Source organism: Xenopus tropicalis, chromosome 7 (assembly GCF_000004195.4).
Source record: "Xenopus tropicalis strain Nigerian chromosome 7, UCB_Xtro_10.0, whole genome shotgun sequence".
Lineage (NCBI taxonomy): Eukaryota > Metazoa > Chordata > Amphibia > Anura > Pipidae > Xenopus > Xenopus tropicalis.
In genome coordinates this window covers 9,560,124-9,612,127 of record NC_030683.2, presented here as the reverse complement: position 1 = coordinate 9,612,127, position 52,004 = coordinate 9,560,124, and the positions used below count along the sequence as shown (strand labels likewise).

General features: G+C 46.2%; 3 protein-coding genes, 1 long non-coding RNA gene and 1 other non-coding gene across 10 annotated transcripts; 2 read left to right on the top strand and 3 right to left on the bottom strand.

Moving 5' to 3' along the window:
• Window positions 1-19,880: 19,880 nt before the first annotated feature.
• Window positions 19,881-23,116, bottom strand: LOC116412098 (serine/threonine-protein kinase N1-like). The gene is made up of 8 exons (XM_031905631.1): window positions 22,652-23,116; window positions 22,418-22,494; window positions 21,818-21,960; window positions 21,464-21,571; window positions 21,268-21,348; window positions 20,533-20,877; window positions 20,137-20,442; window positions 19,881-20,051 (listed from the first exon to the last, which is right to left on the bottom strand). Exons 1-6 carry the CDS (start codon window positions 22,765-22,767, stop codon window positions 20,677-20,679), a joined length of 726 nt encoding a protein of 241 aa, XP_031761491.1. The 5' UTR covers window positions 22,768-23,116; the 3' UTR covers window positions 19,881-20,051; window positions 20,137-20,442; window positions 20,533-20,676.
• cdca3 (cell division cycle associated 3) lies at window positions 20,226-51,773 on the top strand. 6 transcript variants are annotated; one of them, XM_031905626.1, is made up of 7 exons: window positions 20,226-20,312; window positions 29,806-29,959; window positions 48,819-48,970; window positions 49,191-49,341; window positions 49,849-50,259; window positions 50,554-50,672; window positions 51,319-51,773. In XM_031905626.1, exons 3-7 carry the CDS (start codon window positions 48,851-48,853, stop codon window positions 51,439-51,441), a joined length of 924 nt encoding a protein of 307 aa, XP_031761486.1. In that variant the 5' UTR covers window positions 20,226-20,312; window positions 29,806-29,959; window positions 48,819-48,850; the 3' UTR covers window positions 51,442-51,773. The 6 variants fall into 6 exon arrangements, with proteins under 6 accessions (XP_031761486.1, XP_031761484.1, XP_031761489.1 ...); XM_031905624.1 differs by lacking the exons at window positions 20,226-20,312; window positions 29,806-29,959 and adding an exon at window positions 46,747-46,771; XM_031905629.1 differs by lacking the exons at window positions 20,226-20,312; window positions 29,806-29,959 and adding an exon at window positions 46,910-47,025.
• LOC116412097 (phosphatidylglycerol--prolipoprotein diacylglyceryl transferase-like) lies at window positions 23,214-26,935 on the bottom strand. Its single transcript, XM_031905630.1, has 9 exons — window positions 26,772-26,935; window positions 26,364-26,428; window positions 26,178-26,247; window positions 25,748-25,884; window positions 25,467-25,590; window positions 25,066-25,139; window positions 24,874-24,941; window positions 24,107-24,172; window positions 23,214-24,027 (listed from the first exon to the last, which is right to left on the bottom strand). Exons 1-9 carry the CDS (start codon window positions 26,884-26,886, stop codon window positions 23,973-23,975), a joined length of 774 nt encoding a protein of 257 aa, XP_031761490.1. The 5' UTR covers window positions 26,887-26,935; the 3' UTR covers window positions 23,214-23,972.
• On the bottom strand, window positions 28,391-29,677 carry LOC116412099. Its single transcript, XR_004223550.1, has 4 exons — window positions 29,411-29,677; window positions 29,130-29,275; window positions 28,634-28,728; window positions 28,391-28,504 (listed from the first exon to the last, which is right to left on the bottom strand). It is a non-coding gene; the product is annotated as an uncharacterized LOC116412099 (long non-coding RNA).
• Window positions 46,616-46,672, top strand: LOC116412488. The gene has a single exon (XR_004223736.1). It is a non-coding gene; the product is annotated as a U7 small nuclear RNA (small nuclear RNA).
• Window positions 51,774-52,004: the final 231 nt, after the last annotated feature.

Below are 52,004 nucleotides of genomic sequence, written 5' to 3'. Positions count from 1 at the left end.
GGTTGAAAAAGTTTGGGGACCCCCTGCTCTACAACCCTAATGCAAATGGGCAAGATATAATGCACAATGGACTTATCCTGTAGTGAGAGTATAGACACACATACATGTGTGTAGATGATTATGGCTGGGCTGTCATAGTATAAATGACTATATTAACTGAATATGGATAATATATGGACCCACCAAAATAAAGAAAGCCCCCGTTATAAAAGTGAAGGATAAACTTTGCCTCAATCCGGTATTGCAGCCATTCAGCAATCTGCATTTCCCCCATTCTTACTGGTACCAGGATCTCACCATTCATGCAGAAGGCTGGGTTCCATGGGCACCAGTAGGCTGAGAGCACAATGTGGATTCTGCACTGAATCTGATTCAGATTAAGCCCCCGGTTCCTGAAATCTAGAGCAAGAATTTAGCACTTTACCCAAGGCTTGTTATACACTAGTACTCAACAGTTTTATTCCATGCAAACATGTAGCCTTACCAACAATTCCCTGAGTTCTATATTATTTTTTTCCCGTCTTTACTTTCCGTCAGAACAATTCTAATCAAGGTCCACACTCTGTAACGAAGCCAGAAGTGATGCAGGGTTCTGGAACTTGCCGACCCACACCCGCCCTTTCTCAAACCAGACTGATGTTTCTATAATTATAATAAATACTATTCGGTATCTGACCATTCAGCCTACCTGCCAGTACACAATATGGCCACCTTTATTTGTGTTTTGTTCTGACTGGACCAGCAGTGGGAGCAGAGGAGCTGTGGATCATCTTTGCTTTCTCATTCGCCAATGCATCATGGACTCACCAACAAGGCACAGTGGCAGACATGTTGGATCAATAAAGCAACCAATATCTGTGGGACATACATAGGTACTGTCCACTTATACACTTCCATTTAACATACATTAAAGGAGAAGGAAAGGTACAGTCACTGGGGGTGCTAAAATGTCACCTAAAACCCCCGGCCGGTGCTCCTGTTTGATTAGCCTTTCTTTCTTCTTTAATCCAAAATTAATACAGGTATCGGACCCCTTATCCAGAAACCCATTGTCCAGTAAGTTCCGAATTACAGAAAGGCCATCTCCCATTCACATTTTTAAAAATGATTTCCTTTTTCTCTGTAGTAATAAAACAGTACCTGTACTTGATCCCAACTAAGATATAATTACCCCTTATTGGGGCAGAACAGCCCTATTGGGTTTATTTAATGGTTAAATGATTCCCTTTTCTCTGTAATAATAAAACAGTACCTGTACTTTCCCAACTAAGATATAATTACCCCTTATTGGGGCAGAACAGCCCTATTGGGTTTATTTAATGGTTAAATGATTCCCTTTTCTCTGTAATAATAAAACAGTACCTGTACTTGATCCCAACTAAGATATAATTACCCCTTATTGGGGGCAGAACAGCCCTATTGGGTTTATTTAATGGTTAAATGATTCCCTTTTCTCTGTAATAATAAAACAGTACCTGTACTTGATCCCAACTAAGATATAATTACCCCTTATTGGGGCAGAACAGCCCTATTGGGTTATTTAATGGTTAAATGATTCCCTTTTCTCTGTAATAATAAAACAGTACCTGTACTTGATCCCAACTAAGATATAATTACCCCTTATTGGGGCAGAACAGTCCTATTGGGTTTATTTAATGGTTAAATGATTCCCTTTCTCTGTAATAATAAAACAGTACCTGTACTTGATCCCAACTAAGATATAATTACCCCTTATTGGGGGCAGAACAGCCCTATTGGGGTTATTTAATGGTTAAATGATTCCCTTTTCTCTGTAATAATAAAACAGTACCTGTACTTGATCCCAACTAAGATATAATTACCCCTTATTGGGGCAGAACAGCCCTATTGGGTTTATTTAATGGTTAAATGATTCCCTTTTCTCTGTAATAATAAAACAGTACCTGTACTTGATCCCAACTAAGATATAATTACCCCTTATTGGGGGCAGAACAGCCCTATTGGGTTTATTTAATGGTTAAATGATTCCCTTTTCTCTGTAATAATAAAACAGTACCTGTACTTGATCCCAACTAAGATATAATTACCCCTTATTGGGGGCAGAACAGCCTTATTGGGTTTATTTAATGGTTAAATGATTCCCTTTTCTCTGTAATAATAAAACAGTACCTGTACTTGATCCCAACTAAGATATAATTACCCCTTATTGGGGGCAGAACAGCCCTATTGGGTTTATTTAATGGTTAAATGATTCCCTTTTCTCTGTAATAATAAAACAGTACCTGTACTTGATCCCAACTAAGATATAATTACCCCTTATTGGGGCAGAACAGCCCTATTGGGTTTATTGAATGGTTAAATGATTCCCTTTTCTCTGTAATAATAAAACAGTACCTGTACTTTCCCAACTAAGATATAATTACCCCTTATTGGGGCAGAACAGCCCTATTGGGTTTATTTAATGGTTAAATGATTCCCTTTTCTCTGTAATAATAAAACAGTACCTGTACTTGATCCCAACTAAGATATAATTACCCCTTATTGGGGCAGAACAGCCCTATTGGGTTTATTTCATGGTTAAATGATTCCCTTTTCTCTGTAATAATAAAACAGTACCTGTACTTGATCCCAACTAAGATATAATTACCCCTTATTGGGGGCAGAACAGTCCTCTGATGCTGTCAGAGATGGGAGGAGTGTTGCAGCGATGACCAATGACCCAATGCGCACATCCCTACTAGGGGCCCTTAGGGCAGCGCCAATGGGAGGGCTACAGTGGGTAGGTGCCCCCGATAGTGAATCACATGCAGAACCAGCAGCTCTTGCACAAGGAAATATCAGCCGAGTGAACGTGTTTGTGTAAAGCGCTTTGTGTAAATAATTCACGGTGACAAATATTATTTTATCGGCCCAAGACGAGGGTGTATTGAGTTCAGCGAGCCCTACTGGCGGTGAGTTTAGAGAAATGTTGAAAAGCCAGTTTGCCCTTAGGATCAGGGGTAGGAAAGTGATGACAGTGATAAAGTGATGAACTGGAACCGTACATATTTATGCCATCAGTTTGTGTTTACGTACGGTTACTGCTGACCTGTCTTAAAGGGGTGGTTTACCTTTATCCTAACTGGTAGTATGTCATATTCCTAGCAACTTTTCCATTGGTCTTCATTATTTATTTCCTATAGTTTTTTTTAATTGTTTGCCTTCCTCTACTAACACTTTCCAACTTTTAAATGGGGGTCACTGACCCCAGCTGCCAAAAACTATTGTTCTTTGAGGCTACAATTTTATTTTTAGTGTTACTTATTTAGGCCCTCTCCTATTCATATACCAGTCTCTTGTTCAAACCACTCCCTGGTTGCTAAGGTAATTGGGACCCTGGCAACCAGATAGCTGCTAAAACTAAAAACTGGGGAGCTGCTGGCCCGAAAAGGTTCTGGCCAGGAAGAGTGACATCAAAGGGAGCATCCTTTGGAATTCTGCCTATTTAAATCAATAACAGAGGCGCTGAAGGGGTTAAATGACTTTGGGCCGCTGATTTCAACCTATATATTTGCAAGCATGGTTGCCCTTTATCGTGTGCAGCACGTTCTGGACTGGCCAGAAATGGTTCTGGGGGGTACCACTGGCTACAAATATATGGGTTGAAATCAGTGGGCCAAGTTCAATTAACCCCTTCAGCACCCGGTTACTTACACAAATAGGCAGTTTTACAAGGAAGCCCATTCCATACCACTCTCCCTGCCTAGAACCTTTTCAGGCCAGTCCAGAACAAGCTGCATACAATGTGGGGCACCCACGCCTGAAAATAAATGGGTTGAAATCAGTGGCCCAAGATCATTTAACCCTTTCAGCACCCCCGTTACTTACTCAAATAGGCAGAATTGCAAGGATGCCCACTTCGATGCCACTTTTCCTGCCAAGAACCATTTCGGACCAGGCCGGAATGCGCTGTAGTTTATATTGGGCAACTCTGTCAATGAACATGAACTTTTAAACCCCTGGGCCAAAGTAATTTATTTCTTTAAAACCCCAGTTACTTATTCACTGGCTGAATAAGAAAAGCAAATTCAAAGGCATGAACGGGAAACTGGCTGAATAAGAAACCAACTTCAATTCCATAGAAAACGAGGTGTCGCGGCTGGGACGTATCACCGAATGTGAGTAACTTACCAACGACTCGGGAAAACGTGCGCAACCCCAGCAGTGATACCCCAAAACCTCTGTGCCATCCATATAAAATGACTATATATATGTAGGGATCCCCAGATTTGGGGGTGGGTTCCCGTTTAGACAGGCACTAGAGGGCGGCCTCAGGGGATTTGGACACCTAAAGGTGGTCCTAGATGTTTATGTGCTAAAAGGGAGTTTCCCTGTTATTCAACAGCAACCACTAGATGGCGCTGTGCTAAAAGTATAAAAGGGGATGACACAGACTGTGTGGTTTTAGTGCTGGAACCCACCCTCTTTACAGAGGCAAGCTACAAGCTGGAGTCTATAGTTTAGGAGTTGGTGTAATAGGTCGCTCTAGGAGTGACAGACAGGATATTTAGAACGGGCAGAGATCACCCCACCAGGAGTAAGAGGGGTTAAGACCCCCCAGCAATCCATGTGCTGGAGTTCAGGGCATGTAGTGTCTAGTTAGGTTGAGCAAGTGGCTACCAGGGAGATTCCTAATCAAGGGGTGCTCAGGCGAGCGTACCGGGGTGAGGCCTTGTGGTGGGTCAGCCTGGAGGGAGTACCGGGTAGAGCCCTAAGAGAGGGTCAGCCTGGCGTGAGTACCGGGGAGAGCCCTAAGAGAGGGTCAGCCTGGCGGGAGTACCAGGGAGAGCCCTAAGAGAGGGTCAGCCTGGTGGGAGTACCGGGGAGAGCCCTAAGAGATGGTCAGCCTGGCGGGAGTACCGGGGAGAGCCCTAAGAGAGGGTCAGCCTGGCGTGAGTACCGGGGAGAGCCCTAAGAGAGGGTCAGCCTGGCGGGAGTACCGGGGAGAGCCCTAAGAGAGGGTCAGCCTGGCGGGAGTACCGGGGAGAGCCCTAAGAGAGGGTCAGCCTAGCGAGAGTACCGGGGAGAGCCCTAAGAGAGGATCAGCCTGGCGTGAGTACCGGGGAGAGCCCTAAGAGAGGGTCAGCCTAGCGAGAGTACCGGGGAGAGCCCTAAGAGAGGGTCAGCCTGGCGGGAGTACCGGAGAGAGCCCTAAGAGAGGGTCAGCCTAGCGTGAGTACTGGGGGGAGCCCTAAGAGAGGGTCAGCCTAGCGTGAGTACCGGGGAGAGCCCTAAGAGAGGGTCAGCCTGGCGGGAGTACCGGGGAGAGCCCTAAGAGAGGGTCAGCCTGGCGGGAGTACCGGGGAGAGCCCTAAGAGAGGGTCAGCCTGGCGGGAGTACCGGGGAGAGCCCTAAGAGAGGGTCAGCCTGGCGGGAGTACCGGGGAGAGCCCTAAGAGAGGGTGTTCTGGTTAGAGTACTAGGGGGAACGCCTAGATAGGCTCACTTGGCGGGAGTACCGTGGGTAACCCCAAGAGAGAGGTTCTCTACCCTGAAGTGTTTGTGTAACATATCCTGGAAGTCCTTCCTGCACTCAATAAAGCAAGTTCATCTGGTTCATCATCACCGCCAGTGTCTTGGCTCTTCATACCCAGTGGATCCGCACTGCCTGGTAAGCAGCTACCCCAAGGGAGGGGCAGGGTACCGGGAGTTGCAGGGAGTCCCAGTCCAAGGAGGACAGTACAGAGTTCCCAGGGAGGGAGGGGTGTTACAGTTCTACCTCTCCCTACCCTGGGTGGAGGCACGCCAAGTAACAGCAAAATTATACCTGCCCCCCCCATAGTAAGCGGGGACACAGGGCTCCTGTAGCGCCAAACCCCCCTAAATGTGTGTCATCAGTAGCAGCACCATCCTGGGCTACATATATATATATATTTCTCCATCAGGCGGGTCAGAGCTGCGCCTAGAGCTGTTCCCAGAATCCCACCAATGGCAGAAAGGTGCCGAGTCTGTTGTATTTTAGCCCAGGAAAATATAATAGCATAGCGTGGTGTATTATAGGGGGCTGAGACCCCACTAATATTCTGTGACCCTCGTTCCCAGCCCCCCCTTGCAGTTACATCTGGCAGCGGAGTTGGGTGAGCGGGCACTGACAGTATAACACACAGGCTGTAATTGGGGGGCTCACTGCAAACACCCCAATGTAGGTGTCAGATGCTGATACTGGAAGAGCATTACCTTGTATAGGGATCAGTATAAAATAGGCAAAAAGCCAAAAATATTAAAGGAGAAGGAAAGGCAAAACCTATTACGCACACTATTAAATAGTACTACTATTGCTGAGTAAAATCGCTCTATTCCTGGCTTGCCTAATGACAGATTTACAGAGATACACATACTAGAACCTACATACTTGTTACAGTGAACGGCGCCGCCATCTTGTCCAGCATGTCTGTATGGGCTGAAAAGCACAAGCCAGCCCCCCCCCCCCCGCTCCCCGCACCTGCTCACAAACCCCTCCCTTCATATGTTTGCCTGTTTGCATTTGCCTTCTGCCACACCCCCCCCCCCCCCGACTTGCCGGGTCTGCATGTCACAGAGTTTAGCAGAGTTTTGTATAGCCACCCCCTCCCCCCCCCGCTAACCCACAGCATGTCACAGAGCATCCTCCGCCGCCCCCCCCCCGTTCACCGCTCACCTGCCACAAACCCCCCCCCGCTACCGCACAGCATGTCACAGAGCATCCTCCGCCACCCCCCCGTCTACCGCTCACCTGCCACAAATCCCCCCCGCTACCCCACAGCATGTCACAGAGCATCCTCCGCCGCCCCCCCCCCGTTCACCGCTCACCTGCCACAAACCCCCCCCCCGCTACCCCACAGCATGTCACAGAGCATCCTCCGCCACCCCCCCGTCTACCGCTCACCTGCCACGAACCTCCCCCCCGCTACCCCACAGCATGTCACAGAGCATCCTCCGCCGCCCCCCCCCCCCCCGTTCACCGCTCACCTGCCACAAACCCCCCCCCGCTACCCCACAGCATGTCACAGAGCATCCTCCGCCACCCCCCGTCTACCGCTCACCTGCCACGAACCTCCCCCCCGCTACCCCACAGCATGTCACAGAGCATCCTCCGCCGCCCCCCCCCCCCTTCACCGCTCACCTGAAGTATGGGAGATTATTAGCCTTCCTTCTCCTTTAGATGCCAAACAGCACTATTATAGCTATAGGTCAATTTGGACCCCTGAGTACTTGGGCCTATTTTGACTCTATGGTCCAGGGCCTGGGCAGAAGACACATTCTCTACACAAGAGAGCAAAGTAAATGCCCAATGTGCCCCTGGCCTAAAACTCGGTGCCACTGTGCCAACAAGCAATGGCTGCATCATGGGTTTTTAGCTTAATTAGGTCCTTATTCCATTATATGCGCAAGATTTCCCACTGATTCTCCCAACCAGCCCTATCAGCCACTATACTTATCTACCATTTTATTGGGCAGGCAAAGAAACGCAGCTTTATGTTAGAAATCATTATGGATTCACAGGTATTACCCGGATAGATATTCCCCAGATCATAATCCCCAAAATGCACCGTAAAGTTCCATGACTGTGTTATAACTATTCCATTTCTTGTAGAAAAAGTAACTAAATGCAGCTAGTACGCAGGTTGCAATTGTAGTAGCAATCGCCACGTGATTCCGTTAGTGTCATTTTTTATAATTAGAGTCTATATTTCATTTTTGCTTTATCCATACATTTACTGTGCCTAGGGATTATACTTATTCTTACCAAGTTATGGCCTAGCAGCTATAATCTAAAGTGGATATATATGCTCCAGGGAGTACATTTGATATAAAGAATTATGTTATTGTGTCCTGCTACCTGATGTCACTGTATATGGAGCTGAATCAGATCTTAAATAAGCCAAATGTACAGGAGTTTGATTATGTGAATGATTATTTTTTATAACTGTCATACCAGGTTAAATAGTCCCGTGATCTAATTTTTATTTCCTGTTATTTATACATATAAATAGCACTCACTATAAAGCACCGTATTTAACCTACACAAAGTGGACACATACACTATCAGGAATAAAGGTGGAAAGGAGACATTTGATTACTTCTGTTTTCCACTAGAGGGCAGCGGCAGGCAAAATATGTGCCAAAATCTCAAGAAATCTCCTAAGGTAGTTTATCTAGGGAGGGGTGCCATCAGAAACCACAGGACCCTGTACAACAAAATCAAAGTGTAGTTTTAGTAGCCCCCACCCAAGCCCCAGTGGCCCCCTCCCCATGTGCCTTACTGACACTTGTGTGCCCTGACCTGCAAAGCTGCCCAGCAGTGTTGGTTGCCTCCTTTAGTTGTGTCAGTTCTGTACCTGCAACCATCTTGGTACTGGCCAAGCAGACTGGATGCCAATGGGTGACCCATGGGTGTTCTATGGCTAATGATGGCAGTGTGGCTGTTTAGTTGTGGACATAGTTCTGGACCCCCTTCATAACATCAGAGATGGGCGGGTCGAGAGCGGGTCTATAAACAGAGGTGGATTGCCAGGTTGGGCACACACATCACTTGTAGGGAGTAACACTTGATGCCAGGAATTGTTATGGGGGCACTCTGTACCCCGTGTGGCCAGCCCCATAATCAACCATGAAACCTATCCCTTAGCTCTCTACGAGTAAAAGTCGCTTTTGTGGTTTCGGCCCAAGCTCAAACATGCTAAAATCGAATTCTCCCTTTATAATGTTTGATGGTTACCATAGACCACACCATCATAGCAACTTATTCCCTCAGGTGTGAGCCCTCGCTTGAGTGGGAATAAATGGGAGCCATTGGTTCTTAACGTTGAACATGTACTGTTTATTTACACAGCCACTTGGGAGTAACAACGAGTACAAGATATGGAGGTAGTAGCATCTCACAGGTCAGGCAGTACTCACGGCCCCGGCGACCCAGACCCGAAACGCCCAGGGCGCTCCCGCGATCCACCGGTCTCCCTCCCACCGCAGGTGAGTTTCATTTAGGCGCGCTCGGGGGAGGGGCTCAGAGGGTGTTGGGTGCTCCTGTGGGGGAGGGGGGGGTGAAGGATGACGGGGTCCATTGGGGGGTGCAGGGGCCCTTGAGGCAGAAGCCCTGGTGTCCTGCATCCCCCAGTCCGACCCTGGCCAGGCGCTGCATAGGGAAGTTATGAATCCGTGCTTCAGGTCCGAGCCCATACGGGTCAGGCTCTCCTTCAGCTCTAATGAGACAGGGATATGGTGAGATGGGGCGGCTGGTCAAATGTGAATTACTGACAGGCCCGGACTGGCAACTGTGGGTTCAGGCAAATGCCAGGGGGGCTGTAAGGTGCCACAGACAGTCACTATTTATTGGGCTGGGGGGGCTGTTTGTGCCTCTGGGTACTGGGAATGCCAGGGGGGCTGTAAGGTGCCACAGACAGTCACTATTTTTGGGCTGGGGGGGGCTGTTTGTGCCTCTGGGTACTGGGAATGCCAGGGGGGCTGTAAGGTGCCACAGACAGTCACTATTTTTTGGGCTGGGGGGGGGGCTGTTTGTGCCTCTGTGTACTGGGAATGCCAGGGGGGCTGTAAGGTGCCACAGACAGTCACTATTTATTGGGCTGGGGGGGCTGTTTGTGCCTCTGGGTACTGGGAATGCCAGGGGGGCTGTAAGGTGCCACAGACAGTCACTATTTATTGGGCTGGGTGGCTGATTGTGCCTCTGGGTACTGGGAATGCCAGGGGGTCTGTAAGGTGCCACAGACAGTCACTATTTATTGGGCTGGGGGGGCTGTTTGTGCCTCTGGGTACTGGGAATGCCAGGGGGGCTGTAAGGTGCAACAGACAGTCGCTATTTATTGGGCTGGGGGTGCTGTTTGTGCCTCTGGGTACTGGGAATGCCAGGGGGGCTGTAAGGTGCCACAGACAGTCACTATTTATTGGGCTGGGGGGGCTGTTTGTGCCTCTGGGTACTGGGAATGCCAGGGGGGCTGTAAGGTGCCACAGACAGTCACTATTTATTGGGCTGGGGGGGCTGTTTGTGCCTCTGGGTACTGGGAATGCCAGGGGGGCTGTAAGGTGCCACAGACAGTCACTATTTATTGGGCTGGGGGGGCTGTTTGTGCCTCTGGGTACTGGGAATGCCAGGGGGGCTGTAAGGTGCCACAGACAGTCACTATTTATTGGGCTGGGGGGGCTGTTTGTGCCTCTGGGTACTGGGAATGCCAGGGGGGCTGTAAGGTGCCACAGACAGTCACTATTTATTGGGCTGGGTGGCTGATTGTGCCTCTGGGTACTGGGAATGCCAGGGGGTCTGTAAGGTGCCACATACAGTCACTATTTATTGGGCTGGGGGGGGCTGTTTGTGCCTCTGGGTACTGGAATGCCAGGGGGGCTGTAAGGTGCCACAGACAGTCACTATTTTTTGGGCTGGGGGGGGGCTGTTTGTGCCTCTGTGTACTGGGAATGCCAGGGGGGCTGTAAGGTGCCACAGACAGTCACTATTTATTGGGCTGGGGGGGGCTGTTTGTGCCTCTGGGTACAGTGAATGCCAGGGGGGCTGTAAGGTGCCACAGACAGTCACTATTTATTGGGCTGGGTGGCTGATTGTGCCTATGGGTACTGGGAATGCCAGGGGGGCTGTAAGGTGCCACAGACAGTCACTATTTATTGGGCTGGGGGGGCTGTTTGTGCCTCTGGGTACTGGGAATGCCAGGGGGGGCTGTAAGGTGCCACAGACAGTCACTATTTATTGGGCTGGGGGGGCTGTTTGTGCCTCTGGGTACTGGGAATGCCAGGGGGGCTGTAAGGTGCCACAGACAGTCACTATTTATTGGGCTGGGGGGCTGTTTGTGCCTCTGGGTACTGGGAATGCCAGGGGGCTGTAAGGTGCCACAGACAGTCACTATTTATTGGGCTGGGGGGGCTGTTTGTGCCTCTTGGTACTGGGAATGCCAGGGGGGCTGTAAGGTGCCACAGACAGTCACTATTTATTGGGCTGGGGGGGGGCTGCTTGTGCCTCTGGGTACTGGGAATGCCGGGGGGGGGGCTGTAAGGTGCCACAGACAGTCACTATTTATTGGGCTGGGGGGGCTGTTTGTGCCTCTGGGTACTGGGAATGCCAGGGGGGCTGTAAGGTGCCACAGACACTCACTATTTATTGGGCTTGGGGGGGCTGTTTGTGCCTCTGGGTACTGGGAATGCCAGGCGGGCTGTAAGGTGCCACAGACAGTCACTATTTATTGGGCTGGGGCAGTGTCGGACTGGGAACCCAGGGGCCCACCAGAAAACCTTAGACTATAGGCCCACTCTCAAATCTATTTTCCTCCTTTCCTAGCCCAACCTCTTTATTTTCCTAGACTGCGTTCTCACTGTATATATGTGCTGGTTTATAATACAACTGCGTCTTCACGTATTTAATGTGCTGGTTTGTATTACCGACTGTGTCTCACTGTATATATCTTTGGTTTGTTATACCGACTGTGTCTCCTGTATATATGTTCCTGGGTTTTGTTATACAGACTGTGGCTCACTGATATAATGTGCTGGGTTTGTATATAAGAGCTGCGCCTCACTGTATATAATGTGCTGGTTTGTATATTACAGATTGGTCTCACTGTTTTAATGTGCTGGGTTTATATATACAGACTGCGGCTACTGTATATAATTGTGCTGGCTGTGTATATACAGACTGGTCTCACTGTATATATGTTCCTGGTTTGTATTATAAGACTGCGGGCTCACTGGTATATAATGTCCTGGGTTGATATACAGGACTGTGTCTCACTGTATATAATGTGCGGGTTTTGTATATAAAGACTGCGGCTCACTGTATATAATGTCCTGGGTTTGTATATACAGATTGCGGCTCACTGTATATAATGTGCTGGTTTTGTATATACAGACTGCATCTCACTGTATATAATGTGCTGGGTTTGTATATAAGGACTGCGTCTCACTGTATATAATGTGCTGGTTTGTATATACAGACTGCGTCTCACTGTATATAATGTGCTGGGTTTGTATATACAGACTGCGTCTCACTGTATATAATGTCCTGGGTTTGTATATACAGACTGCGTCTCCCTGTATATAATGTCCTGGGTTTGTATATACAGACTGCGTCTCACTGTATATAATGTCCTGGGTTTGTATATACAGACTGCGGCTCACTGTATATAATGTGCTGGGATGGTAAAACCTGGTTAATGTGCTGGTTTTTTAAATCTCCAATCACAATCCTGGATTTGCATAAGGAGTGATTGTGTGAATGGATAGCCTATATGTGGTAAAGGGAGAAGGTTTAGATATAGTTCTTTCTCACATGGGTTCTAGTAAAGTATATCTTGTGTGTTTGAAGTCTTCTATGATAATCATCTGTTACCATTAGGACTGTGTATATTAGTTTATAAACAACACATCTGTTTTATTGAAGGGATCAGTTAAAAACTACAGCACCCAGCTCCACATAATAGCTGCTCAGAATAGACTGACATCTCTATAAACTAATGCCAAGCTGAGAAACTCTGCTTCAGTTGAGATACGCAGCTATAATAAGCAAGGCGCGCAAAAGAGCCAATGAGAGAACAAGGCGCGCATTGCTGGGTTGGGTGCTGCCGTGATGGTGGGGAGGCCTAAGCCCAGCCAGCCAGCTTCTACTTCTAGATATTTTTGAGATTTGCCTCATGAACATTTTATAAATAAGTAAAACACTGACTAAACAAAAAGTTTAATTTATATCTTATATATAAAAAAAGTTTTTACCTCACATTTGCATTGTTACGCTAGTTTTAGCTTAATGAATGAGGCAATAATAACATCTTGGGTGAATATATTGTATATATTTTTATTTAGATGAAAAGTAAAGCCTCCCAGGCAAATTCAGCAGCAGCAGCAGCAGTGCCCCCTCCTTTAGCTGTGTCCCTTCTGCTCCCAGCAGCCATCTTGGGGATCAGCAAACACAACATGCACACTGGCTCCCAAACTGGGATATTGGGGTACAAAGTTGGAGTGGCCCCAACAGGGCACTGAATAAAAAACAGTGGGCCCTAGTCCTGTTGGACTTCTTTTCATGGGGCATGTTGGTGTGTGGGCCGGATTGCTGTTGCCCAGTAATCAGTAGGGGCTAGAGAAGTAGTGCGGGGGCAGATTAGTGCGGAGGCTAATCTAGAAAACATTAGCACAGCGCATATGTTTCCCCTCCAGTATTCACATAATTGCCAGTGGGGGAGCATTTTCATGATATGGCAATAATGTAAATTGCCAGTGGGGAAACAAACGACTCCTTTTGGCTTTCTGAAGTAACACGAATTTGCCTCACAAGGAAACTTCTGGGTACTTGAGAAACCTGAAGCAGTGCATATGTTTCCTCTCTGTTATTCACATAATTGCCAGTAGGGGAGCATTTTCATGAGATTAGTTGTCTGCGGTAGCACAGATTTACCAGCAACTAATCTCCTAGTGTGCCACAGACTAAATCTGAGCAGGTAACAGAGCAGTTGAGTGAATGCATTGGTCATGTGATAGGTTGCCATGGCGCCATCAGATCTCACAGGAAGGTGACCCAGTGGTAGAACAAGGAGGAGCCGCTGCCAGTCTGTAGGTAGCAGAGCTGTTACACACACTGACTGGCATGGGAAAGTCTCATGTGGGACTCAGCTCACAATTATATCATATTAAGTACATGCAATAAACTCCAGCTCTTCCATAAGCTCCATGCATTTGCCTGCAGACAGCAGGGCTTGCTACTTTTCCCTCTGATATTTACATTATGCAATGGAGACATCTGCTTAACTGGGTACTTGTAAACTATTTATAGTTATTGTTATTTTCATAGCACATAACACATTTCTGCAGCGCTTTACAGAGATCATTCACTGCCCCAGAGGAGCCTACGGTTCCTATAACATTAACATTAGGTTGTGGGCAACTTGAAAACAACAAAAGGACCTGAGCTCTGCAGCAATCTTTCTCAATGTCAGACTGGGACATCGGGAAAAATCCCGGTGGGACCCGGCGGCCCAGACCCAACCCTTGCCGGCGATCCCCCTGCCCGACCGTTACTCCCCTGACACGATAAATTTACCCGAGCGCAGGGGAGGACGTCAGGTGGGGGGCCCTACCGGGGGAAGTTAGGGGACGGGCCGGGGGGGACACCTACAGGGCCCCTGGGGCGGGAGCCCCAGTGGGCCCTGCACCCCCCAGTCTGACCCTGATCTTGCTGATATTTGATCTCACTTCTGTTCCCAAATCAGTCCTGCTCTGAAATACTGACTTCACTTCTGGTGTGCAGAGATGATTAACGGGCTGCGGGGGGTTCAGGAAGGCAGTTATTTAGGAGGGTTTGGGTAGGGAAAGACATCAAAGCTAATGTGGGTGCGTAGGTCTGGGGCAGATTGTAGATATGTGGGTCTGCATTGGGTGTGGGTTACAAAAACAGACCTGCGTAGGCCTCTAGCTCCAGGTGCAGACACAGAAGAGCACTGATACAGCCATTTATCCACAGTTTACATATCTGGCACCTGTGGCATAAGCCTAAAAGAGCAGCAGGCAGAGCATAATTGCACCAAGCACATCACCACCTTGCTACCACAGTGATGCTAAAATTCTGGGGAAAATGCAATATTGCGGGAGAACAAACATCATTGCATTTGAAATTGCACTTGTGGATGTACATAATATGACACTGTTGATAACTCTATGCTGATTTCTCTCAGGTTCAGCTGCTATCAATGCCATACTGTCTGCTGACTCCGCCTCCCGGAAACAGGAAATTCAGGCCTGGGACGGGGAAGTAAGGCAGGTTTCTATGCGTTCAACCTCCAGCAGCTTGAGGGGGTACCCCGTATCCCACCTCAGTAAGAGTCAGCACCCCTTCCATTATCTTGTTACAGATCCCCCTCTGTCTACAGCTGCCTTGTTTGTGTAAACACACAACCCACATTCTGGTCTCTGTCTCTCATATCCTTTCCCTACTCATTCTCATGTTCTGTCATTGTCTTTCTCACTCTCTTTCCTGGGACTTTTTCTCACAGCAGATGGAAGTGCAGTGTCTGTGATTTGTGGGAGAATCTGGGGCTCAATATGGGTTGCCATATTGGTGGGTTTTCGGCCAAATTGGGCTACTAGTTTAAAGCCCAGGCGGGTTTCCAAAGTGCAAACCCGCCAAGGTACAAATTTGGGCTAGTTTTTGGAACCTTGGCAGGTTTGTAGTTTGGAAAGTAGCAAAAGTTTTTTCCTCTGACATGCCTATCCCAGTGCATGCTGGGTAATGTAGTTTGTATCTTACAATTAGCCTACAGCTAAGATTAATTTAAGAAGACACATAAAATACATAAACCGTGCTCCCAAAGTAAAACTACCTCTTTGGGAGTGCGATTTCTATATTTAAGGGCTCTGGCACACGGGGAGATTAGTCGCCCGCGTCAAATCTCCCTGTTCGCGGGCGACTAATCTCCCCGAAATGCCATCCCACAGGCGAAAATGTAAATCGCCAGTGGGATGGCATATGCGGCGGCGCGATTTCAGTGAAATTGCAGAAGTTGCCTCGATTTCACTGAAATAGCGCCGCTGGGATGGCATTTCATGGAGATTAGTCGCCCGCGAACAGGGAGATTTGTCGCGGGCGACTAATCTCCCCGTGTGCCAGAGCCCTTAAGTGTCTTGTAATCTAATGAGTGGGAACTCAATGTGACCAGCGAACCCATAATTATTTTATTTTAATAGTATTAGTGCAGATTATTTCTTGGAATTTGTTAAGATTAATATAAAACTACAATACCCAGCATGCAATTATAGACAGAAGCTCCGTTTTTTTATTCCTTTTTGCTGAACCTGAAGCGGCAAAACTACTATAACCTGTATGGACTGGGCACAGAGGGCAGGGAAACATCAGTCATCCCAGTAACTGGAGTGGGGGTGCAGGGCATGGGTAGTGATTATACAGTTTAAAAAGGCATATTTTCCCATGTATACTTTTTTTTTTAGAAATAAATCTGGCAACCCTGGACAGCGCCATGCTCTATGGAAGACGTTACTCTGACGGCAGCGGAGGGAATAACCACGCGTTACAGCACTACCAAGAAACAGGCTTCCCCTTAGCAGTGAAACTGGGCACCATCACACCCAATGGAGCTTGTCAGTTCTGCACCAAAGAACTGCTGTCCTTACTCTTACTCTGTCCTGTTTGTAGCATTCTGTTAGTGGGCATGTATGGGTGGAAATGTGCCTGTTGCACAGCTACACATCACAGGGGGCTGAGAGTTGTACCTTATCAGTGCATTCTGGGTGATTGAGGGAGTGTATATATGCCTGTTCCCAGTAGTACAGTAACACAGGATTTGTCTGTTTAAATAGGAAAGTGATTGTTTTGGGCACAGTGCAAGGCAAGTACAATTAGGCATCAGGATGTAGGTACAGTGTGATAAGCAATACTTAATAAGGTCCCTAATAGGCATTGTACAAGATGTGTGCCATACATTTTATTTGGGCGCTGTGATAAATGGTACTTATTTTCCTGTCTCATCAGAGCCAAGCTTGGAAATGGCCTGTTATCTGGGAACACTCAAAGAGAGCTCTAGAGAAAGACAGTGACACAGCCCGGGAACATAAGGTAACATTTATTGGTGATACCCTTTCCTTTCATGTTCTAAATATGGGAATGTATAAGTAAAATAACTTCTTCTTCGCCACACCTTTGTATATATCAGTGGGTTGTAGTTCAGGCGGCTTGTCATACAGCAGATAGGTTTGGCCAGAACCCCAAATCACTATGTATTGGAAAAAATCCACTGGAGAGTCCTGGGGTCATAAGAGACTTGGTTTGTTTATTACTGCATAGTACAGCACAATATGTTTTGGACCAGCCTGGTCCTTCCTCAATATGCAATATGGTTACAAGGCTCCCCAGTGGATATTTTTTGATACATGGGAATTTATAAGCAGTAAGCATTGTGTTATGTACCCTGATGTGTCTGTGCATTGTTTCCCAGCCTACATATCTTGACATTTCAGATTTCTGGTTAACTCTGTACTCTTTCCTGTATACATACATATCTGTTTGTGTGCCAAGCAACCCCCTCATCACTTTCTCTGTGTGTTTAGCAGGGACCCTGTGTGCCAGACACAGCCATCTCCTCTTTGCACAAGAGACATTATATCATTGAGTACATGGCATGTCACCTGGGGCTCTCCATATGCCCTGTCCCATTTACGTTCGCTCTCTCTTCTGCATAGGAAGTGCTGATATTTGTTTTTATCAAAGTCTTTCTGTGCAGGATCTTTAGGATGGGATCGCTCTGAGAAAGTTTAAGGTACTTGTTTGGAAGGGACACCCAGAATTTGCCACTAACAGGCAACACCCTGGCACTGGGACACAATGCACATTGCAGGGACAGCAGGGATATATTATAATATTTCTGGAAGTGTGTTTTGCTGATATTGTGCCAGTGAATTACAGTGTAGATCACTAGTAGAGGGCATTAGGGGTGAAGCTGGGGAGAAGACAAAATGTGGGAGGAGAGGTGGCAAGTACAGAGAGGATAATGAGAGGGACTGGGAAAAAGGATCCAAATAGCTCCTTGCCTATTTAATGGGCTCATGTACCCCATATTTGCCAGGCAATTAAAGGAAAGCTTTCATAGGAAAATGCATCTGTTACTGGCACATTGCAAATTAGTTTTGAAATTTTGAAAAGAGAAAACAAATGTAATTTTTTTTTTATCCTTGATTTTGGAGCTAGACCCTAGGCCCTGCTTTCCTTCTTGCTGCTAACTTGCAATGCTTGGGCTGGGGGGGATTGGAACTGTATGGACACGGGGTCATTTATCACACAGGGCAAATCTACCCATGGGCAGTAACTTATGGAAACCAATCAAATTGTTGCATTCATTGTTCTACCTGCAGCTGGCTGAAAAAACCAATCACTGGTTGCTATTCGTTACTACCCATGGGCAAATTTGCCCAGTGTTGATAAATAAGCCTCAATGTGTTTTTTGCCAGGCCAGCTGGTTTTAAAGGGCCTTGGCACACCGGACATTTTGTTGCCCACAATGAATCTGCTCTACCAAAAGCGACAGTATACCCCTAGTTTTCTTCCCACCGGCAATAATTTAAACAGAGGGTTGAGTACATCCTTCTACTTCCTGTGCCCATGGAGGCTGCACTCAATAAGGGTGAGCTAGGGGTATGGAAAAGGCAGGGAATCATGATGTTTGGTCTGGGCTTAATTATAACATATATAACTTAATCATAGCTGATTAAGTACCCTCTTCGGTACGAAACGCGTAAGGCTTTGTAGCATTATGTGTAAGTGTAAATAAACTTTTTGATTTCATTTCAACTTCTTGAGCTACTTAAAGGAGACATATCCTATAAAAATTATGAATGTACCAGTGAATTATACTCCTCTAGATATAGAAGGATTGTGCTTAAAAAGTTGTGTTTGACTGATTTATTGAGAAATTCCCCCAAACCCCACTAACCCCGCCCACTTCCTGCTGGCTGAATTCTCTGGATGAGCTGGGGAGCCGGCGGCCCTCCGTACCCTGCACTGTAGGATAGGAACCAGTCAGCAGCTAGGCTGACCTGATAGGGAACTGAAGCCTGTCTGTGCTTGTGTGAGTGCAGGGCTGTGATTGGCTCTCCCCCTCCTACTGTGCTTCTGGCAGGGACTGTTAGGACACGCCCACCCCTCATGTGAAACCCAGACAGGAACCTGAGAGGATCTATAGGGAGCTCCAATAAAGGGGCCATTGTTACAGATAGGGTTAATGTTTAGCCCAAAGGGAAACCAGCACCGGATATTATTCATAATTGCCTACAAAATTACCTTTTTTTCCCATTTATCCAATATGTCTCCTTTAAAGACTATTATTTTTCAGGAGTGCCTGCCTGTTTTTCTCATTTCCCATTCAGCCTAGCTGTATGGGACACTTCAAATAATTATTTATATAAATTACAGTTTTATGGGAGACTCCGGTGATGCAGCTTCTACTTTCTGCTGACAAGCTCTAATGCCAAAATAAACATATTCAGACTGATATAAAGGTTTAGTTACAGGACTGTAGAACACTCTGAGGGAATAGGTTCCCCCCCACTGACCAGGTAAAGTAACTGCAGTGACAGAAGGAACATAGACCAGCCTGTGTGTAACAAGAACTGCATGGAATTTCCCTTATACACAGTGTAGGTTGTGGACACAATCCACAAAACTGAGATTCCTTGGCACTCGCACATTCAATGAAATTTAGGTCTCAAAACAACCCAATTTCTTTTACACAGACAATTGTTCTGTACAATTCATTTTATCTGTTTGGCGGTGGATAAAATGAATTTTATATGGGAGTATGGTCTCTGTGGAGAAGCGCTAAGCTAATTTAAGATAAGAATACTATAGGTGACTATTCTATGGGTTCTGTCTTGGCACTGGCATTGGCTTAATGTGTATGGATATAATATGGAACAAAAACCCCTGTGATTATAATAAATGCACCCTTACCTTCATGGAAGGAACCAGACTGTAGGAACACACTAGATCAGCTACTTTAGGTAGCTCCTACAGATGGACGGATGTCGCCTAAAGCCTTTCAACTCGGGGCCCAAAAATCGCAGCATGGGAATCCTTGATTAACAAAGCTATACCCTTGTATAAGCTTACATACATAAGGAGAGCCTGCCCTCACAAATTTGACAGTGTGGGCATCATGGATAGACTCTGAACCCCCTAAGACTCACCACCCTACCGTAAGCTTGGGAAGGGCCCATCTCTAAACCCCCCGTCCAACCACTCCTCAGTCCAAACCTCAACACACAAAGGAGCATAATAACAATGTCTCAACTCTGTTTATGACGTGTATGCCAAGAGGACACGTGGTAGAAGGTTAAATGGCAAACAATGTATATACCAACAAAGATAACACTGTGATGTTTTTGTTATATATTTTTTTTATTTTATTTAATTTCTGTAATCATTATATTGCAGAAAGGGTACATTTAAAATTTAATAAAAGAATTGTTCAACAAAAAAAGCCTTCAACTTGTCTTCTCACTCCCCAGACGGAATGCAGAGGCATCGTCCTATCGGCTTACTTTAGAGCTCTGGAAAAATAGAGAAATGAGAATTTGTAATCTTGTTTAACCCTTCATTTTCCATATTTTGTAACTCTAAAGACAAACTCCTTACCTGCAGGGGAGGAACCAGACTGTAGGAACAGCCTGGGTAGGCTTCCTCAGGAACCTCTTAAAGATGACGGAATAAGTAGAATATTGTCTTAACAATAGAAAAGTTCTTCGGCACACCACTTCCATACTTCTATAGAGTGCTTCAATTCCTCAGCTGCTCCCATGTACTTTACAAAGGTAAGAAGCGCCACTTACTTTCTGCAATAAATGTGCTAAAAGGCATGGCCGATACATAGGAGCGCTTCTCCAACTTGTCTTCTCACTCCCCAAACGGAATGCAGAGATGCCATCCTATTGATTAAGAGATCTGGAAAAGCATAGAAATGAGAGCTCATTATCTTGTTTAATGTTTCATTGTTGTATATTTTATCTATCTAGCTATAGACAAACCCCTTACCTGCAGGGGAGGAGATGGACTATAGGAGCGGCCTGGGCTTCTTCAGCATAGGCCTATATGGCCAAACTTCTTGCTGCTCAGGTCCATGTTGTCTCTTGTATTCCTCTACTGTCACTTGACTAACATCCTAAATACTGTAGGCTTTTACATCATTGCACATTTATTTGCAATCAGTGCAGGGTATTCAAATTCCTGTAGCATTTTTGGAAATGTATTTATCGGTGGTTCTGACAGATTCTTAGACTCTAAATGGACCCTTTGTCTCCCTTGTTGCCTTTGCTCTGTTCTTTGATGAATGTGTGGGGCCTCGAGTTGCATCTTGGAGAGTGCAACCCAGTCTATTCCCTGTAAAATAAGATGAATACTTTATTAGTAGGAGAAATTGCTTTAATTACACTTATAGACAAATAAATAGCTGGAATTTGAAAACACAGACCGCTGCATTATTTGGGACATAATAAGAATGGCAAATGATTATTATACTCAAGGTACATTGTCAAAAAGAGCTGCAACACCAATATGTATATTTCAGGGACTAAATTATGTTAAAAATATTTGACTCTGATTGACAATTGAGACATCCACGAAGGTCGACTATTATTGGAATAATTTAGCCAATTCCTGTAGGTACTTATACTGCAATGGTGCTGCCGAGCCCAACCCAACCAGCACTGACCAACAATGGCTCTTCTAGTAATGGCTACATGTTGCAAGACAACTAAAATATTAACCTACCTTAAAGAATGGACTTCTCATTACGTCCGTAGCACCTTGTTGGCTTGACCCAAGCCGATTTTGGGGCTCTTTGCACAACAGCTACAGAAAAATGAACATTGGTTACACATATAAAAACACAAGGGATAATCAGATAATCTAAATATAAAACACCCAATGAGCAAACTGCATGGCACTAATTGCTATGGCCGCTTACGTTTCTTATCAGCAATTTGGCATCTTCATCTAGACCTTCTGGAAATTCTACATCTTCTTTGACGATTAGATCAATCATTTCCTCTTTCAGTTTTGCTCTAAATGGCGCCTGCAAAAGGGAAAATGTGTTTGTTTAGGAAGCCGGCTAAGAAAGGGTTACTGTGAGAACAGTAAGAGAAACCTCTACCAGGTAAAGGTACATTTTATCTCACCCCAATCCCTGTATAACCATGGGAAGGAGAGCAGTCTCGGACAAAACATGTACATGAAAAGGCACAAACTAAAAAAAAAACTGCTAGAGGAAACCCCAAGATCAGCAGTGATCCCCTTATTGGGTCTGTTAATGGGCACTTACCTTTCCAACAAGCATTTTGTAAATAATGATTCCCAAGGACCACCAGTCCACTGCTCTAGTATAGGAATCATCTGTGAAGATCTCTGGCGCCATATAATTTAAAGTTCCACATTTGCCTGTGATTGTGTCCATGTAACCGATTCCTTAAACACATAAGAAAAATCTTTAGTTAGCTGTACGTTGTTTACCCTTAAGCTGGCCATACATGGCCCCTATAGTGGCCCGCTAATTCCCACTCATATCCATGACTCCAGTTCCTCTTCCCTTCCTGCTGTTCCAATCATTTTTGCCCTTTGCCTGAATGATTAGGACAATAGGAAGGCAGCCATACCATGTGTGCACCCCTTGTATGTTTTGTATGTGTTTGGCAAGAAGGCCAATCAGAAGGAGAATGTACCCAGACGGCCTGGCTGCCTTTAGAATGCCTTTAGTCAGGTACTAGGTTGGCCCAGGAGCCCCAGTATACGGGGGCACAAACAGACACACCTTATTTATGGCATTTTAATCAGTTCAACTCCCATGTTTGTAACTAACATAAGTAAAGAGCCCTATAACGTACTAAACCCTTGTATGCTATGTTATCCTATGAGGAAATCTTACCTTCTTTACAGAGGCCAAAGTCTGCTATTTTTGCATATCCATATCTATCCAGCAGTATGTTCTGGGGCTTTAAATCTCTGTATAAAGAAAAGGAAATATTTATGTAAATGTTGTTTAGAGAACTAGAAACCATTTAATTATAACACAGACTGGGCGTGATGGCTTACAAGGTAGATGGAACCAGCCCTCTAGACATCAGTTATTACTAGGACCAAGGATAGATGCCCTACTTACCTGTGAACGATGTTATGTTCATGCAGAAATTTCAGCCCTAGTACTGTGCAGGCGGAGTAGAAACTACAGAAAAGAGGAAAGTCAGTTGTTAGTTTTATAAACACAAAGTTATACATCTATATGGGAACACTAATGATTCCAGGTCATTACAGGGTCACTTTAATGCTCTTCCATCATTTGCATTGTACTGTTCTATGGCAGTTGGTGAAATTATAGTGCAATAATAGTGCTGCAATAGCAATACCATAGTCCCAGTCATATTCCAGTGGGAATAAAACACCACCAGTGCCCTGTCTATGAATTAGCCAATACTAATAAAACCATTCAGGTTCATTGGTCAGGAATAGTGACCCTCCCTAAAAGCCCAGTAGCACTTACATAGTTCTCCTCATGGATATCCCTTGTCGGCTCAGCTGGGACGCCAAGTCCCCTCCTTGTGCATATTCCATCGCAAAGCAGATGTGATGGGCGGTGTTAAAAGAGGCGAATAGAGGCACAACAAAATTATTTTGTGTTCTTTTCGCCAGCAGGAGGATGCGCTGCTCTAGGAGAACACTGGGAAATAAAACCATCAAAAAGTCAAGATAAGAAACATATAACATAAACTAAATATTGCTCAATATAATGTCCCATTACAGTCACATAAGCAATTTCTTGGCTCCAACTGGCCAAAGTAGGTATAGGAGGAATTCAGGACCAAGGATTGGGCTCAACCCACACATGTACCATCGGGAGACATAATGAATTGATACCAGAACCCTACTTGTGCCCAAACACAATTAAGAGAGGCCATAGTAAGCCCTTAGGGGTCTCTGAAGAGACCAGCAGAACTAGGGATGCAAGTGTTTCCTAGACAGGTACTAAGGGGGGTAAACTCGTGCCCCATAGTGCTCTAGCAGTTTTACCCCTGTGTTAAGTAAATGACTCTTCTAAAGTTTTATTATATTACAAATATTTTCTGTGACACATGGGAGTTATTTGGCAGTTGGTTATAATTAGCTACACATTATATAGGGGCAAATGATCCTGCTCAGACCAATCTATAGAAAAGCAAAGCCTGAGGTTCATAATGTTTCATGGTGCTAGAAAATAAGACTGAGGCCACTTTATCAGAAACAAACAACAGCGATGAAAAAGATAAGTGGCCAGCAGGAAATGACTGAAAATAAATGTATCTTTTGGAACAGATATAAATCTTAATACTGCTTTATATAATCTGGGGCTACAACTAAGGAAGTTTCACTTCATACAAAGACAAAATAGTTCTGTTCCCATTTAACTCACTTTCTTAAATCATTGATGGTGTTAAGTTCATTCTTCTTTATAGCCTTGATGGCAACCACCTTCCTTGATGCTTTGTGTTTTGCCCGATAAACCTAGAAGGAGAAACATCCATCAGATCCCTGGAATAGGTTTAGAAACATCACAATGGCACATAGGGGCCGAGGAACTCACCTTTCCAAAACCACCAGATCCCAATTCACATTGAAGATTGAAATCCTTAAGTTTGTAGTTTTAATTCTGGGAGGAAACAAACAAAGATTAAAACATTGTCTCAGTTAACCCTCTGGTGCCCTGTTCACTTACATGTGTCCTACTCAGCCCTTCCTACTCCCAGGAGATCTAACTTACACATCCCAGAAGTACCCAGACCCAGCCGATACACACAGTCTAGTGCAGGGGTCGGGAACCTTTTTGGCTGAGAGAGCCATAAACACCACATATTTTGAAATGTAATTCTGTGAGAACCATACCATATGATTGGCCACGGATGCTGCGGGGCAAGGTAGGGTGGGACCCAAGGATGCCAGATGCGATGCGGAGGAGGGCGTGGCCTGCGATTGACAGATAGAAGACGTGGTCTAAGGCTTAGAACACGTCTTCTATCCGCCGAGCGCAGGGGCAAGGTAGGGTGGGTGCCAAGGATGGCGGATGCGGAGAAGGGCATGGCCTGTGCTCAGTGGATAGAAGACGTGTTCTACGGCTTAGAACACGTCGTCTATCTGCCGAGCGCAGGCCACACCCCCCCCCCCGTTATTTTTTTTTATTAAAGATTTGGCAGCGAGCCAGATGCAGCCATCAAAAGAGCCACATCTGGCTCCCGAGCCATAGGTTCCCTACCCCTGGTCTAGTGAAACAGGGCCCCTGTCATCAACATCTCATACAACATACAGAACATCATCTTCTCAGCTTAATTGTATAAATCCCAGGTTGTATCTTACCTTGGTTTCAACGTTGTGTACTTCAGGGCAGAGTTGATCTCTTTGGTCATTTCATTCATTTGTGCATACTAGATAGAGAAATAAAACACCAATAATTCAGTTGTTTCATGGCGAAATCCTTAATCACAATCCTTATAATATACTGTATATATATATCATAGGCCAAGTATTTGCCCCACTCCAAAATCTTACCCATTGGTCCCGACTCATCGGTTTCTTAGCATTACTATCACCTGGGGAAGGATCAGGTGGAATTGCTGAAGGTTCTATAAAAATAAGAGAAAAGGATTTAATCACAATACATGGATTTTTTCCCTATGACTACAAATATCACAGATAAAAGAGCTGAAGGACAAAATGAATATAAATATATATACTACCTATAGGTACACATGGCATGTGAACTTAATGTATAATAGTCATCTCTTCTTACACACCCATTAACCATATATATACACATATGTGTTTCAGTAGGACATGAGTTTAGTAATAGATTGAAAGTGAAACAGGGAACTAGATGATGTTAATAGTTATGAGCACCTCTAAGCTCAATAAGGGAATTAAATCCGTTAGTAATCACTCAATAACTCTACCTGCAGGAGTCTGGGCCTCTCTTTCCTTCACAACTTGCACAACATCTGCTGGAATCTCTTTTTTGGATTCCTCTTTCTGTTCTTTTTCTTCCACAGGATTCGGTTGAACAATGCTTCTGGGCTTCTGTAAATAAAACACAACAAATTAAGTGCTTTGGAACATAAAGAAATATAATGAAATCATGGGATTTAAAATCATTCAGGCCTCAGATGTATCTGGATATTATATATATATATCCAGATACACAAGCCTATTATTAAACCCTGCCCTAATATCTCACCGATGCTTTCTCAGCAGAAGCCTCCTGAACATTGTCTTCTCCATCCTGTGGCTTTTCCTCTTCACAGTCCTTCTGACTCTTTGGGGTCACTGATTTATCAGTATCCGAGGAAGGATCAGAAAGAACTGCTGGAATTGCTACAAAAATAAGAGAAAATGATTTAATTACCATGCGTGGGGTTTGTCCTTCATAACAACAACCATCCCTTGACAAAGAAACCATGAATGATATATGTATATAAATGCTAATCACCGGTACCTATAGCATTTAATTTCCCCTACCTGAATGGAAAAACAACATGAAGTTGTTCACCAGTTATTGTTATATATAAAGTTTAGGCGTCAGTGTTAATAATGATGTTAATGGTTATGGGTTCCATTAAGACTCAGTAAGTAAATACAAAATGACAGTAATGATTTAATAACTCTACCTGGCGGAGTCTGGACTTCTCTCTCCTCAATTACATCCTTTGCTTTTGGGATTGACTCGCTCTCTGAGACCTAAAAGAGCAAACAGATATCACTTGTTTGAATATCAGTGGAACAACATTTACATGTATTTTATTCATAAATCAGCTAAACTAGTGCAACAAATGCTGCCAATATATTGTACTTACTATAAAGGCCTCAAGGGGAGGAACGTCTTCTGTCTCTTTAGCCTTCTGTCCATGCAAGTCCATATCTGAAGAGAAATTTTACTACATTTTAGGTGGGGTTACACTCAACATCCTTTGTTTTTAAGACTTTATAATTACGGTTATATTGAACATTATATTATTTGTGAAATAGTCACTGAGTTAAGTATCTAGTTACTATAGCTGAGATTATAGAACTACTACAAGTTGAGTCCCACATTTAGCTTATGAGCCCCAAGAAAGATGAGTCTTTTCCAAGTTTAGTTATGGTTACGTCTTGGCTACTGAGATGTTTCCCTATTAGTTATATTGCCAAGGGAACACCAGGTATAATCATCAAACAGTAGAAAATAACGAATGATATTTGTTAGTGATCCATCATATTTTTACCTGAAATTTGTTGCTCTTCAAAAACCCATGCGTTTCTGGGTATATAATCATATTTCTCAGCTGTATTAGCTGACATGGCAATAAGGTCCTGTAAAAGTAAAATGTTAAAAGACATTTAGCATTTTTCATAACTATGAAATATAAAGCTGCTGAAATACAATCAATAATATTATTATTATCAGCAGAAGCCCCCTCCCCCTGAACCATATCTGCCTTTATTCTGAATAGGTAAGAATTATGGGATGCAGTCTGGCAAAGCAGGAGAATATGAATGGGATTGCATTCTGTAAACTAAATGGCTTGGATTATAGGACTCAATATGGCAGGTTAGATGGGAAGATAGTGAGTACAATATGGCGGGTTAGATGGGAGGACAGTGAGTACAATATGGCGGGTTAGATGGGAGGATAGCGAGTACAATATGGCGGGTTAGATGGGAGGATAGTGAGTACAATATGGCGGGTTAGATGGGAGGATAGTGAGTACAATATGGCAGGTTAGATGGGAGGATAGTGAGTACAATATGGCAGGTTAGATGGGAGGATAGTGAGTACAATATGGCGGGTTAGATGGGAGGATAGTGAGTACAATATGGCGGGTTAGATGGGAGGATAGTGAGTACAATATGGCGGGTTAGATGGGAGGATAGTGAGTACAATATGGCGGGTTAGATGGGAGGATAGTGAGTACAATATGGCGGGTTAGATGGGAGGACAGTGAGTACAATATGGCGGGTTAGATGGGAGGATAGTGAGTACAATATGGCGGGTTAGATGGGAGGATAGTGAGTACAATATGGCGGATTAGATAGGAGGATAGCGAGTACAATATGGCGGGTTAGATGGGAGGATAGTGAGTACAATATGGCAGGTTAGATGGGAGGATAGTGAGTACAATATGGCGGATTAGATAGGAGGATAGCGAGTACAATATGGCGGGTTAGATGGGAGGATAGTGAGTACAATATGGCAGGTTAGATGGGAGGATAGTGAGTACAATATGGCGGGTTAGATGGGAGGATAGTGAGTATAATATGGCAGGTTAGATGGGAGGATAGTGAGTATAATATGGCAGGTTAGATGGGAGGACAGTGAGTACAATATGGCGGGTTAGATGGGAGGATAGTGAGTACAATATGGCAGGTTAGATGGGAGGATAGTGAGTACAATATGGCGGGTTAGATGGGAGGATAGTGAGTACAATATGGCAGGTTAGATGGGAGGACAGTGAGTACAATATGGCGGGTTAGATGGGAGGATAGTGAGTACAATATGGCGGGTTAGATGGGAGGACAGTGAGTACAATATGGCGGGTTAGATGGGAGGACAGCGAGTACAATATGGCAGGTTAGATGGGAGGATAGTGAGTACAATATGGCGGGTTAGATGGGAGGACAGTGAGTACAATATGGCGGGTTAGATGGGAGGATAGTGAGTACAATATGGCAGTGGGGGGAGGTTGTTGGACAAAGACTGAATGTAATGTACTTGCCTCAATATATAGAGTCCCAATACTGCTCTTCGAGAATTCCATCCTTTCTCCAACTTCTACAGGCACATTTCCAACTTCTACGTCGTTGGCAATGGAATCCTCCTGTTCTGATAAGCTCGGTGCATAAGGCCTCAGCACCGGCCGTGCCAGAGGGAAACTTTCTTCTCTTGAAGAAGAATCAAGGTCATATTTATACAAAACCTCTTTTCCCTTGGTAATTAAAATTACTGGTGGCACAGGTCCTGCAAAAATATAAACACAAATATATGATATTCCCTATATAATACAGCATTATGTTGGTGCTTTATAAATACATGGTAATAATAATTATGATAAGATGAAAAGTAATTCCTGTTTCTTTAATACGGTACCTTTGCGTTCTTCGGCTTCTTTCACGTGTATTAAAGTGAACACGTGGCCTTGTACAGATCTCCTTGGCGATAATAGGTTTGTCGCTTTTGGACTCCTAAGAAAACATAATAATGTACCAAATATCATTATAGATTTCAGAAAAAAGTTGAGATTGGGGGGCTGATTTATTATGGTATTAAGATTTGGGATTAGGGTATTTTAACTACATGTGATTTTATTCACACTGTGGAACTGACTCTGGCGTATTCTCTGCGGGAATATATAACTATTTGAAACACAAAAGGCATCATCACTTGGGTACGGCCGGCAATATTCTGTTATTTGGATAATTAGTGTAATATAACCTATTATTTGATGTAAAGTCTGGCCAGAATGTATAAGTGGATGCTAAAATGAGGCTAAGAACTCATTTATGGTATCTATTATTTGATAAGATCAACCCATTTCTACAGTGATAAAGATATTTGGGGCAAAATTGCATTGTAAAATACATACCCTGGTATCATCAATAGGTTCTATTATCCACTCTTGTGCCTTCTGGTCTAGTGACAGAACAATATTGGCATATTCAGCTTCTTTCACGTGTATTAAAGTGACATGCGGCCTAGCGCTAGCCGAGGCAGAATCACTTTGTGAAGAGTCTGTGGAAATAGAAAAAAATAATTTTATTGTTGCTCATTCTTTACTGCAATTATTTACAGTATGATCTGCAGAGCGTTTCTAATTAATCCCTACGGATTTCCAATTATCAAGTAGAAGATTTCCTATCCCTTTACCTGAACAGATCTGAGATTCAGTGTCCTCAATTGGCAAATCTTCTATCTCAATCTCATGTTTCTCTGTTTCTTCTGTCTCCTGAGTCGGGAATAACTCAGGGATTTCAAACACTGATTCTGTTGATTCTTTGTTTTCTTCACTTAAGGTGGAAGAAGCAGCAACACCAACGCTGGCATTCTGTAGGATACAGAGACATATAGGGGAAATAAATGTGATATTATGCCAATGGACTGGCGTAATTATAATGATAACATAAGTCAATATTCTAGACATTTTTGTTCAATAATATAGAGCCCAGACAAGTATCGTAATGAAGGGCTGAGGCTGATGCCAATACACATATATGGATCTCATATGTCTAATGATTTATTTTTCATTTCCTACTACAATACAGATATTCTGGTCATTTGCACCCACCAACACCGCAAACATTTCAGTATAAGGAACTTACGCTGCAATCAACATCAGTCATAGTCTCGCTGCTGCTCTCGGATTTCTCCGATTCTGACTCTTGAGCCTTCGGATCTAGAGATCCTTCAGAACTCAAGGTATAATTCTGAACCATTTGTAGAAATTCTGTAGAAATATAACAAAATAAATGACATGACTATTACTGCTCATTGGGTTTGTTCTCCATAACTATAATAATTCATGCTATGATCTCAACAGGGTTGATAAAAATTATACTACACCTGAATAGAACTTTTGTGGATTATATTCCACAATGATGTCCTCTTGTGGCATCACACATTCTTCTTTTTCTTCAATGAGAGAATTGGCAACCAATTCAACTCTGGCATTCTGGAATAAAAAGAAATGATGGTAAACAATGAAATAATAACAGGTATTTTGCTTCATTACAATATCAGACATTTATCCTATTGGAAGACTGAGCCACAGACCTATACGCCCTCAGCACAGTAGTTTTGGCTTTGGGGTATCTGACTGATCTGTCTACAGATCAATGGAATCATAAACAAGGTTTGAAGCCTGATTTAAGATGTAGCCACTGTACCCCTATTTATACAAGTGCAGAAAGTTATTCATGGGATGACTAGTGATAGAAGTAATCATAACATTTGGTCAAAATAGTTAGAATTAGCTTAATAAATATGCCCCAGAGGCACTAAATATGTAAGACCTATCAGCTTCTTCTGATCCACTTAACACTTGCCCCTTACCTTCTTCTTCCTTTGAAAGAAATTAATAATGCCTTTGCGCAGTCTTCTTAATCTGCCCTTTTTCACGCTCGCTTCTACAGAATAAAATATAGATTAGTACATTGTTTAGATGATAACAATAATAAGTACATTCAGGTTTCTGATGTGTCCCTGCTGCCCCAGTAGGGGAAATACCTAACCAGGAGAGTGTAGGGCACAGTATGGGGGCTAATATAGCTGTAAGGAAGCATATGTAACCACTGATAAGCACTCCAGCATTCAAGGGTTTACTATGGAAAACTAGAGCTTCCTTGCACTTAGGCCTCAGTCAGTGGGTTTCTATGCTCCCCCACACCATGAATGTTGGGATTTGCTGTGTGGAGCTGAATCATACAGTGTACAAGAGCTCACACTCACTTCCATTTACACTTCTGTCATAAAACTTGGGTTCTAGCTGGATGCACGTGTCATTTACACTTTGGCTTCCAAGGGTTTAAACGACAGGGATCATGTTTCCCCTTCAAAACAGGTTCAAATCTAAGTATTTTTGGGGGTACCCAATGAGTGGCAACAACAAAATAAGGCAGAAATTCTTAGAATACCGTACCTGGAGGTTTCTGGGCTTCTGTTAGCGCTGCTTCATTTTCCCACTGGAATTGATGAACATTTGAGCATTCACTTGTTTGCTACAGAGACAGAAATACCAATATGTGTTTTGTGAGACCATAAAATGTAACAGAAAGAGAACAAGAGTTTCCATACTGTATTTACAGTTACAAACAGGGACTAATTGTATCTCATATATGTGGGGATTAACATTAAGGTTCATTGGAAGCAGATCACAAAGCATCTACTGAGCTCCTTGAGCTGTGGGTCGGTGCCGGAAGGCCACAGGTTGGACATTACTCAGTATATACTGAATATATTGCATGTTGATAAAGAACATGTGTCCTTTGTGGTTTAGCAATATATTTTCTAGAGTTCCCTGTGATACTCAGGGCCCAGCAATTAGCTGTAAATACATGTTATAGGTATTATTTAGGCCTATGGTGGGAATAATAAGGGATATGGAAATCGTTTTCTTGGTTGGGGCCAACAGGGTGATCACCTGGTGCCATTTATAAATCATGACTGGCGCACTGGGCATTCCTGCTGAACTACAACTCACAAGGTTCCCTGTAAGCCCCTCTATGATTATGTTGCTATACTGATTAGGGATGCACTGAATCAAAGCTTCGGTTTGGGATTGGATTCATGCCAAAAAAAAGTTGCCTACGTCAAAAAAGTCGTAAAGTAGCCAGTTTTCACAAATTTTATGGGTTTTGCTAATTTTTCGGCAGTTACGCAAAGTGAAACAGGACAGATTCACTATTTATAAATGATATAGTCTGTTATAGTGTGTTACACTGTTTGCTGAACCCTAACAGGCTCGTTACATTACACTGAGCTGCACTAAAAGCTCCCATTCCAGCCTGCTCCTTCCTGGCAGATCAATAACTGATATGTTGGTATATATTAGTAACAAAAAAGGTCTTATTCATCTTGTCATACATTGGGGCCCAGTAACATATGGAGTTAATATCAAGTTCCAGCCTTACCTTACTCTTGCAGCAAAAAAATTTGGTGAATATTTTTTTAAATTTTCCACTCATTCTATATCCTACAATAAAAAAGAACAGATTTTTTTAATGTGTCTTCAATTTATTTGCTCCCAGTTCCCAGAAACCCCCACCGGCCAAACTCTTTACCTCTGGGCTACAATTTATTTTCCATTAACTGACATTTTTAAGGACTGTCCAAACTAAACCTTTCCAGTCAGCGTCGGACTGGGCCAAAGGGGATACACCCAGTGGGCCCTACTGTATTATACAGGTATGGGATCCCTTATCCGGAAACCCGTTATCCAGAAAGCTCTGAATTACAGAAAGCCCATCTCCCATAGACTCCATTTTAATCAAATAATTCAGAATTTTAAAATGTATTTCCTTTTTCTCTGTAATAATAAAACAGTACCTGTACTTGATCCCAACTAAGATATAATTACCCCTTATTGGGGCAGAACAGCCCTATTGGGTTTATTTAATGGTTAAATGATTCCCTTTTCTCTGTAATAATAAAACAGTACCTGTACTTGATCCCAACTAAGATATAATTACCCCTTATTGGGGCAGAACAGCCCTATTGGGTTTATTTAATGGTTAAATGATTCCCTTTTCTCTGTAATAATAAAACAGTACCTGTACTTGATCCCAACTAAGATATAATTACCCCTTATTGGGGGCAGAACAGCCCTATTGGGTTTATTTAATGGTTAAATGATTCCCTTTTCTCTGTAATAATAAAACAGTACCTGTACTTGATCCCAACTAAGATATAATTACCCCTTATTGGGGGCAGAACAGCCCTATTGGGTTTATTTAATGGTTAAATGATTCCCTTTTCTCTGTAATAATAAAACAGTACCTGTACTTGATCCCAACTAAGATATAATTACCCCTTATTGGGGGCAGAACAGCCCTATTGGGTTTATTTCATGGTTAAATGATTCCCTTTTCTCTGTAATAATAAAACAGTACCTGTACTTGATCCCAACTAAGATATAAATAATCCTTATTGGATGCAGAACAGCCCTATTGGGTTTATTTCATGGTTAAATGATTCCCTTTTCTCTGTAATAATAAAACAGTACCTGTACTTGATCCCAATTAAGATATAAATAATCCTTATTGGATGCAAAACTATCCTTTGGGGTTTAATTAAGTTTTATTGATTTTTTTAGTAGACTTAAGGTATGGAGATCAGGGCCGGAACTAGGGGTAGGCAGAAGAGGCAGCTGCCTAGGGCGCAACGATTGGGGGACCTCTCCTGCCTACCCCTAGTGCTACTTTGTCACTGCCTCCGCCGCTTGACATTAGCGGCGGAGGCAATGACCGATGTAATTGCACCGCCCCCCCTGCACCTCCTCCTGTACTTTGGCGCGCATGTGCTGCTGGGGGGGGGCGGGGAGGTGGGCGCCCGGTCGGCTTGGCCCGCCCCTGATGGAGATCCAAATTACAGAAAGACCCCTTATCCGGAATACCCCTGGCCCTGAGCATTCTGGATAATGGGTCCTATACCTGTATATAGTTATAAATAATTTAGGCAATAACGAGCTCTATAATGATGGAAAGGGGTTTGTTTGCCCCTAATATACTGATTTATTATGAAAATAATGCCCCCTCCACTATTTGCATAGCTGCAGAGTTATAAACTCAGTTTGGCCCTAAATGTCATTTCAATTTGACATACCCGTCACAAATAATCAAACATTAATTAAACCAAATGGGATTGTTTTGTTCCTAATAAGGATTAAATATATCTTAGTTGGGATCAAGTATAAGGTACTGTTTTATTATTACAGAGAAAAGGGAATCATTTAACCATTAAATAAACCCAATAGGGCTGTTCTGCCCCCAATAAGGGGTAATTATATCTTAGCTGGGATCAAGTACAGGTACTGTTTTATTATTACAGAGAAAAGGGAATCATTTAACCATGAAATAAACCCAATAGGGCTGTTCTGCCCCAATAAGGGGTAATTATATCTTAGTTGGGATCAAGTACAGGTACTGTTTTATTATTACAGAAAATATTTTTTTAAAATTAGATTTGCTTATAATAAAGTCTATGGGAGATGGCTTTCCTGTAATTCAAAGCTTATTGGATAATGGGTTTCTGGATAACGGATCCCATACCTCTATATAATATATATATACAGATACACATGAATACATATACAAAACCAACTGTAAAGATCACGTTAGAATATTATGCTTACAGATATAGAGATGAGCGGTGATATAAGTAGAATAAAATAACAAAAATCGCTGAAAAGATGAAAAGAATCACTAATTAGTAGAGAGCAAATCGTCAGACGACCTGCTCCCTAACCAATTAGCTCAGCTCTGGAACTAGTTCAGCTGCGAAGGTAAAGGAACATCATCGCTCATTGTGACATCACAGTGTACATTGCACTGGAGCAGCAGGGCCTGGTTGTATCGCTATGGAAACCTCAGTGCACATTATGACATCACAGGTGCATCTTGGCTCTGCTTGTTCTCAAAATGGAGTTTGAATTTAACAGCCATCTGCCTGCGCTCCAGCTGCTGAACTGCACATCTCACCGTGCCATATTGGCATTACACTGAGCAACCTACAGCCCTGAATGTGCTGAATTACAGCTCCCAGCAACATTCACCAGCCATATGTACTGTGCAAACTACTGCCCCCAGCCTGCTAAACTATATCTCCCACCATCCCCTCCGGCCATATGTACTGTGCAAACTACTGCCCCCAGCCTGCTAAACTATATCTCCCACCATCCCCTCCGGCCATATGTACTGTGCAACCCCCCTAAACCCCCCCCCATACTGCAACTGCCCCCAGCCTGCTAAACTATATCTCCCACCATCCCCTCCGGCCATATGTACTGTGCAAACTACTGCCCCCAGCCTGCTAAACTATATCTCCCACCATCCCCTCCGGCCATATGTACTGTGCAAACTACTGCCCCCAGCCTGCTAAACTATATCTCCCACCATCCCCTCCGGCCATATGTACTGTGCAAACTACTGCCCCCAGCCTGCTAAACTATATCTCCCACCATCCCCTCCAGCCATATGGACTTCCCAAACTTTGTCCTACCACGTTTCAAGCAACACATTATTCAATGACAGCCTTTTGGTTGCTATGGGCAACTGCACCAGTCCAATTTCGCAATTATGCTGTAAATCAGATCCTTTCTGTCAATTCAGTAATTTAATTAAATACCTAACTGCAGAGATCAGACAACCTGCTCACTGTAACTAACACCCAGTGGGCCTTAATTATATAAATAAATGATCTTTTCGCATTAGTTCCAGTTTCAATGTGGTATCTACGTACTAAATACCTGCCCCCCGTGACAGTTGATTTAACAGGTTATGGAAAGTACTTTATATATCTGTAATAGCACCTATACAGGTATGGGATCCCTTATCCGGAAACCCGTTATCCAGAAAGCTCCGAATTACGGAAAGCCCGTCTCCCATAGACTCCATTTTAATCAAATAATTCAGAATTTTAAAACTGATTTCCTTTTCCTCTGTAATAATAAAACAGTACCTGTACTTGATCCCAACTAAGATATAATTACCCCTTATTGGGGGCAGAACAGCCCTATTGGGTTTATTTAATGGTTAAATGATTCCCTTTTCTCTGTAATAATAAAACAGTACCTGTACTTGATCCCAACTAAGATATAATTACCCCTTATTGGGGGCAGAACAGCCCTATTGGGTTTATTTAATGGTTAAATGATTCCCTTTTCTCTGTAATAATAAAACAGTACCTGTACTTGATCCCAACTAAGATATAATTACCCCTTATTGGGGCAGAACAGCCCTATTGGGTTTATTTAATGGTTAAATGATTCCCTTTTCTCTGTAATAATAAAACAGTACCTGTACTTGATCCCAACTAAGATATAATTACCCCTTATTGGGGGCAGAACAGCCCTATTGGGTTTATTTAATGGTTAAATGATTCCCTTTTCTCTGTAATAATAAAACAGTACCTGTACTTGATCCCAACTAAGATATAATTACCAATTACCCCTTATTGGGGGCAGAACAGCCCTATTGGGTTTAATTACTGTTTAAATAATTTTATTAGCAGACTTAAGGTAGGAGATTCGAATTACAGAAAGATCCATTATTCGGAAAACCCCAGGTCCCAAGCATTCTGGATAACAGGTTGCAGCGATGACCAAAGCGAGTACATCATTGATGTCACTGGAAGGTTCATGTCCCCCAATGCGCACATCCCTACTAGGGGCCCTTAGGGCAGCGCCAATGGGAGGGCTACAGTGGGTAGGTGCCCCCGATAGTGAATCACATGCAGAACCAGCAGCTCTTGCACAAGGAAATATCAGCCGAGTGAACGTGTTTGTGTAAAGCGCTTTGTGTAAATAATTCACGGTGACAAATATTATTTTATCGGCCCAAGACGAGGGTGTATTGAGTTCAGCGAGCCCTACTCGCGGTGAGTTTAGAGAAATGTTGAAAAGCCAGTTTGCCCTTAGGATCAGGGGTAGGAAAGTGATGACAGTGATAAAGTGATGAACTGGAACCGTACATATTTATGCCGTCAGTTTGTGTTTACGTACGGTTACTGCTGCCCTGTCTTAAAGGGATGGTTTACCTTTATCCTAACTGGTAGTATGTCATATTCCTAGCAACTTTTCCATTGGTCTTCATTATTTATTTCGTATAGTTATTTTTAATTGTTTGCCTTCCTCTACTAACACTTTCCAACTTTTAAAAGGGGGTCACTGACCCCAGCTGCCAAAAACTATTGTTCTTTGAGGCTACAATTTTATTTTTAGTGTTACTTATTTAGGCCCTCTCCTATTCATATACCAGTCTCTTGTTCAAACCACTCCCTGGTTGCTAAGGTAATTGGGACCCTGGCAACCAGATAGCTGCTAAAACTAAAAACTGGGGAGCTGCTGGCCCGAAAAGGTTCTGGCCAGGAAAAGTGGCATCAAAGGGAGCATCTTTTGCACTTCTGCCTATTTAAATAAATAACAGAGGCGCTGAAGGGGTTAAATGACTTTGGGCCACTGATTTCAACCCATTTATTTGCAAGCATGGTTGCCCTTTATCGTGTGCAGCACGTTCTGGACTGGCCCAAAATGGTTCTGGGGGGTACCACTGGCTACAAATATATGGGTTGAAATCAGTGGGCCAAGTTCAATTAACCCCTTCAGCACCCGGTTACTTACACAAATAGGCAGTTTTACAAGGAAGCCCATTCCATACCACTCTCCCTGCCCAGAACCTTTTCAGGCCAGTCCAGAACAAGCTGCATACAATGTGGGGCACCCATGCCTGAAAATAAATGGGTTGAAATCAGTGGCCCAAGATCATTTAACCCTTTCAGCACCCCCGTTACTTACTCAAATAGGCAGAATTGCAAGGATGCCCACTTCGATGCCACTTTTCCTGCCAAGAACCATTTCGGACCAGGCCGGAATGCGCTGTAGTTTATATTGGGCAACTCTGTCAATGAATATGAACTTTTAAACCCCTGGGCCAAAGTAATTTATTTCTTTAAAACCCCAGTTACTTATTCACTGGCTGAATAAGAAAAGCAAATTCAAAGGCATGAACGGGAAACTGGCTGAATAAGAAACCAACTTCAATTCCATAGAAAACGAGGTGTCGCGGCTGGGACGTATCACCGAATGTGAGTAACTTACCAACGACTCGGGAAAACATGCGCAACCCCAGCAGTGATACCCCAAAACCTCTGTGCCATCCATATAAAATGACTATATATATGTAGGGATCCCCAGATTTGGGGGTGGGTTCCCGTTTAGACAGGCACTAGAGGGCGGCCTCAGGGGATTTGGACACCTAAAGGTGGTCCTAGATGTTTATGTGCTAAAAGGGAGTTTCCCTGTTATTCAACAGCAACCACTAGATGGCGCTGTGCTAAAAGTATAAAAGGGGATGACACAGACTGTGTGGTTTTAGTGCTGGAACCCACCCTCTTTACAGAGGCAAGCTACAGGCTGGAGTCTATAGTTTAGGAGTTGGTGTAATAGGTCGCTCTAGGAGTGACAGACAGGATATTTAGAACGGGCAGAGATCACCCCACCAGGAGTAAGAGGGGTTAAGACCCCCCAGCAATCCATGTGCTGGAGTTTAGGGCATGTAGTGTCTAGTTAGGTTGAGCAAGTGGCTACCAGGGAGATTCATAATCAAGGGGTGCTCAGGCGAGCGTACCGGGGTGAGGCCTTGTGGTGGGTCAGCCTGGAGGGAGTACCGGGTAGAGCCCTAAGAGAGGGTCAGCCTGGAGGGAGTACCGGGGAGAGCCCTAAGAGAGGGTCAGCCTGGCGGGAGTACCGAGGAGAGCCCTAAGAGAGGGTCAGCCTGGCGGGAGTACCGGGGAGGGCCCTAAGAGAGGGTCAGCCTGGCGTGAGTACCGGGGAGGGCCCTAAGAGAGGGTCAGCCTGGCGTGAGTACCGGGGAGGGCCCTAAGAGAGGGTCAGCCTGGCGTGAGTACCGGGGAGAGCCCTAAGAGAGGGTCAGCCTGGCGGGAGTACCGGGGAGGGCCCTAAGAGAGGGTCAGCCTGGCGTGAGTACCGGGGAGGGCCCTAAGAGAGGGTCAGCCTGGCGTGAGTACCGGGGAGGGCCCTAAGAGAGGGTCAGCCTGGCGTGAGTACCGGGGAGAGCCCTAAGAGAGGGTCAGCCTGGCGGGAGTACCGGGAGAGCCCTAAGAGAGGGTCAGCCTGGCGGGAGTACCGGGGAGAGCCCTAAGAGAGGGTCAGCCTGGCGGGAGTACCGGGGAGAGCCCTAAGAGAGGGTCAGCCTGGCGGGAGTACCGGGGAGAGCCCTAAGAGAGGGTCAGCCTGGCGGGAGTACCGGGGAGAGCCCTAAGAGAGGGTCAGCCTGGCGGGAGTACCGGGGAGAGCCCTAAGAGAGGGTCAGCCTGGCGGGAGTACCGGGGAGAGCCCTAAGAGAGGGTCTTCTGGCGAGAGTACTGCGGGGAGCTCCTAGATGGCGGGAGTACCGTGGGTAACCCCAAGAGAGAGGTTCTCTAAGAGAGGAGTAAAGGAGAGTGTACCCTGAGGTGTGTGTGTGTGTAACTTATCCTGGAAGTCCTTCCTGCACTCAATAAAGCAAGTTCATCTGGTTCATCATCACCGCCAGTGTCTTGGCTCTTCATACCCAGTGGATCCGCACTGCCTGGTAAGCAGCTACCCCAAGGGAGGGGCAGGGTACCGGGAGTTGCAGGGAGTCCTAGTCCAAGGAGGACAGTACAGAGTTCCCAGGGAGGGAGGGGTGTTACAGTTCTACCTCTCCCTACCCTGGGTGGAGGCACGCCAAGTAACAGCAAAATTATACCTGCCCCCCCCCCATAGTAAGCGGGGAGTCATCACTAGCAGCACCGTCCTGGGCTACATATATAATAGCATAGCGTGGTGTATTATAGGGGGCTGAGACCCCACTAATATTCTGTGACCCTCGTTCCCAGCCCCCCCTTGCAGTTACATCTGGCAGCGGAGTTGGGTGAGCGGGCACTGACAGTATAACACACAGGCTGTAATTGGGGGGCTCACTGCAAACACCCCAATGTAGGTGTCAGATGCTGATACTGGAAGAGCATTACCTTGTATAGGGAGCAGTATAAAATAGGCAAAAAGCCAAAAATATTAAAGGAGAAGGAAAGGCAAAACCTATTACGCACACTATTAAATAGTACTACTATTGCTGAGTAAAATCGCTCTATTCCTGGCTTGCCTAATGACAGATTTACAGAGATACACATACTAGAACCTACATACTTGTTTCAGTGAACGGCGCCGCCATCTTGTCCAGCATGTCTGTATGGGCTGAAAAGCACAAGCCAGCCCCCCCCCCCCGCTCCCCGCACCTGCTCACAAACCCCTCCCTTCATATGTTTGCCTGACACTTACATTTGCCTTCTGCCACACCCCCCCCCCCCGACTTGCCGGGTCTGCATGTCACAGAGTTTAGCAGAGTTTTGTATAGCCACCCCCTCCCCCCGCTAACCCACAGCATGTCACAGAGCATCCTCCACCCCCCCCCCGTTCACCGCTCACCTGCCACAAACCCCCCCCCCGCTACCCCACAGCATGTCACAGAGCATCCTCTGCCACCCCCCCCGTTCGCCGCTCACCTGCCACAAACCCCCCCCGCTACCCCACAGCATGTCACAGAGCATCCTCTGCCACCCCCCGTCACCGTTCACCTGCCACAAATCCCCCCCGCTACCCCACAGCATGTCACAGAGCATCCTCCGCCGCCTCCCACCCTCACCGCTACTCGCTTCTTTATACAGAGACAGAACTACACTGGGCAGAAAGAGATATACCCCCCCCCCCCGCGCTCAACACTCAACGCTACTCGCTTCTTTATACAGAGACAGAACTCGCTCTCCTGACGGCTGCGTCGCCGTGGCAACCAGACGCTCCCGCTGTGTGTGCATGTGCAAGCTATGGATCTAGTCCTATTGTCAGTGCAGGAGCGTTGCATTATGGGAATCTTCTCTACCCAGCTCAGCGGTTTTTTTCCTGTTTGGCATCTGATCTTCTGAACAGGTGAAGTATGGGGAGATTATTAGCCTTTCCTTCTCCTTTAAGATGCCATAGACAGTCACTATTATTTAGCTGATAGGGTCAATTTGGACCCCTGAGTACTTGGGCCTATTTTGACTCTATGTCCAGGCCTGGGCAGAAGACACATTCTCTACACAAGAGAGCAAAGTAAATGCCCAATGTGCCCCTGGCCTAAAACTCGGTGCCACTGTGCCAACAAGCAATGGCTGCATCATGGGTTTTTAGCTTAATTAGGTCCTTATTCCATTATATGCGCAGATTTCCCACTGATTCTCCCAACCAGCCCTATCAGCCACTATACTTATCTACCATTTTATTGGGCAGGCAAAGAAACGCAGCTTTATGTTAGAAATCATTATGGATTCACAGGTATTACCCGGGATAGATATTCCCCAGATCATAATCCCCAAAATGCACCGTAAAGTTCCATGACTGTGTTATAACTATTCCATTTCTTGTAGAAAAAGTAACTAAATGCCAGCTAGTACGCAGGTTGCAATTGTAGTAGCAATCGCCACGTGATTCCGTTAGTGTCATTTTTTATAATTAGAGTCTATATTTCATTTTTGCTTTATCCATACATTACTGCTGCCTAGGGGATTATACTTATTCTTACCAAGTTATGGCCTAGCAGCTATAATCTAAAGTGGATATATATGCTCCAGGGAGTACATTTGATATAAAGAATTATGTTATTGTGTCCTGCTACCTGATGTCACTGTATATGGAGCTGAATCAGATCTTAAATAAGCCAAATGTACAGGAGTTTGATTATGTGAATGATTATTTTTTATAACTGTCATACCAGGTTAAATAGTCCCGTGATCTAATTTTTATTTCCTGTTATTTATACATATAAATAGCACTCACTATAAAGCACCGTATTTAACCTACACAAGGTGGAATGGAGACATTTGATTACTTCTGTTTTCCACTAGAGGGCAGCGCCAGACAAAATATGTGCCAAAATCTCAAGAGGGAATCTCTCCTAAGGTAGTTAATCTAGGGAGGGGTGCCATCAGAAACCACAGGACCCTGTTTTTTATAACTGTCATACCAGGTTAAATAGTCCCGTGATCTATTTTTATTTACTGTTATTTATACATATATATAATTGCACTCACTATAAAGCACCGTATTTAACCTACACAAAGTGGACACATACACTATCAGGAAGACAGAGGGGGCCAGGGTGCAGACAGGAATGGGGGGTAATACTGTAGGAAGACAGAGGGGCCAGGGGGCAGACAGGAATGGGGGGTAATACTGTAGGAAGACAGAGGGCCAGGGTTGCAGACAGGAATGGGGGGGGTAATACTGTAGGAAGACAGAGGGGCCAGGGTGCAGACAGGAAGGGGGGGTAATACTTTAGGAAGACAGAGGGGCCAGGGTGCAGACAGGAATGGGGGGGTAATACTTTAGGAAAGACAGAGGGGCCAGGGTGCAGACAGGAATGGGGGGGTAATACTTTAGGAAGACAGAGGGGGCCAGGGTGCAGACAGGAATGGGGGGGTAATACTGTAGGAAGACAGAGGGGCCAGGGTGCAGACAGGAATGGGGGGTAATACTGTACAGAGGGGCCAGGGTGCAGACAGGAATGGGGGGGTAATACTGTAGGAAGACAGAGGGGCCAGGGTGCAGACAGGAATGGGGGGGTAATACTGTAGGAAGACAGAAGGGCCAGGGTGCAGACAGGAATGGGGGGGTAATACTGTAGAAGACAGAGGGCCAGGGTGCAGACAGGAATGGGGGGGGGGGTAATACTGTAGGAAAGACAGAGGGGCCAGGGTGCAGACAGGAATGGGGGGGGGGGGGTAATACTGTAGGAAGACAGAGGGCCAGGGTGCAGACAGGAATGAGGGGGTAATACTGTAGGAAGACAGAGGGGCCAGGGTGCAGACAGGAATGGGGGGGGGGGTAATCAGGGCCGCCATCAGGGGGGCACAGGGGGGACAATCGTCCCGGGCCGGGCGTTTTTAGCTTTTAAAGGGGCCCGGCTCGGGCCCTCTTTAATCAAGTCCGGGCCCCGTCTTCTTTGCGTCCTTCGCTATATGCCGCGGCTGCCTTCTACTTCTGCGCTTTTATAAGGTTGCGCCCGTGCGTGCTGACGTCGTCACACGCACGGCGCAACCTTATAAAAGCCGCAGAAGTAGAAGTGAGCCGTGGCACATAGTGAAGGACGCAACGAAAGACGGGGCCCGGACTTGATTAAAAGGGGCCCGAGCGCGGTATGACACATAGAGTTACATACGGGCACAGTGACACACAGACAAGTAAACTGTAATGTCCTTCCTGCTGTTCAGTTCTAACCTCTGGCAGCAGCCACTTTCTCTCAATCCCCACCAAGACTCATACCCTAATTAAGGATCATAATAACAACATGTGACAGGTGGATAATCCACTCTGCTGAGCTCCCTGTGAGTGCTGCTGCCTTCTGGGATGTTAGTCTTTCATTTCCCACTAATTTTTTGTGTTTATTTTATTATGAATTCAACTTTGTGCTGTGTCCCTAACTCACCATTTTAGTGTAATTATCCTTTTATTGATATAGTGCCAACCTACACATTTTATAATAATGTTTGGGTGCCCAGGTAAGCAAGCAAGGGTCCCTATAGTCTGAGTGGGGGTCCCCATACTCTGAGTGGGGGAAGCAGCAGGTAGGAAACTGCTACAAACAAAAATAAATGAATAAATACAAATTGCTGCTGTATTCCTAAATCCACTGAAAAATATACCTTCTACCATTCTAACTCATACATATATGCGGCTTCTGACATGTTATTTCATTTTTTATTTTTTTGAAATTACAAAGCTTGAGTAATTCAAGAAAGAAAAATGAAAAAGCAGGTCATGTAGCACTTTGTATGATATTGCATGAATGCAGTGCATGATGCTGGGGGGTGCCCTGGGGGAAGCAGGGGGATTGCTGGGGGAGCAGGAGGATGCTTGGGGGGGCCTGGGGGGGAGCCAGAGGATGCTTGGGGGGCCTGGAGGAAGCAGAAGGATGCTGGGGGGTTGGAGCAGGAGGATGATTGGTGGCCTGGGAAGAAACAGGAGGATGCTGGGAGGGAGTGAAAGGAAGCAGGGAGCAGGCCATAGTAATTTGGGGGAGGACCACCAATGTTTTAGGGGGCCCTAGGCTGGCTAGCAATGGTTTAGGGGTACCTGCCCTGGCACCAATGCAAACGCAATAACCGGCCACGCAATGTCTGTATGTCCTTTGTATTGATGGGAGGGGTCACTGGGGGAGGGGCCATTGGGGTGTGTGAGGAGTGGGGCCCCGAAAATTTGGTTGTGAGGGGCCCGTGATTTCTGATGGCGGCCCTGGGGTAATACTGTAGGAGACAGAGGGGCCAGGGTGCAGACAGGAATGGGGGGTAATACTGTAGGAAGACAGAGGCCAGGGTGCAGACAGGAATGAGGGGGTAATACTGTAGGAAGACAGAGGGGCCAGGGTGCAGACAGGAATGGGGGGGGGTAATACCTGTAGGAAGACAGAGGGCCAGCGGTGCAGGACAGGAATGGGGTGGGGGGGGTAATACTGTAGGAAGACAGAGGGGCCAGGGTGCAGACAGGAATGGGGGGGGGGTAATACTGTAGGAAGACAGAGGGGCCAGGTGCAGACAGGAATGGGGGGGTGGGTAATACTGTAGGAAGACAGAGGGGCCAGGTGCAGACAGGAATGGGGGGGGGGGGTAATACTGTAGGAAGACAGAGGGGCCAGGGTGCAGACAGAATGGGGGGGTAATACTGTAGGAAGACAGAGGGGCCAGGGTGCAGACAGGAATGGGGGGGGTAATACTGTAGGAAGACAGAGGGGCCAGGGTGCAGACAGGAATGGGGGGGGGTAATACTGTAGGAAGACAGAGGGGCCAGGGTGCAGAACAGGAATGGGGGGGGGTAATACTGTAGGAAGACAGAGGGGGCCAGGGTGCAGTACAGGAATGGGGGGGGGGTAATACTGTACGAAGACAGAGGGGCCAGGGTGCAGACAGGAATGGGGGGGGGTAATACTGTAGGAGACAGAGGGGGCAGGGTGCAGACAGGAATGGGGGGGGGGGTAATACTGTAGGAAGACAGAGGGGCAGGGTGCAGACAGGAATGGGGGGGGGGGGTAATACTGTAGGAAGACAGAGGGGCCAGGTGCAGACAGGAATGGGGGGGGGGGTAATACTGTAGGAAAGACAGAGGGCCAGGGTGCAGACAGGAATGGGGGGGGTAATACTGTAGGAAGACAGAGGGGCCAGGGTGCAGACAGGAATGGGGGGGGTAATACTGTAGGAAGACAGAGGGGCCAGGGTGCCGACAGGAATGGGGGGGGGGGTAATACTGTAGGAAGACAGAGGGGCCAGGGTGCAGACAGGAATGGGGGGGCAGGGTAATACTGGTAAGGAAGACAGGGGGGGGAGGGGGGGGAAAGGGGCCAGGGGCCAGACAGGAATGGGGGGTAATACTGTGTAGGAGGACAGAGGGGCCAGGGTGCAGGACAGGAATGGGGGGGGGGGTAATACTGTAGGAAGACAGAGGGGCCAGGGTGGCAGACAGGAATGGGGGGGGGTAATACTGTAGGAAGACAGAGGGGCCAGGGTGCAGACAGGAATGGGGGGGGGTAATACTGTAGGAAGACAGAGGGCCAGGGTGCAGACAGGAATGGGGGGCGGTAATACTGTAGGAAGACAGAGGGGCCAGGGTGCAGGACAGGAATGGGGGGGGGTAATACTGAGGAAGACAGAGGGGGCCAGGGTGCAGACAGGAATGGGGGGGGGGTAATACTGTAAGGAGGACAGAGGGGCCCAGGGTGCAGACAGGAATGGGGGGGGGGGGGGTGAATACTTGTAGGAAGACAGAGGGGCCAGGGTGCAGACAGGAATGGGGGGTAATTACTGTAGGAAGACAGAGGGGCCAGGGTGCAGACAGGAATGGGGGGGGGGTAATACTGTAGCGAGGACAGAGGGGCCAGGGTTGCAGGGACAGGAATGGGGGGGAGGGTAATACTGTAGGAAGACAGAGGGGCCAGGGTAGCAGGCAGGAATGGGGGGGGGGGTAATACATGTAGAAGGACAAGAGGGGGCCAGGGTGCAGACAGGAATGGGGGGGGGGGGGTAATACTGTAGGAAGACAGAGGGGCCCAGGGTGCAGAACAGGAATGGGGGGGGTAATACTGTAGGGAAGGACAGAGGGGCCAGGGTGCAGACAGGAATGGGGGGGAATTAGGAAGGGGCCAGGGGGGGGGGTAATCTGTAGGAAGACAGAGGGGCCAGGGTGCAGACAGGAATGGGGGGGTAATACTGTAGGAAGACAGAGGGGCCAGGGTGCAGACAGGAATGGGGGGGTAATACTGTAGGAAGACAGAGGGGCCAGGGTGCAGACAGGAATGGGGGGGTAATACTGTAGGAAGACAGAGGGGCCAGGGTGCAGACAGGAATGGGGGGGTAATACTGTAGGAAGACAGAGGGGCAATATTCCCACAGACTCCCTGAGCCTTCCCTCTCCCAGGCCGCTATTTGTTTCAGACTTGATCAGTCTCTATAGGGAGGGGCAGATCAGACAGGAACTAATACACACTGCCCGGGCTGTTCCTATAGAAGCACCAGAACCCAGTTTATCTCCCTGCTGCTCGGCATGAGGGCTAAGTGAGGGCGGGGTCTAATACATTAGTCAGAAGAATCAGCCAATCAGAATACTGTGTTTGCATAAGGCGCTTATCGGGCAATATAAAGCGGATATATGGCGGAAGCGTAGCTCGGATATTGGATTTTTTACAAAATAGTTTAGGAAGGAATCCATATTTCGGGTTTAGAACCAATGACATAACTGCCTCCCCCTATGCGCAATGAGGGGAGTGATCAAGTGGGGCAACTGACTAGCACTCAGCCTTTAAGTGTTACAGCTCTTTTACTATTTGTCTAGAAGGTTCTTTCTCTGAAGGAGCCGCTGTATTGTATAAAAGCAGAATATATGTGCGGATAGTATTAATTACTGAATATCTGAATATTAGCGCTGGAGCTTTGATTTAAACAATGACATGAGTGTAGGTGCGTTTCTGGTTGAGCCAATCCGTACACACATGCCGTTGGCAGCAGCGATATCTGTACGGATTAATAGCAAGCTGAGGCGCTGCTTGTAGCTATTACAGACGGGTTGGGGGCGGGCGATACGAACAGAATGAACCAATCAAGCGCATTGTGTGTGCTTGTCAGGGTGCGCCTGCGCGTTATGGTTTCGAGGCGGGGCCTACGTTCAACCACCAATCAGTGAGAGCGCACCTTTGGATTGGAGGAGGCGGCAGGTTTGAATGTTGCGCAGTGCGAGTCGCTTTTTATTGTGCAGAAGGGAACGATCGGTGAGACTGAGCGGGGAGGTCACTGAGCAATTGGGGGTTGGGGTGCCGGAAGTTTCTTACAGCTCCTTCTCTACCGCTGCGGGGCCCTGTTATATTTCTGGGGTCAGTGCTGTCCGGGGGGAGTGGGAGGCAAATTCCTGTCCGTGGTGCGGTACTTGCCAGGGGAAGCGGGGTGAGTAAGTGCCGGTTGTGCTGTGGAGGGACAAGGGTTATGTGCCCAGGGTGAGGCCTGGGAGTGGGCTCTGTGCGCCTTATTAGGCGGGGTGGGGGAATTATGGGTGCCCATGCTGGGTGAGTGGTAGCTGAGAGAGCAGTGGGGTTAGGGTCCTGCTGTGGGCACTGAGGGAGGGGCCACCTGAGGGAGTAAGTGCCCACTGTGCAGTGCAGATTTGGGATGGTTGATATGTGGCAGAGGGGCTTTTGGGTGGGGGGTAAGTGCCCACTGTGGCAGAGGGGCTTTTGGGTGGGGGGGGTAAGTGCCCAATGTGGCAGAGGGCTTTTGGGTGGGGGTAAGTGCCCACTGTGGCAGAGGGGCTTTTGGGTGGGGGGGTAAGTGCCCAATGTGGCAGAGGGGCTTTTGGGTGGGGGGAGTGCCCACTGTGGCAGAGGGGCTTTTGGGTGGGGGGGTAAGTGCCCAATGTGGCAGAGGGGCTTTTGGGTGGGGGGAGTGCCCACTGTGGCAGAGGGCTTTTGGGTGGGGGGTAAGTGCCCACTGTGGCAGAGGGGCTTTTGGGGTGGGGGGTAAGTGCCCACTGTGGCAGAGGGGCTTTTGGGTGGGGGGTAAGTGCCCACTGTGGCAGAGGGGCTTTTGGGTGGGGGGGGTAAGTGCCCAATGTGGCAGAGGGGCTTTGGGTGGGGGTAAGTGCCCACTGTGGCAGAGGGGCTTTTGGGTGGGGGGGGTAAGTGCCCAATGTGCAGAGGGGCTTTTGGGTGGGGGGAAGTGCCCACTGTGGCAGAGGGGCTTTTGGGTGGGGGGGGTAAGTGCCCAATGTGGCAGAGGGCTTTTGGGTGGGGGGTAGTGCCCACTGTGGCAGAGGGGCTTTTGGGTGGGGGGTAAGTGCCCACTGTGGCAGAGGGGCTTTTGGTGGGGGTAAGTGCCCACTGTGGCAGAGGGGCTTTTGGGTGGGGGTAAGTGCCCACTGTGGCAGAGGGGCTTTTGGGTGGGGGGTAAGTGCCCACTGTGGCCAGAGGGGCTTTTGGGTGGGGGGTAAGTGCCCACTGTGGCAGAGGGGCTTTTGGGTGGGGGGTAAGTGCCCACTGTGGCAGAGGGGCTTTTGGGTGGGGGGTAAGTGCCCACTGTGGCAGAGGGGCTTTTTGGGTGGGGGGTAGTGCCCACTGTGGCAGAGGGGCTTTTGGGTGGGGGGGTAAGTGCCCACTGTGGCAGAGGGGCTTTTGGGTGGGGGGTAAGTGCCCAATGTGGCAGAGGGGCTTTGGGTGGGGGGTAAGTGCCCACTGTGGCAGAGGGGCTTTTGGGTGGGGGGTAAGTGCCCACTGTGGCAGAGGGGCTTTTGGGTGGGGGGTAAGTGCCCACTGTGGCAGAGGGCTTTGGGTGGGGGTAAGTGCCCACTGTGGCAGAGGGGCTTTTGGGTGGGGGGTAAGTGCCCACTGTGGCAGAGGGGCTTTTGGGTGGGGGGTAAGGGCCTGACTGGATAATTGTACACACAGAAGGTTCCTGTTTGTGGGGAGTCACTTCCCTGCCCCCCAGGACTGTGAGTGAGTTTTATCATCTGTCTCTGCAGCTTTGGAGACCGTACACCCCCCACTTGTCGCTATGGGAGCCTCAGAGTCCAAAGCCCAGGTAACCCCTTCCCGTCCTCTGCGTAATCACCTGCTGTCTCGTGTGAATGATCCCCGCTCCCCAACCAGCGGGATTCCCAGGACTCCTATTGAGGTGAGTATGATGGCTTCAAGCGCTATTCACTCGCTTTATTTCTTCCCCACTGCATAGAACTACAGCACTGTGTGGCCTCACAAAGATCGGGGGGGGGGGGGGGGTTAGTGACTACCAGCTCTGAGGGGGCATTTATTTCTTGCTCACAGGATTCTGCTCCTTCTTGTACCTGATTATCAGAAATATCAATAGAAGATCCTCCGCAATGTTCCTTTTGCAGGTGGGGGAGTCTCCCCGGAACACCCCTCAGACTGCTCACGAGGAGGAGGAGGAGATATTTGAGGAGGAGATTCTTGATACTCCAGAGATCTCAGACCCTCGTTCCCCAACCAATGGTATCACACGCACCCCCCTCAGACCCCCCATGCATGGTAAGTGACAGCCTTCCTTCAACAGCAGGACACCATCAGGGATTGCTGAAAGTTGCACCTTGGCAATATCCGATGGGTTTCCCGTTGCCCATGGCTTCTCTAGCTGCTTCTTTCCCTTAATGCTGACTGGGAGAGCTCAGGAATTTACACTTGCCATGTAACCTACGGACAGACAGCTCCCATTGTTGGTTGCTATAAGCTGCTCATGAGTTGGTTCTCAAACAGCCAATCATGTTGAAGAAAATACCTGATCTAGATCATATGTCACTTCTTTTTATTTATTTTTTTCATTTATACTTACTTGTTTACTTTTATTTCAGTGCCCAAATTATGGGGGATCTTATATATGTGTCTTATGTAGCTTTTGGCTCTGTCACTTTCTTAATGGGACCCTGGCAGTGTGGGGGTGAGCTGGGCATGCATTTGAACACAGGAAAATGAATGTATTCTGTGTGTAACTGATTAGATGAAGGCATTTACCTTGGGTCTTACTATTGTGTCTCCCAGCTGTTCTGAACAACCTGGCAAAGCAGTTAAGTGAAGTGTTTGTGGCAGAGGATTCTGTGGCTGAAGGCGGCCCGTTGAGCCCCACTGGTCATGAAGCTGCTTATCTTGAGAGGCAAGTAGGACAGGAGTCCCAAATGAGTCAGGAGGCATGTGTGGGGGAGAAGAATGTGAATGGTGAAGAAGTGGATCCAGTGGCAGAAATGGCAGAAACTCAGAATGCTCAAGAGGTGGTCTCAGAAGTAGAAAAGGTGGTGACTCCAAATGATCAGGAGGAGAGTCTGATAGCTGAGAAGGCAGAGACTGTGAATGATCAGGAATCCATTCCGGTGGCCCAAGCTGTGGTATCCACTGAACCTATACAGGGTTCTGGACAACAGCAGAGGATACGAGGAAAATCTCCACGTTCATCGGGTGAGCACAGCTGGTTAAAATTTTTTTTTTAGCTTTTAGGTCCCCTTTAACAAAGTTGTTGGAACCAGGGCAAAATGTTCAGATTTGTGTGTATACTCTGCGTGTGCGCGGCTTAATTTCAGAGTATGAGAGAACGCCACAGTCTGTAAAATGATTCAGTGCTGGCACAGTGGGAAAGTGCATTCTGTAGCACAGCAAGGACTGGGCACTACAGAAGGCGAGAGCGGTATATACAGGGCACTCACGCTTTGCGCTAATAGTACCAGAACTGAGCCCAAATATGTTTGTCACTAGGTGTAAAGAATGTCCGTCAGCGACCAAGAAAATCTTTGCTGTCCTCGTCATCTGGCCGATCTCCTCTCCGGATCCTACAAGAGGATAACTCGCCCAACACTACTGCGCAACACAGACAGGTAAGTGGCAGCTTTTATTGATCCTGAGCTTCAATTTGCTCCAACGGCCACAATGGGCATCATGCACAGCCTTTCCGGCACCCGGCTTAGAGCCAACTAAGCACTGACATTGTCGCAACAAAGTTGATTCTCAGGATGATTCAGAACTGGGTGTTTTTTTTACATTGATTACATTTTGCCAGCTTTCCTATTTGGTAAAAAGTGCCCTGGCCTGGGGTGCTTTTCATCTGAGCACTGCCATTTTTACTGGGAACCCTCCTTGATTGTCCAGAACCTCTCCAAAGTGCAGTATAGTAACATGGGAAATGGATACTGTGCATATATATTATACAGAAATGTGTCCTTCAGCTCCACAATCTTCTCATGTCGAGGCAAACTAACACTAAACTTTATAGTTTGTTTATTGAAACTTAATGAGAGGCCTGGACCCCTCATTTCCCTTGAGAAATCTTAAAAAAGAAAAGTACAGCTATTATTATTATTATTATATTGCAGATATTATCTAACCAGTTTTGAGTCTTTCTTCCGTTTTCTGTGGAATTTATAATTTCTTCTGCCACCAATAAGGATAACCGGCGCACATTATCCTACAGTTTCACTCATTATTCCAAAAGCTCATGAATCATTTTCTCTCTTCCCCTCACAGGGTAAGAAGTTGTCCTACCAGACGGAGCCTGCGCTGCCCCATCGAGCGCTTAAAATCTCACACGGTAACTGGGAGTCATCGCTCAACAAAGAGAACGCTGAGTATGGGCACAGCACCAGCTGAGTGATTCTAAAGCGGAAATAATCTGCTACTTATTAATTCCAGCTGCTTATGTGTATAAGGAGACAGGCAGCTGTACAGAGGAGTGCGCTGAGCTCACTATTATCCCTGCTTACTAAAGGCAAGGGAATCCTTGTGACAAACCCTATATTTCTGATGAAACGGTGCCGTTACTTGGCCATTATTAAGGACTTGCTGCTGTGGCCCCTCTCCTGGGTGTAAAGAAGTTACATCTGTAAATTCTTACACAATTTGTGTAAATATTCTGTGTGTTTGTATCTGTGCAGTTCTCTCTATGTGACATTAATAAATAGAATTTTACTTGTTTGTCATTACCAGATTTTCATTCATTAAGGCTCATGTTGCACGGGGGAGGGGTGCAGGAGATTTGATTGATAGTAATTATGGGCAGATCAATAGCACAGAATAGTTGTAGTATCTAATGTACTTCCACATCTCACTTTCAGCTCTGTATTTTAGGAGAGTTAAGCTGGTCATACACAGGCCAACGTGATCCTGATGGGGCCCCTATGTAACCTGATTATCAGCCCAATTTTGCCCACCTT

Excerpts from the sequence above, each read along its gene's own strand:
- LOC116412098 (XM_031905631.1), bottom strand. The coding sequence starts at position 22,767 with ATGTATAACTTTGTGTTTATAAAACTAACAACTGACTTTCCTCTTTTC. Across the intron at positions 22,495-22,651 it reads GAACATAACATCGTTCACAG|AGATTTAAAGCCCCAGAACA; the intron begins GTAAGTAGGGCA and ends TTCTTTATACAG. Across the intron at positions 21,572-21,817 it reads ACAAAATGCTTGTTGGAAAG|GCGCCATTTAGAGCAAAACT; the intron begins GTAAGTGCCCAT and ends TCCCTTTTGCAG.
- LOC116412097 (XM_031905630.1), bottom strand. The coding sequence starts at position 26,886 with ATGTCTTTTAACATTTTACTTTTACAGGACCTTATTGCCATGTCAGCT. Across the intron at positions 24,942-25,065 it reads CGATGAGTCGGGACCAATGG|TATGCACAAATGAATGAAAT; the intron begins GTAAGATTTTGG and ends TTCTCTATCTAG. Across the intron at positions 24,173-24,873 it reads TACACAACGTTGAAACCAAG|AATTAAAACTACAAACTTAA; the intron begins GTAAGATACAAC and ends GTTTCCTCCCAG.
- cdca3 (XM_031905624.1), top strand. Across the intron at positions 49,342-49,848 it reads CCTCAGACCCCCCATGCATG|CTGTTCTGAACAACCTGGCA; the intron begins GTAAGTGACAGC and ends TGTGTCTCCCAG. Across the intron at positions 50,673-51,318 it reads CTACTGCGCAACACAGACAG|GGTAAGAAGTTGTCCTACCA; the intron begins GTAAGTGGCAGC and ends TTCCCCTCACAG.